At 38.3% G+C, this 72,089-nt stretch overlaps 1 protein-coding gene across 1 annotated transcript; it reads right to left on the bottom strand.

Annotated features, from left to right (window-relative positions):
* Positions 1–26,315: 26,315 nt before the first annotated feature.
* Positions 26,316–55,480, bottom strand: PPP1R3A (protein phosphatase 1 regulatory subunit 3A). The gene is made up of 4 exons (XM_017817814.1): positions 54,681–55,480; positions 32,172–32,230; positions 31,926–32,062; positions 26,316–29,701 (listed from the first exon to the last, which is right to left on the bottom strand). The coding sequence occupies exons 1-4, from the start codon at positions 55,472–55,474 to the stop codon at positions 27,185–27,187; spliced, it is 3,507 nt and encodes a 1,168-aa protein (XP_017673303.1). The 5' UTR covers positions 55,475–55,480; the 3' UTR covers positions 26,316–27,184.
* Between the last annotated feature and the right edge of the window lie 16,609 nt (positions 55,481–72,089).

Raw genomic sequence — 72,089 nt, 5'->3', positions numbered from 1 at the left:
TAATTGTATGTTCAAAAGATCCAAGTCGAATATAGGCAAATCACGGATTTTCAGGCAAATCACATATTCAGGCAAATCACATATTCAGGCAAATATATCTTGGCATTTTAGAAAAGTCGTAGGTTGTAGACTCCGTAATCTAACCACACTTTTCCCAAACACTATAAATTTTTCATAAGTATTCTGACAGTTGAAATCAGTGCAAGCTCTTGCACTACTCAGGTGAGTGATGGATCTCTCTACTGCCCACAAGACCCAGAGCCACCTTTACATATTATATATAAAAGGTTATAACCAAAATGAGCATTTCAGGAATATCACTTTGACATTCTACATGAAAGTTGTGTTAGTCACAAATCTTTTTGGGTCTGAAGTCATACAAAAGAGCACATCAAATACAAGCTTCCTTTCTTCCTACACCCCCACCACATGCACACAATTGCTTGGGCTTGAAACTCCAGCAATAATCTGACAACGCAAACATGAACCCTTTAAATGTTTAAAATATCCTGATTACAACAGTATTAAACATGTCCCTTTACTTTGGAACTCTGGTCTTGACAGTGACTAAAATTACTCTAAACCCCATGTCTTTTTCAGACAGAATTTCCTAGCTCCTGCTGTGTGGCATCTACTACTAATCTGACACACCAGAACAGTGGCAGAACAAAGAGGAAACCATTGTAAATGTATTTATTTTTAAAATCTGCCTAAAATGAGTATTTCATGGATGGACTATTCAACCTCTGACTGCAAAGTTTAGTCCCCTCAAATCAGTCTTTACTGTAGAATTTTATGAGTAAATGCAGAAAGAAATAGAAGCATTTCATAACTGCATCTGGAGATAATAAAGTGTGGGTCTGTCTGTATGGGGAAGTTACAACAAAATACATCAAGGCATGAATTTCAAGCACAATAACTGCTATGCTCTAAGTCTCTGTGTAGATGCTCTGCAACACTAAGACTTCGGGACTTTTTTCCAGTTTATCTTAATCCATTTTCACAGTGGACTCCTACAGAGGAATTAGTGTCCACACATAAAACTATTTTTTAAAGGTTTTCTGAGATATTTTCCAACTAGACAAGCACTAATTGTTAATATATTTTGAAATATATATTTCCCCATAGTAATAAAATACCAAACCTGAGTACTTTCTAAGAGGAAATTAGAGTTCCTCAGAGACTAAATCACCTCCATCTGCTGTTTTGCAACCCATGTTGTATGGCAGCCTCTCCTACTTAGACATGCTAAAACAGTGCATGAACAAAGAGAAACTCTGGCACATGTATCCATTTTTTCCAAATTTACATAAAATTAGAATTTCCAGAATGCATAATGTGCCAGCCATCTCAAAGTATTGTTAGTCTGACTTGTCTTTGAACCGGGGTGGTACAGTATCGATTACATATGAAAAAGGCTGTTACTTTCCATGTAGTACATGCTGTATTGCACAAAATGTGACTAAAATTAAAAAAAAATAAGCCAGACTGCTCATGCAAAGTGGCATGCAGAAAGCACACAGAAAACATGTTCTGTTTTTTTGTTTGTCTTTTTTTTTACTTAGAAATTTTTTTTTTCATCAAGTTTTTGGATTTCCATGTCTGAAAAATGTGAAATGTAAGCAGTCAGAAACACTCCCTGAAGCAGGTAGCTGAGTCACCTGTTTCACTGACCAGTAAGTCTTACATGTTGCCAGTCAGAATGGGCATCAGCCAGTGAATAACATTATTTCTAGTTGGGACATTTCAGATACAAATATTATGATGCTAATGTGAGTGTCACTTAGTGTCAGAATTTTAGATTAATTTTCAATATCTAGAAATTTAATCCACAGTATGAATTGCTTCAGGTCTTCCTTAATGAGTATTACTGGCATATCACACCTTTATTGATGTTATTTTTAAGACAGATATGTAAGAAAAGGGACTACACAGAGAAAGCATTTCCCTCCACTAGGAGTATAGCAAGCTGGCCAAAACTATATCCTGTCTGCAGAGCATATAATGTGATATTTATTATGAAAGTTTCTCTGTGTTTCAAGCTTAAACAATATTATCAAACCATCTTTTTTTTTTTTAGAACCCACACTGAGAGAAAACAACATATTAATGCAGTGAAAATTCTTGGAAAATATTAATTTTACTGATAATATTAGCAACAGAAAACTTGTATTTTAGGAAAAATTGCCCCAATACGTATTAAAAAGGTAACCTGACATTTTTTAGAATGCTTAGAACCATGAAATATAGAACATCAGCAGTGTTCAAAACTGTGTTTCCAAAAAGAAGCTCACTGTTTCTTGAATGTTCTCTTGCTCTAAATTGTACTAAAAATTCTAATTCATCTCTTGATAGTGCATTTTTTGTCCTATTAAAAGAGTATAAGTTTCAATAGTTGACTAGAGTCATTTAGCAGTTTTCAGGGCACAAAAATGTCATGAAATAGAAATATAAAGAAAAAGAAAAAAAAATTGTTGAAAATATTCCCACTATACTTAGTGGGGGGAGAAGTTAGATGTTAATCAGATGAGATTAGGGGTGTCTCATAGTATCTTGTTATTTGTGAACTGAACATTTGTGTTACTGATATTTGGCAGCTCTTACTAAGTAGAGTTTGAGGAGAGCTGGGAGAGGTTTCAACAGCCTCCAAATGTTCCCAGTAATTTCTGTTCTTTTATCTTGTTCTTCAGTTCCAAAGTAAAAATATATCTATTTATTTGGTTCTATTAATTGAAAAATATTTTTTTGTAGATATAAAGTAGGTGTTTATTTCAGTTTTGTTTGTGGAATGATACTGTATATTCATACTCTGGCCTTACTGTCATGAATGTCTGCCTTTGAAGTTGAGAACACAATGCTGAAAAAGTTTTCAGGCATTGTGCAGACATGTTGCTTTTGTCCTCACCAAGTAACTTCTAAAATCAGCATAAACATGTTAAAATAGGAAAGAGTTCGGGTTTATCTGGATTGACAAACTTTCATTTTCATGAAAAGAACTCATACAATCAAAGAAATTGAAGTTCTGCAGATCTTCTGGTAGTCGTTTTTTTTTTTTCCTAGTACCAACCCAAGTGGGAATAAAACTTTTTCTAAAGATGCCCCATGGCTAAACAGGATATGTAATGAGCAGCCATTATACATAATTTCCTCACTCATGTAGAAACCTCCTTAACTCACTAAGGAAATCACCACTTTTGAGTCTTTCCTTGGAACTGGGATTATCATATTTTGTGGTAATTTTCATGTCCCCTCTATTCATGTATATTACTGTATATCTGTACATACTGTATTTACATTTTGTGATGTAGTTTTTTATTTGGTTGCATTATGACTTTATATATTCTGAAGGCCTTTTGGATCCAGAAAATATGTCATGATAAAGCTTCTTCTAGCATGATTAAAACAAAGAGCCTTAAACTTACTACTGACAAATAAAAATACTAACTTTTGATTTTCCATCTTTACTTCCAAGTGCTTCAATCACCTAATGTAAAAAAACCTATCAAATAGAAAAAAATCTGAAACCAACACCGTACATCTACTTTTATTTTCCGTCTCTAAAATACCCTAGAGACATAATGCAAACTCCAGATTGGTTGATGTTATCCTTTTGTGTCAATCTGTGACATGGTAGCTTGACCATGTCAATCAGACATGGTAACTATGTAAATTCTGATGGAATACTACGCAGCACAGTAGTAAACTGGTTTCAGAAAAGGTTTCTATAGGATACAATTCTATTTTTTTTTTTTTGGTACAGTGATCAAGAAATTCACTAAGAGATATTTTCAGTATTTTTATTCAATCTAAAGCAGCACAATTTTTATGCAAAACCACCAAAATAATGTAACATTTTTTCATGATTTCAGGCAGTGTTTCCACACAGAAAATAACAATCATAAGGCAACTGTGCATTATTCACATCAAACAATTTTATCTGTCTTTTGGCCCACTGCCATTTCAAAGGCAGAAAATAGGTGTGAGTACAAATATTGCACATGAAACTATATTTCTCTTTATCTTGGGAACACTGATATACTTTTTGACCATATCTGAATTTGTTTTACACAGTATCATATTAAGTTTTCCTTACAGAGAACAATACATTGCTAAACTAAACATCTGACTTGATAAAACTGGAATTACCTTCATAGCCACACCCTATGAGTAGGATTTCCAATTTAAAGACTATGTTTTAAGTGCATGGATGCCTGGGTGAAATGTTCCTGAATATGGGTGAAACCTGTGTTTCAGGATCCAAGACTACTTAAACACACCATGAGCACAGTATTACAAACATACCTTTAGAGGTTTGCAAACTCTAACATTGATGTCTGAGTGGCTGCAACAAGGAGCACTTACTGCAGTTGCTAAAGGCAGCAGGAGGTAAATAAAGGCAAATCCCATGCAGCCAAAGATGGATGATAACAAGCTTTTTGAAAGATCACAGAAACTCACCTTCTTGAAGAGGAAGCACCTGTATTTACCCACGTGAAGGTTTAAAGAGACATTAAATTGTATTCTGTCTCACAAACACTCCACCTAAAACTACAAAACATGAGACTGAGACAAACGGGCCATGCAGTCATACTTGAAGTCCTTTGGATCTATCAGGGTATAAAAGATAAGAGGCAACTAAAACAATTAGTGATTTTTTTAATTGTTTTGAGACATTTATATCCATGATGATATGATTTTGACTATGGATTGTCCATGCCCCAGATGGAGGTGACAGTCTAGGTCCAGCAGGTGTGAGAGAGCATCCCTTTCCAGCCCTGGCATGTGGGTTCAGAGAGGTTTTGGCTGCTCTCCGTATGGCTTAGAGATGGAATAAAAAAACCCAGATGGCTCCATGCAAACCTGGAAGGTACTTTCAGAGCAGAAAACACTCAGAAATGTCACAGCAAGACTCAGCTGGTCCCCCTAGAATCAAGAAGGCTCCTATCACATTCATTTGCTCTGGCCATGTAGGATCTGAACTGATTCCATGTTGCTCCACTAACTTTTTCATTCTCCAATGTACTTTCTACTTACCCTGCAAGGACACTTTTAATTTGGGCCAAGTACTATTAGGACACATGAACCATCTCAGGACCAGCAGTTTGCCCAGCCAGCCAGCTTTTGTCAAACACACAAGGACAGCACAGAGCTCCTTCTTTGCTCTATGGGGGCCAGAGAAGGTCCAGAAGCATGAACAAAACCAGTAAACCCAGCTGGACCTATCTGTCTTCTTGGACAGACAACAGAGTTCCTATAGTCTCTTCAGCTATTTTATCTGAGTTTTAATACAACCTCAAGCACTGGTTGTCTGTTATTTTAGATATGGGAAGCCATTACTTCTCTGATATGCTTTTGTATGGAATTAGTGCTACTGTGCTTTTGAAAGACTGGCAGGTGGCTAAACTGCCCTGTGATGGCTTCAGTGAGAGAAGGCTTCAAGTGCAGAAACAGATTCTGGTTTGCCAAGGTGACTGCAGTGAATTGGTGTCAGACTGGAGGAAGAGAATTTATGAAGTTCCAAAAGATCAAAAGGCCAGGTGAAGCCTGAGGGGTAAAGAAATAAGGCACTGCATTTGTGATGGAATCTGAATGTATGTGTAGTTTCCAGAGTAAATTCTGGGCTGGGTGATAGGGGCAGAAATGCAGAATCGGACGAGACAGCTCCTCAGCCTGCAGCCACCACTTGTCTGGAACAGCAGTGCTGTGTCATCATGCTGTAATACTTTGAGACTGCAAAATTAGTGGGTCGGCAAAGAGCTGAAATAATAAGTAGAGCCCATATCAAAGAAAAGAACTCAGATAATAACTCCCAGGATGTCAAAACCATCAAGATACCCGAGGTCTGTGAGATCTGCTCCTCCCAACCACCACAAGTGACTTTTCCTAGCTATTTCAATCCCCAGTGTTTTCTGACTGTGTAGTGCTTCCTAGCTCTCCAGCCTGGGTGCAGATCTTTTTTTTTTTGGTCTCAACTGGAACAAATGCTGGATGCATGCCATCTGTCTTGGTCTCCTGTATGGGTAGGGAATATGGGCATCCCCTAGGCCACAGATAGGTCACATCCCAGATGGAGGTAGTCAGGGTACAGAGGCTCTAGGCATGGCACTCAAGGTTGATTTTTAGACATGGATAGAGCCACTCTTTCAAAACACACTGGATTAAACCTGTTCATTGCTATTACCATACATGAACATCTTTTACTCTTACTCTACAATAAATGTTGGAAGGGCGGTTGTAATATTGACTTGAAATAAGGAATTATCATTCTGAAAAGACTGAGGAAGACTGACCTGGAACACAAAGAGGTTATTAATGCTTTTGAAAAATATACCACCTGAGTTTGAGTCAATAGCTAGTGAGGCAATTAATAAAGAGGAAGACTAACAATATATTTGTATTCTCTTTGTGTACAAAATGTAACTGAATAGGCATAAAATCCATACTGCCATTGTCTTTCTCTTCTTGTGGTTGTGATAGAAAGGAGATGAATGGATTTAAGAGTGGTTTCCTATACAGTGATAATCTTGTATAGTATCCCATTAACATTACAGAATAGGATTGGTACTGCAATGAATTATCTAGACAAGAAGCTCTATACATACTTCTCTATCACTCATGCAGGGTATGTGACTAGACTTTCCTACCAATTCAACAACTTTCCACAGAAATAAAATATAAAATATGGCTGCTCCCGTAAATTCTTTCTCTAGGAATCCTGAAGGTTTTAAAAATATCCATGTTGAGGAAATTAAAATACTTTTTCGTTAAGACCTTTTACACATTTATTTTTAAATGTTTAGTTTATAATGTTTATGATTGTAGGGCTGCACACTGACAGTTGATTTTAGAACAAAGTGCTGCTGGAAAGGCAGGTTGGCTTCTCCTCACAGTCTCAGCTGCATGTTTCCATCCTCTCTTCATACTCGGAACATCCTTTTGTGCAGTCAGTTGGATTCAGTTAGCAACTTATTTTTCTGGCATTCCAGGTAGAGCCTGATCTGAGTGACAATTTAAGTCACATCTGAGTAGATGGGGTTCAAATCAAATCAAGTTTGTAAAATCAACTCATAATCAAGGTAGGTTATTAGCTCAGGCCCATGTAGTTACCCTGTTTCCAAGCCAGAGTAGTGTTCCAGCACAACTATGCATCTGTTTGTACATATCTTGAATGGTTCACTACCGAGCAGGTTTAAAGTTGTTTCAGAGTATCAAACATTAACTCTAGGAGTTTTGCCAAAATAAACACCAAATCAAAGAGAAGCAGACCTTCCTGATACCAGCTTGTACAGTACTGTTCAAACAGCTGGAACACCTATTGCTGCAAGTCTCAGCGCTGAAAATCTGGATGGGAAAACATAAATTATTTGCAATATGCTTCACAAGGTTACAGGTGATGAAAGAGTTGCCACAGTTGCTCTATGCTTCAGTGTTTAGAGGATCTTAGAGTTTAACTCCATCTTTACTGAAAAGACAGCTAAAAGAAGAAACTATAGATGGAAAAAATACGGGGATGCAAAAACGAAGTAATTCTGAGCTGCTCTGAGCAGCTTTATTGAATTTGGTCTGATATATTGGACATTTCTTTGTTTATATTCCAAGTTTAATTTTTCAAAAATGTTGTTATATGCTACTTATATTCAAGGATGTACTTTTTACGTCTGTGAAGCAACACAAATCCTTGGGAAAAAAAATGAGTACAGAGAGAGATCAGATCCCTAAGCAAAAAAATTCCAAGGAAAATAGTGCTACAAGTGGCTGAACCACAGATTATAAGAGGACTTGTTCAATTTTCTGCATATAAATATCTTTCATCAAGTTCTTTTCTGTATAATTCCCACTTTCCATAAACTGCATTTTGCATGCTTAAAGGTGATGACAAAGAAAAGAAAATAATATTTTAGAATCTCTGGGAGGCAGGATTAATGAGCGGCTTAAACTCAGTCCCTTTGAATGGGCATTTATTGATCCTCACTATAACATAAAGAAGTGAATGATGGAAAATTCACTTACTTTGTTTAGCTCACTTCTCTGGTGTGGTAGACTAAAAAGGATTGGAGCTAATGGTAGTGCGACTGTGAAAGGAATATATGAAACCTAAGAAACTTGTGTCATTTAGTATACCATCAATTCTTAATTTCCTCTTTCATTCTCACTTTTACAATTTGCAGCTTTAGGAGCACATATGCTATTTTAAATTGAGAATTTTTATAAAGTCACACATGAAAATTATGAGCTCACTTCACAAAGTCAAAAGCACATTTTTTGTCACTGACAAATCAGATTGACTGTGCTGGACATTTAATATTCAATTTTAAATTGAAATTTAGTGCTTTCTACCAAATCTAGTACTTAAGCATTAGCAATAATGATTTGGAAGCCACCTTTAGCTGGTTTAGTTGTTATTCCTGATGTAACCATAACTATAGCATCTAAGTGGAGTACTGATAGCCTTGTTAAAGATTCATGCAGTGCCTGGGACACAGCTCTGTTCTGTAGCTCCATCAGTGCTGCTGGCTGAAATACACTTATTTTTTTCACTGTAATGTGACTCACAAAAACATCTCACCATAACAAGGTAATAATTTTATAAAATAAGTTTTCTGAGCACAGTAGAATGTGACAATAATTTGTGAAATAAAAATAACAATAAATGAAAAATTAACATTTTAACAAACTATCTGTAAATGTCATTCTCATTTAGCTTGACTTACTATGGAGTTAGTAGCAAATGTAATTTAAAAGATCAAAATGCTTTGAAAACAGTGATGCAAGCTTCAATTTCTGCTTTCATGTCTTAGTGCAAACTTTAATAATTCAAGAATTTTACAATGACTATTCAATACATAAACTTATTTGTCATAATTTATACAAGTGCTCATCTGAAATCTTAGAAAGGATGTTGATTTACACAGATGTGAGAACAACAGTGATCCTTCTGTGCAAACACTGCAGGTGCAAATTATGTGCTACATCATGACCCACAGTGCCCTGTTGACTATGATGTGATTACAGGACATGTGAGATATCACAGCTAATATTTCCAAAAACAGCTCCTGTGCCCATCAAAGACATCTGACCCATATTCTATTTCAGCTGAGCACCCAAAATCACAAGGCACTTTCACAATGTGCCAAATGCTATGCCTCTTTCCTAACATTTCGCTTATGAACTCCCCTATCATTTCTTCCCACTGGCCAGGTTAAAGTCACATCTTGACTTGACAGCTTGCTGGAAGAGCTGGTGCTGCATCACATCTAAGCTGCCATGGAAACTTAAGAAACTAAAGAAATACTTCTGACCAAGTCGATTTTTACTTCCTACTCTTCTGGTTGTTTCTCTGCTACCTGTTGTGCAACTGTAAGGAAAGAAGGGAGCAGTACTAACTACATTTAGCCCAAACTCTATCTCCTGTATGTCCTATATTTCCAGAACTGATTTTAATCCCAAGAGGAAGATTTTTCTACATTCGGAGTTCTGATGTGCTCTGAGATAATTCAAGCTCTCATTGCTAATAATGCATGTGGAAACCAAATGGAATACACACAGACCTTTCCAGTGAGATACGCTAGGATATACACTTGAGAACATAATGCTGGGCTTTGATGAGAGAAGTCATAATAATAGACGTCAAACAGCACACCAAACTTCCTCATCTTCCTAGCGACACCTGTGGAAGACAGAGTCTGATGCCAGAGTGGTGTCGTCTCATACTGTGCCACTGCCACCAGATGTATTTCCCATCATGTGGACCCACACTACTCCAACCTGTGATCAGGCCCTAGTCTGAACCACCAGCGCTACCACCATCACAGCCACACATGGCTGATCTTCACACCTACTTCTGGCCCTTAAACATTGACCTTATCCACTGATACCTTTCCTGAAGCTGGATGCAACTGCATGTGATGCCAGGTCTGTGTAAGGTGTGTGCCCTCAGGCAACAGCTGCTCTGACAAGAGCTGGAAAAGCACACTCTTACATGACCAAAGCACTGTAAGATCGTGGACATGGCAAAAGGGTATCATTAGGCATGGAGAGGTGCATACTGTGACTCTATGCTTAGTGCAGCAATAGCATATGGGTCTTAATTGTAATATCTTCACTTTTTCCCCATTTTATTCTTTGAGAAGTAACACTCTGAGACTAGCTTTATATTTGGGGCTGGCTCAGAATGCTTTAGCTCACACTTAGGGCAGTCCCATTTGGATTGGCAAAATATGTAGCCTTAAACAATTGAGCTGGTAATAGACTACCAGCTTAAATTATTTTTCCCAATTAAAAAGAAAATCTATTTTTTTAATAGAAATAAAAATGTCTTACAACTTTACTTCCTAATTATTTCAAAAATCATTACAAGCCAGCTAAAGGGAGAGCTGAAAAAGAGTTTCATCATAATTATACAATTGTGAAGCTTTATAATAAATAAGTTTTTCAGAATTTCCATTTGTCTGAAGTGTCTTGTAGAATTCTCCACGGTGTTTTAATTGCACAATCAAAAGCAAACACCTGTTTGAAATTAGCATTCATCCAAATAAGGAACAAACACATAAATTTTTGACAGTGAGAATAACTAACTGCTGGAACAGACTATCAAAGGACACAATGCATTTTCATTCATTCTCTTTAAATTAAAAGTAGATCTGTCTTCAGAAGACAAAAGATCATTTATTTGAAGTTCCATGATCTGTGCTATGCAGGAGATTGTAATAATTATGGTCAGTTTTTGCCAGAGGTGTCAGAGAATATTTTGGCTCCTGAGACACTCACACACTACCTCCCTGAGCTCGGCCTCCTGTCAGCAGCCAGCCTTTAATTCCTCTTTCCTGAAGATGAAACAACCATCAAGTTTTAGAGATATTTGTTCCTTTTTGGTCTGTATCTTTCACATTGCCCCTAGTACACCCCTCCACCTTGAAATCTCTTTACCTGTTAGAATAAAAATAATATAATTGCTCTGAAAGTGCCCTACAAAAGACAAAGTAATCCCATATATTTCATTAAGGTGGAAGAGCCCAATTACGAGATGTTTTAGACATCTTTCATTGATTTCACTACCCCTACCTTTAAAAACACAGCTGTTACTTCTTTGATTTCAATGTTTGGCCCTTGTTGTGCCAAGAGTTATTCAAACACTGAATTTAATGCTGTCCCAGACACTGCTGCTGCACAGCAGTAAGGCAAATTCCACTCCAATGCAGAATTTACTGCATTTCTACCCTAAATATTTCCCACCACTGCTGGTCTGATTGGTGGTGCAGACTAGACCCGACTCTCAATTAAATAACCAGGGGATGTACTTACACTCCATGAAGGACAGAGTCATCTGCTTGAGGATTCTTCACCCAAATCCAAACTACCTTTGTCCAGTCCTCCAGGCTCTGCAGGAGGATAGATCCTGAGTAGGGAAGCTATTGCTGGCCTAAGTAGTACTTATAAGTCAGGTAGGGATTTCTGCTAGGAAATCCACCCAGGTATAATGAATTTCACTATGATGGTTTGTGTAAAGTTCATGTATTTCAGACTGGGATTTGTGGAGCAATTTGCTTGGCATGAATTTAAGCCTCTCTATCCACCTCCAGTTCTTCAGCATATTCACCATTTCCTAGTCAACATACGAACCACTTCTTCCTCTCTTCCAATCAGATGTGGGCTCATTGTGCCATAGCTGGTGCCAACCAAAGACTGTTTTCCCATCTCAGGAGCTCAGAGTTGTTCATCCCAGGAAGGGCTCACTGGTCACACTTGGCAGTGTGCTCAACCATCTCCATGCATCAGGAGAGCAGCCCCATGCTGACCTGGAGTATGAGCTGGCCAAGCCTCCAGCTGCCTGCAATTCACTGTTTAGACATACCTACATTCACTGCACAGCTGCAGGAGACTTCATGCCAGGAGGCAGAATTATAGCATGATTAATAAACAACTTTGATGTCAAATTGGAGGAAAAATATTGTGAACATAGCAAGGTAGGTTTTTGAAAAGGGATTGTAATATTTAATGTTGCAGTTAGAGAGGTTCTCTCTGAAAACTTCAGCAACTGTATTGCACACTCAGGAGTTTGAATTCTCTGCTTTTGCAGTCACTTCTATCTAGACTCACCATAGCAGAGCTCTATCTGCCTTACTGCCAGCACCAGCTTATCTGGCAGCTGTCGATTTTGGGCCATGATTTGCTTACCACTAGTGCAATGTTAATAAATTAAATAATCCTAAGGGGTTTATTTGTATATAAGTAAAGTATCTGAAATATCTTTGCATTAATATGCCTTTGTACTAAGAAGAAGGAAAAAAAGCCAAATGTATGTCTCCATAATGTCAAATTGAGTGGGAGTGCTTCTGGAATATGAACATTTAAAAGGACATAAGTACTAAAGAACTGGTCATCTGAAAAGGAAGTTCTCTTTATTATAGCTGTGTTGCCATACAAGAGGCAAACTAAGGTCAAGAAAGAAACAAGATTGGTATTGAAAGGGAACTGCAATATTTTATTACTAATTTAACTTGGATTACCATTAAATTATCTTCCAAAGTACTGTCTCTTCTCATGCACTGAGGCTGAATAACGTTTGCTTATATTCAATGAAGTTCTTCGATGCTTAAAACAAGAATTAAGTGGAGCTGAGTAATGTAAAGTCAAAGTTGTAATCCAGTGGCTCATGTAAGGCAGGGTCCACAGCATTCCCCCAGATGTGGTCTCCTGGTCATCCCCATCAAAAGACCTGGCATATACTTGATGTCCCAGTCTTCCCCAGCCTGGAGTTTGGAGCAGGAAATCTCTGGGGGTAAGACTCTCCAAAATATTGACACCTCAACCCTGCTGTGTTTGCTCAACCGTGGCTTCTACCTACTTCTGAATTTATTTAGATTCACCATGTGACTTTCAGTTCTAAAGAGAGATGAGTCCACAGTCAGTGGGTTTCTGAGATGTCACTCTGAAACAGCACATTTTGTGGTGCACTGGTTAGTGAGCACAGAAGCCTTATTCAGGTCTCTGGCTTGCACTCCCAGCTGGTGGGCACCTGAGCTCTCCATTGTGTCAAGTCTTGTGGACTGTGAAGAAAACTTGCCCACAACAGTATGACTGCCTTAAATATCACACAGAACAAATAAACATGAAAATTGTGATGCCAAGTGCATAGCGAAAAATGTAGTTTTGTATCCACACAATAGAACATGGTTTAGCACAGGTTTATTAAAAATACAAATGATGAGATTACAGTTGTTATTAATCTAACTTATAATCAGCGTTTATTGAATTTGTAAGTGCTTGACTTTTTCAGAATTAAAAAGAAAGAACATGACAAATCCTGCTATTGAGTTATGCAGTATCAGACAACACACTTTTGAAAAGACACTGCGTTTGCTTCTTGCTCAATATGTCTGCACTAAGGGATGATGTACAGCTACAGGTGTGAGTCTGTTCAGATCAGTTAGTCTGAAAGGTCGCAGATGCATTTGATAGTGTTGAGTTTCTTACACTGTACATCTTGCAATATTTGATAACTTCAAGACAATAACAACTCGTTTAAACATTTCTTTATACCAAATTATATATCATGTAATGAATAAACCAGTGCATTACTGTACATACAGTTTACCAGGCACATTAGCATAAGATTGAAGGCAAGTGGTGATGGTCTAGGACACAGGTCGCTTAAGTGGTTGCTAAAGGTCACATGAGTGAGTGTCTGAGAAACAGGCAGCCAAGTCCCAGCAATGCAGACTGTTAGCACGTCCTGGCCACACCATCCAAACACTCTGCATTTACAGCAGCCTGACCACCTCAACTGCAAGGTTAACAGAGGCATTGCCTTTGCCCCCAGGAACAACAACCTTCATTAACTGGCTTTCTAATATTGATGATTTTGTTGTTACTAATAAGCAAGAAGGGGAAATGAAAAGACTAGTCAGAGTTTGTGCTCTTTCTGGAGAACAGCATGGCTGATGTGTTGATCACAAGCTCAATCTGAATTTAGAAGAAGAGATTTTTCCTGTTTATGAAACTCTCGTCTACTATGGACCAGTGCAGGAACACACGTGCTTGCTTGCTTGCTGTCTCGCTCTCTTTTCCAGCTCTTTCTCTGTTCCTTTCTTCCCTCTGTTTTATAATCTTTATTAGTAGCTCTGCCATAATTCTACAAAAATACTGCATTATATAAAAATTAGACACTAAAATTACATTACAAAATTGTGCAAAACTCTTCTAGTTAGTACTTAGAAAGTTTTTTCATTAGGCCAATTAGGCCAACGTCAAGCAGTGTTTCTCTTACAAACCTCTTATAAAAGCCTGACTTCTGTCATAATATGAAACTATAACATGAAACTACGATGGGTACAAGCCGAGAGCCCTTGTACCTGCTGACAGATTTTCCATGGGTTTGCCTTATTCTGAGGATGGTCAAGGCATTGCTTAGTGGGCCTAACTGCCCCAAGGCATTCAACAGCCTAGACTGTTCAAGAAGGTATGAAATCTACATGAGACACCTCCTACCCTTGTCATCTATCAGTTATGGAACTTGGCTCATTCATAACAAAGACGGACAGACAGGCATGTAGCTTGTATGAATAAATAAGGAGTTTTGAGGAGCTTAATCAGGACTTTCCCCCAAGCAGGTCACTGTTGCTGTCTTTAAAGAATTCAGGCTACTCCTAATTGCCTCTGGTTGCCCTGGGAGTAGAAAGTATTCCTCCCTATTAAAGGGGTCTTAACTAGTAAAAGTAATTTTTTCACAGTCTATTCCTCGACAGTTCTCATTTCCCCTTCAGAGACACTAGAGAAGTATGGCAGTATGGAGCTGCCTTCTGTCCTCCACTGGAAAAGGTAGTGCCAGGAGGACAAGCAATTGGCACGCTCAGCCCTAGAAAGATCCCTGGTGGAGAGGAGAAGAAATTTCCACATAGATATGGCAAGCATAGCGGCTCATATGAGTCTGTATGTTCTGTGATTTCCCTGCCATCACACATATGTGAAACATGCTCATGCCCTGTGGTCCCCAGGAAAGTCTTCCTGCAGCCATGTATTTAAAAAAAAATCAAAGAAGCTCTTACCTGGCCCTGAACTCTACCAGACAATGCAGGGATTGTGGGAGCTTAACTATTTACAGATAGTTTTATATTTCTGCATGAATAAGCACAGGTGGACATGTACACTTGTTTTCTCCTGACACATATAGCTTCATGTCATTGGGGACTGACCTGCTTAAATGGCCATGAGCCGGGTTTGTGGCTCGAGCCTGAGGCTGTCCCTCCCTGAAGGGTTATAGCATCCTCAGAAGGAGCCTGCATTTCTAGTCCTCAGCGTGATGCTCTAATCTTGAATCACTGAGTATCAAGGTCAAGGGCAAGATAATCTCCGCTATAATTCCACTAAGTGGTAATTGATAAGTTACAAAAAGAAGTTAGCATGTACTTCAATTTTTACTACTTTATTTAGCTAATACCATATTTATGTTATCTGTCCAAACTACTCAGAACATATTAAACTTTCACATCTCTAGAGAAAGCTGTTCAGAAACTTTCAAATTAGCCATTCTGTTTATTATTTCTTTTCCATTCACCAATGAAACCTAGTTCTCACCTTTCAACCCACTTGTCCTAGTGCCACCCACACACATACGCATACAAACATCTTATATGTACCACCAAGCCATCCAAATCTCACTCATTAAATGTCTCAGCTCACCTAGATCATGCTTGCTCTGAATGCAGAAATTATCAGTTCCCTTCAATCTACCCATCCTTTTTGAAAAAAAAACTGTCCTCACTCATGAATAGGTAGTTTTGGTCAAAAAAATCTCCCCTGATATCCACCTAAACTTGGAATCCTCAGCAGCATCAAGACTTCCTAGATCAGAAAAGCATGCTCAGTCCGCTCATTATCCATGGACCTCTATGGTCTCCTTTGCAGACAGTGCTCTCAGAAGATCTGCAAGTCTTAGAAAGTTCAGATGGGATTCACAAAAGGACATGGTCCCCCGAAGTGGAACTGTGCTGGAATTTAAGAATCTTCATAGGTCTAAAAGAGAAGTCCACAGTTCTCTCATGGCTAGAACAATTCTCCCTCCCCAGTTAATGAGGCACTGATGTAGACCTGTAAGAATAACTTTGTAAACTAAGGAAGAAGTAGACCTCACTGAGGAGGCATAAAGGTCTTGGTGTTGGTTTTGTATTCTATCTAAATAGAATTTCACATAAAACGCACAAGTTATTCTTGAAACAGAGTTTATATCCAAATATCCCTCCAATCTACACTTATAAAGGGTTAACCTTCCCTTTCTCCAGTCCCAAAACTCTGGGATTGTTTTCTGCAAAGTATTCTGTTACTGAAGGCAGCAGTTTACGTGCCTCAGTGCACAAGAGGGCTGCAGGATATGAAACCTGACCTGATAAAAGCATGGCCCTGACACCAATAAAGGTACGTCCCTCCCACTACCATTAAGTAATTAATCCCAATGGCAGGGCAAGAGTGTAAGACCCAACTCTGCCATAAGGGTTTTCTATTAGAAAACTTTGGCAGCTCCCTATTTCACATATTGTCTATTTTGAATCTCATTCTTATGTTCAATGACTAGAGTGCCTAGGTGTTTTATTCAGGGGTGTAGATACCACTAGGCATATAACATTTAGTATAGTGACTGAACATTATCATTCTAACCCTCCTTTAGGGATCTAGTTCATACCCTGTCCTGTTTATTTTTTGATTTCCAATATTAAATAGGCCTTTAAAGGCTGTAGATTGTTTCAGAGCCTATCCTCTCTTGATCCAAAAGTCACTGACGGATAAGAACCAGCAATTAGTAACAACAAGTACTTGGGTCATTAATGATTGTTCTCACTATCTCCTAACAAGGTATCTGAATACAGAAATTCTTCCCACTCCTCTCTCTGCTGCCCTGAATACAGATTTAAGTAAATTCAACAGATTGGAGGTGTTGCAATATGAAAATTAATTTATTTGTTACATGTGCACTTTGGATAATAGCCATGGGACACCTCCCGTGATAGGGATGTATGTATACCTCGTATGTTTAATAGTAATGCAAGGAAGCCTTTTTCCATTATATTACTTTTAATCATTGCATTGTATCGGAGTCGAGCCCTTTGTGACCACAGGCCTGCCACATAGGATCATACCTTCTTTCTGTTGCATAGCTTGAAAAAATAACTAGAAGCTACTAGAAATGAAAGTATTAACTAGAAATATGTTACTAAGGCCTAGTATGCAAACTAAATATGAATCATTGCAAAAATACAACACAGCACTTATTCCCTGAAATAAGTAGAAATCCAATATTTTGCCAACATTATAAAGGTGTTGCTTCTATACAACAAACAAAAGTAAGAGGATTTTTAAAAGATATCTTATCACATGATAAATAAAAAAAGATAAAATTACTTGCTTTGTTGTTTTAAGCACATATGTACTTTAAATTTCGGGCAATGTGCTCACAGATCAGTCTAGAGTCCTGTTTTGCAATCATAAACTGATTATGCCCACTAAATATTTTAAATATAGAACATAAAATCCCAATCCAAATCTGAGAAATGCTAACAGTATTCCACTTGTGTGTAGATGCAAGGTGCTTATTCTAACATTCAAATATTTACCCTAAATTCCAACTCTGAATGACTATACATCTTAAAACAGCAAATCAAGATGTTTAACCTGTTGGACACAGGAGTACAGCCTAAGCATGCTTTCTGCAGAGACTGAACTAACTTAGCTAAATGTTAGCTGATATGTAGGAACTGGTTTAAATATATCATGACGCACACTAAAAGCCTACTAATTTTTAATGAATGTCTGTATTAATAGATCCTCTCTATTTATCCCCGGCATTCTTTTTGCAGGTCATATTGACTCTCCTGAGCTCTCTGTAACATTTTTCTGCTGTTCTCCAGAGATTCATTCAATCCAACGACTTTATTCCACCCATAGTCCTGGGCCCATCAATTGTCCCTGACCCCCTTTTTTGCTGTCCAATCAGCTGAGCTGAATCTTTGTCAATGAACCAAATATTTTGGGTTCAAATAAATCAGAAAAACCCTTTTTAACTTGCACTTTACATACAGCCAACCAACACACAAAGGTTCCCATGGCTCCAGGATGCCTATGCTTCCATGTGAAAGAGCAAGAGTCCTTAAAATGCACAGTCCTTGGAGTCCCCAAGATTCAATAAAAAACACAACCAGACTTTCCCACTTCTTCCATGGTGGCTGAACTGCTGAACTGCTCTACTCTTCACAATAAGGCCTGTTTCCAAGATATTTAAAGAACTTTAGTTGTCTTGAGTCCTTAGGCATTTAGACTGCCAGATTAAGACTTCTCTAAAAAATAGGCATTATAACTTCTGAGAAAAGAAAATTCCCCTGTGATGCAAGTTCCAAATGAAAGTGTCTACACACAAATGGAAAGTGAAATATCTATTATTTTGAGCAGAGAATCACTTTCAGCATAACTCAGTTGAGAAAGTAGGAGCCCACCTACGCACAGAGGTACTGCCAAACCCAGGTGGCCACAGTCCTCCTCACAGTCCTCCTCCAATCCTTAACGTATATCCTGTAGGATGGCAGGCCCAGGTTTGGTAAAGCTGAAAATATTCAAATATGGGTTTGAATCCTGTGATTTCATGTGTAGAGCTTTCACCTAACAGCCCAGGAACCTGGATTTTGGTCCTTGCTCTGAATTTTATGAATTTTGCTTTAAAGAGTTATGTGGCAAATTAGATTGTAGAAGGCTTTTAACTAGCAACTGAAACTAAATATTCTAATTTCTGCCCTGGTGGTTTTAACTATCAGACTGAAATGTGTCCCATGCCCTTGATCTCTCTCCCCTGAGGAGTCTGGTACTTGACTACATGGTGACACTTTCAGCAGGGTGCATCACACAAATGCAGGGTGCTTTCTTTACCTTTTTCTCCCTCTAACTGAGGACCTTGATCCTTCTAGAATATTTTAGACACCACTTGAGAGCTTCCAGTGTACTGGGAAGTGAAGCAATACCTGATGTCCCTGTCCCAGTGAGGCTGAAATTGTGAATGACTTAGACCAGGGACCTGTCACACTGCAGAGTGAACTACCAAAAGTAAGACAATGTCATGCATTTGGAGAAGTGACTATAAATGTCATGAAAAGCCTAGGTTCTTTCAGCATTAGTTGTCTCAGGTAAAGAAGGGTTTGCGATCATGATTTTAGATTACACTGATTTAACTTCAATCCTGCTTTAAGTCTAAGCCTAAACTTTTTATTGGATCCAGCTCCTAATGCCTATTGAATTAATTTCTTTATCTCAATTAATATTTTGCTTGTATATATCTTTGAACATCTGGACACGACCTTCAGTGTCTCTCCTTAATGCCTCTAGTCCATTGCTATAACACATTCATGGATTGCTTCCAAAAGTTGTTAAGGTATCCAGCCATCAGCACGCATATCAACAACAGACCATGTACACATCTGCTCACCCCACTGAATGCACTGCTCCCACAATGCTTCAAAGTTTTACCCCCTGTAGAACAGGAATGTTAAGGTGCCTGCTGTAGCAGAGTGTCCTAACATCCTTGAAACATATGAGTAAGTTTTAAATGAACTTTAAAAGATTTATTTCAGAGTTAAGTTAGTGACTAAATAATTTTTCTATCATATAGCTTCAGCCATATGTTGCAATCAAGACTTTCACAGTTGTGGTATTTCACAGTGACAGTAAGGAAAGTGAAACAAACAGAGCTTAAAAACAATTCTTTTCCCTTCTTAAATTCCAGGGCTCCAGTAACAATACGCAGCCTTGGTGCTTCCTTTAACATGCTACCTGTGAAGGCATTTGTGACCATCCTCTGGGAAATGGCTGAAGGGTATCATAACCTGTCCTTCCTTTTCCTTCTCGACAAACTTTCGCCATGAGCCTGTGTGGGACACCTGCAATGTTGGAGCAGCAAAGTCACCAGCATGCCTCCCCCACAGGAATCCTGCTGCACAGGATCAATTTGGACTCTCCTTAGGGCAGATACTGCCTTTTCTGCTTCACCAAAACCACACAAGGAAGCCTCACTGAACACCAGTGTTTTGCCCTGTGTTTTCTCTTGGTGTTTGGTTAGCTCTATGTAGCAAGCCATAGGAAAAAAGCAATAAACCTAATTCAGACATGCTTCGCACAATCATAGCGTTCCTTCATAAAATTTATTTAATGCTTTGTAGATATGCTCAACAACACTGATGAAAAAATGTCATTCAAAGGCTTTGCCTAAAATAACAGTTTAGTGAGATTCTCAGTTGTGTTACATAGTCCTCGCTTACAAACACCAAAAACTTTCATGCACCTGAGTGAATAGTACCAGGCCTNCACTAAAATTACATTACAAAATTGTGCAAAACTCTTCTAGTTAGTACTTAGAAAGTTTTTTCATTAGGCCAATTAGGCCAACGTCAAGCAGTGTTAATCTTATAAACCTCTTATAAAAGCCTGACTTCTGTCATAATATGAAACTATAACATGAAACTACGATGGGTACAAGCCGAGAGCCCTTGTACCTGCTGACAGATTTTCCATGGGTTTGCCTTATTCTGAGGATGGTCAAGGCATTGCTTAGTGGGCCTAACTGCCCCAAGGCATTCAACAGCCTAGACTGTTCAAGAAGGTATGAAATCTACATGAGACACCTCCTACCCTTGTCATCTATCAGTTATGGAACTTGGCTCATTCATAACAAAGACGGACAGACAGGCATGTAGCTTGTATGAATAAATAAGGAGTTTTGAGGAGCTTAATCAGGACTTTCCCCCAAGCAGGTCACTGTTGCTGTCTTTAAAGAATTCAGGCTACTCCTAATTGCCTCTGGTTGCCCTGGGAGTAGAAAGTATTCCTCCCTATTAAAGGGGTCTTAACTAGTAAAAGTAATTTTTTCACAGTCTATTCCTCGACAGTTCTCATTTCCCCTTCAGAGACACTAGAGAAGTATGGCAGTATGGAGCTGCCTTCTGTCCTCCACTGGAAAAGGTAGTGCCAGGAGGACAAGCAATTGGCACGCTCAGCCCTAGAAAGATCCCTGGTGGAGAGGAGAAGAAATTTCCACATAGATATGGCAAGCATAGCGGCTCATATGAGTCTGTATGTTCTGTGATTTCCCTGCCATCACACATATGTGAAACATGCTCATGCCCTGTGGTCCCCAGGAAAGTCTTCCTGCAGCCATGTATTTAAAAAAAAATCAAAGAAGCTCTTACCTGGCCCTGAACTCTACCAGACAATGCAGGGATTGTGGGAGCTTAACTATTTACAGATAGTTTTATATTTCTGCATGAATAAGCACAGGTGGACATGTACACTTGTTTTCTCCTGACACATATAGCTTCATGTCATTGGGGACTGACCTGCTTAAATGGCCATGAGCCGGGTTTGTGGCTCGAGCCTGAGGCTGTCCCTCCCTGAAGGGTTATAGCATCCTCAGAAGGAGCCTGCATTTCTAGTCCTCAGCGTGATGCTCTAATCTTGAATCACTGAGTATCAAGGTCAAGGGCAAGATAATCTCCGCTATAATTCCACTAAGTGGTAATTGATAAGTTACAAAAAGAAGTTAGCATGTACTTCAATTTTTACTACTTTATTTAGCTAATACCATATTTATGTTATCTGTCCAAACTACTCAGAACATATTAAACTTTCACATCTCTAGAGAAAGCTGTTCAGAAACTTTCAAATTAGCCATTCTGTTTATTATTTCTTTTCCATTCACCAATGAAACCTAGTTCTCACCTTTCAACCCACTTGTCCTAGTGCCACCCACACACATACGCATACAAACATCTTATATGTACCACCAAGCCATCCAAATCTCACTCATTAAATGTCTCAGCTCACCTAGATCATGCTTGCTCTGAATGCAGAAATTATCAGTTCCCTTCAATCTACCCATCCTTTTTGAAAAAAAAACTGTCCTCACTCATGAATAGGTAGTTTTGGTCAAAAAAATCTCCCCTGATATCCACCTAAACTTGGAATCCTCAGCAGCATCAAGACTTCCTAGATCAGAAAAGCATGCTCAGTCCGCTCATTATCCATGGACCTCTATGGTCTCCTTTGCAGACAGTGCTCTCAGAAGATCTGCAAGTCTTAGAAAGTTCAGATGGGATTCACAAAAGGACATGGTCCCCCGAAGTGGAACTGTGCTGGAATTTAAGAATCTTCATAGGTCTAAAAGAGAAGTCCACAGTTCTCTCATGGCTAGAACAATTCTCCCTCCCCAGTTAATGAGGCACTGATGTAGACCTGTAAGAATAACTTTGTAAACTAAGGAAGAAGTAGACCTCACTGAGGAGGCATAAAGGTCTTGGTGTTGGTTTTGTATTCTATCTAAATAGAATTTCACATAAAACGCACAAGTTATTCTTGAAACAGAGTTTATATCCAAATATCCCTCCAATCTACACTTATAAAGGGTTAACCTTCCCTTTCTCCAGTCCCAAAACTCTGGGATTGTTTTCTGCAAAGTATTCTGTTACTGAAGGCAGCAGTTTACGTGCCTCAGTGCACAAGAGGGCTGCAGGATATGAAACCTGACCTGATAAAAGCATGGCCCTGACACCAATAAAGGTACGTCCCTCCCACTACCATTAAGTAATTAATCCCAATGGCAGGGCAAGAGTGTAAGACCCAACTCTGCCATAAGGGTTTTCTATTAGAAAACTTTGGCAGCTCCCTATTTCACATATTGTCTATTTTGAATCTCATTCTTATGTTCAATGACTAGAGTGCCTAGGTGTTTTATTCAGGGGTGTAGATACCACTAGGCATATAACATTTAGTATAGTGACTGAACATTATCATTCTAACCCTCCTTTAGGGATCTAGTTCATACCCTGTCCTGTTTATTTTTTGATTTCCAATATTAAATAGGCCTTTAAAGGCTGTAGATTGTTTCAGAGCCTATCCTCTCTTGATCCAAAAGTCACTGACGGATAAGAACCAGCAATTAGTAACAACAAGTACTTGGGTCATTAATGATTGTTCTCACTATCTCCTAACAAGGTATCTGAATACAGAAATTCTTCCCACTCCTCTCTCTGCTGCCCTGAATACAGATTTAAGTAAATTCAACAGATTGGAGGTGTTGCAATATGAAAATTAATTTATTTGTTACATGTGCACTTTGGATAATAGCCATGGGACACCTCCCGTGATAGGGATGTATGTATACCTCGTATGTTTAATAGTAATGCAAGGAAGCCTTTTTCCATTATATTACTTTTAATCATTGCATTGTATCGGAGTCGAGCCCTTTGTGACCACAGGCCTGCCACATAGGATCATACCTTCTTTCTGTTGCATAGCTTGAAAAAATAACTAGAAGCTACTAGAAATGAAAGTATTAACTAGAAATATGTTACTAAGGCCTAGTATGCAAACTAAATATGAATCATTGCAAAAATACAACACAGCACTTATTCCCTGAAATAAGTAGAAATCCAATATTTTGCCAACATTATAAAGGTGTTGCTTCTATACAACAAACAAAAGTAAGAGGATTTTTAAAAGATATCTTATCACATGATAAATAAAAAAAGATAAAATTACTTGCTTTGTTGTTTTAAGCACATATGTACTTTAAATTTCGGGCAATGTGCTCACAGATCAGTCTAGAGTCCTGTTTTGCAATCATAAACTGATTATGCCCACTAAATATTTTAAATATAGAACATAAAATCCCAATCCAAATCTGAGAAATGCTAACAGTATTCCACTTGTGTGTAGATGCAAGGTGCTTATTCTAACATTCAAATATTTACCCTAAATTCCAACTCTGAATGACTATACATCTTAAAACAGCAAATCAAGATGTTTAACCTGTTGGACACAGGAGTACAGCCTAAGCATGCTTTCTGCAGAGACTGAACTAACTTAGCTAAATGTTAGCTGATATGTAGGAACTGGTTTAAATATATCATGACGCACACTAAAAGCCTACTAATTTTTAATGAATGTCTGTATTAATAGATCCTCTCTATTTATCCCCGGCATTCTTTTTGCAGGTCATATTGACTCTCCTGAGCTCTCTGTAACATTTTTCTGCTGTTCTCCAGAGATTCATTCAATCCAACGACTTTATTCCACCCATAGTCCTGGGCCCATCAATTGTCCCTGACCCCCTTTTTTGCTGTCCAATCAGCTGAGCTGAATCTTTGTCAATGAACCAAATATTTTGGGTTCAAATAAATCAGAAAAACCCTTTTTAACTTGCACTTTACATACAGCCAACCAACACACAAAGGTTCCCATGGCTCCAGGATGCCTATGCTTCCATGTGAAAGAGCAAGAGTCCTTAAAATGCACAGTCCTTGGAGTCCCCAAGATTCAATAAAAAACACAACCAGACTTTCCCACTTCTTCCATGGTGGCTGAACTGCTGAACTGCTCTGCTCTTCACAATAAGGCCCGTTTCCAAGATATTTAAAGAACTTTAGTTGTCTTGAGTCCTTAGGCATTTAGACTGCCAGATTAAGACTTCTCTAAAAAATAGGCATTATAACTTCTGAGAAAAGAAAATTCCCCTGTGATGCAAGTTCCAAATGAAAGTGTCTACACACAAATGGAAAGTGAAATATCTATTATTTTGAGCAGAGAATCACTTTCAGCATAACTCAGTTGAGAAAGTAGGAGCCCACCTACGCACAGAGGTACTGCCAAACCCAGGTGGCCACAGTCCTCCTCACAGTCCTCCTCCAATCCTTAACGTATATCCTGTAGGATGGCAGGCCCAGGTTTGGTAAAGCTGAAAATATTCAAATATGGGTTTGAATCCTGTGATTTCATGTGTAGAGCTTTCACCTAACAGCCCAGGAACCTGGACTTTGGTCCTTGCTCTGAATTTTATGAATTTTGCTTTAAAGAGTTATGTGGCAAATTAGATTGTAGAAGGCTTTTAACTAGCAACTGAAACTAAATATTCTAATTTCTGCCCTGGTGGTTTTAACTATCAGACTGAAATGTGTCCCATGCCCTTGATCTCTCTCCCCTGAGGAGTCTGGTACTTGACTACATGGTGACACTTTCAGCAGGGTGCATCACACAAATGCAGGGTGCTTTCTTTACCTTTTTCTCCCTCTAACTGAGGACCTTGATCCTTCTAGAATATTTTAGACACCACTTGAGAGCTTCCAGTGTACTGGGAAGTGAAGCAATACCTGATGTCCCTGTCCCAGTGAGGCTGAAATTGTGAATGACTTAGACCAGGGACCTGTCACACTGCAGAGTGAACTACCAAAAGTAAGACAATGTCATGCATTTGGAGAAGTGACTATAAATGTCATGAAAAGCCTAGGTTCTTTCAGCATTAGTTGTCTCAGGTAAAGAAGGGTTTGCGATCATGATTTTAGATTACACTGATTTAACTTCAATCCTGCTTTAAGTCTAAGCCTAAACTTTTTATTGGATCCAGCTCCTAATGCCTATTGAATTAATTTCTTTATCTCAATTAATATTTTGCTTGTATATATCTTTGAACATCTGGACACGACCTTCAGTGTCTCTCCTTAATGCCTCTAGTCCATTGCTATAACACATTCATGGATTGCTTCCAAAAGTTGTTAAGGTATCCAGCCATCAGCACGCATATCAACAACAGACCATGTACACATCTGCTCACCCCACTGAATGCACTGCTCCCACAATGCTTCAAAGTTTTACCCCCTGTAGAACAGGAATGTTAAGGTGCCTGCTGTAGCAGAGTGTCCTAACATCCTTGAAACATATGAGTAAGTTTTAAATGAACTTTAAAAGATTTATTTCAGAGTTAAGTTAGTGACTAAATAATTTTTCTATCATATAGCTTCAGCCATATGTTGCAATCAAGACTTTCACAGTTGTGGTATTTCACAGTGACAGTAAGGAAAGTGAAACAAACAGAGCTTAAAAACAATTCTTTTCCCTTCTTAAATTCCAGGGCTCCAGTAACAATACGCAGCCTTGGTGCTTCCTTTAACATGCTACCTGTGAAGGCATTTGTGACCATCCTCTGGGAAATGGCTGAAGGGTATCATAACCTGTCCTTCCTTTTCCTTCTCGACAAACTTTCGCCATGAGCCTGTGTGGGACACCTGCAATGTTGGAGCAGCAAAGTCACCAGCATGCCTCCCCCACAGGAATCCTGCTGCACAGGATCAATTTGGACTCTCCTTAGGGCAGATACTGCCTTTTCTGCTTCACCAAAACCACACAAGGAAGCCTCACTGAACACCAGTGTTTTGCCCTGTGTTTTCTCTTGGTGTTTGGTTAGCTCTATGTAGCAAGCCATAGGAAAAAAGCAATAAACCTAATTCAGACATGCTTCGCACAATCATAGCGTTCCTTCATAAAATTTATTTAATGCTTTGTAGATATGCTCAACAACACTGATGAAAAAATGTCATTCAAAGGCTTTGCCTAAAATAACAGTTTAGTGAGATTCTCAGTTGTGTTACATAGTCCTCGCTTACAAACACCAAAAACTTTCATGCACCTGAGTGAATAGTACCAGGCCTATGGTTGTGGCCTTCAATCTTTACAGGGCGGAAACAGAACATCTATTCTGCTACACATTACATCCTGAAAGTTACATGATGTTACTAAGTCAAAGCCTTACATTTTTCAAACAAGGGTACCAGTGGAGCTCTAAGTCAAAATAATGAAATACAAATTTGGAAAAATGTATTAACTTATCAAGAGATGCATTGCTCAGAGCACTGAGAATTACACTAGCAGATTATCAATTGCAATGTCAGTACCAAAATACTGATTTAGATTTTATATTGTTCCTTGTGTTGTTATCTATTACACAGAATCTTAGAAAAAAAATTCCTGGAAAAATATGGAGCTTTACTGCAAAAGAAGTTAAAGCAAGTAAATGGTGGGTTTAAGTACTACAGAGATATGAAGTATTGCTTCTTCAAATCCTGCTAAGAAGCAACAGCTGTACTTCATTTTAACTTGACATGCTTCAGAACTCATACTCATATAGGTATTTAATGATCCAAACATAATGGTCCTGTATAGTTTAATTACTTATATGAAGGCTCAAGTTCATATGTAACCTCATAAAAAAGATGCTCCTCTGGAAATCTTGCTTTGGTTCTAACAATGAATAAACTCCTTAATAGTGAAAATGCTTTGATGGAATTGGAGATTATTGACCATGGATCCTGAGCACAGGTGACAGTAACTGTTATTTCTTCTTGATAGACTCCTTGTTTCTTCCTCCTTCATGGTATAGCCAAAACAAGGAGAACAGGTAGAGTGCAAGGCAGACCATCAAATCATAGTGGTAGAGTATTGCAGAAAATAGAAGAAAGAAGAAGAAACAGAACATTTTGAAGGCAATATGTTTTAAACCCGGAGACTCATTAGACAACTTAAGTGCTTCACTCTTCTGGTTAGAAATATCTGCAGAATCAGAAATGTGCTGGCTTTCTTTCTGTGAGTCATCAAGATTGTTTAGCATTTTCCTGTCAGTTAATAAATGGTCAGATTGAGAGTCTTGTCCTCCACCTTCTTGGGTAGACTTACTAATTAAAATTTCTGGCCTCCATAACTTCTCTTGTTGGAGCTCTGCTTGACGGAAACACTGACCTATATTTCTTCCTCTTCCTTCTCTAGAAATTACTGTGTCTGAAGTGGAAGGTACTTCTCCTGTTTCAACTTTGGGAGGGAAGTTTTTATTAATACACGTAATTTCATTTGGTAGATTTAAATTGTACCCTGACTCAGAAGCAACCTTGTCAAAGACTTCAAATTCAAAGTGTCTATACAGGTGCTCCATACCTCCTGCTGCACTGGACCCTTCAGAATATGCTACTGAAGAGCTTTTAAGATGGTGACTAGGAATAGTGTTTGTACCAGAAGGTGGCATTTTTGTTTCAGCTTTAGCACATAAATGGGAAAGCATACCAACATGGCTTTCTTCCCTATAGAGCTCTTCTGCTTCCTCACTGTATAGATGCTTCTGGGTGCTCAGGGGACATTTAGATACTTCTGAATATAATGCCTGCTGCAAATCTTCTTTTTTTCCTATATCAGAAACCTTTACTGCTTCTCCTACAGGTAGAATATTACCTCTGTCTGGTTGTACTTTGGCACATTTTTCCCTGCTATTGCATAGAGACTTCATTTCTCCTTGCCGTGTTTCATGAACGCATGCATTATAAATACCTAAAACTGATTCCTTTTCAAATTCAGTGTCATATAATACACCCACTGTGTTGAGTTGACAAAGAGCATAATGTGAACCATCATTTCTCCCTTCATGTGTATCAAACGCTGTTTCCTTTTCCTCTGTGGGCCTGTCACTTAGTGCAGTCTCTTGAGGTAGCTTAGCAATTACTGCTTTTTCGCTGGCAGACATTTTTTCTGGAGCACTTTCTGATGTTGTTTTAATTATATAAGCTGTACCTGCCTCTGCTTCCTCTGTAATATCCTGCTCAGAGACAGAAGACTTTTCACAACTCTCTGCCTCCTGGCAGGTAAACAACTCCTTTGTGGAAGCTGTGCTCTGAGGTTCCATGCTCCCTCTTGCTCCCCACTGAACCTTGCTCCCCATTTCTTGCCACCTCTGCTCAGTGGAGTTTGCTTCACTTTCCCTTCCAATCAGTCTCTCTTTATTTGTGTTGTCTGGCTTATCTCTGTCTTTTAACCTCATGAATCCTCTGTTTTCCTGAGTGTCCTCAACTTGCCTTTCATCCCCCCATGTGCCCCTGGGTGTCTGCTTGTTGTTCTCGGCTGGCAGAGGTGTTATGTTCAGGGCTTTGGCATTTTGTTTCCTATGTGACTTGAAAGGCTTGGAAATTTCCTCCTCACCGATTAATGCCAAGTCTGCTATTTCGATGACTTTCTTCTCCTTCCCTGCATCAGTGTTAGAATTTTTTCCCGACATTTCACCAATTCCTTTTTTTTGCGTATATTGTCTTTGTGTGGAATCTATTGAGACATCAGCATATGCAAAAGTGCTAGCATATAAATCTTCTCTTAAATCTACCTGAACTTTGCTTTCAGTCATCTTGATTTTTCCTTCATATTTATCAGCGTCTGATAACAAATCCAGAGTGTGGTGAGACATTTGTGGTGCCTGGTACTCTGGAGCTGGATTAGCATTGCCATCCAGCGTCCTTGCTATGCATGCATTTAATTGCATGGATTCATCATGCTCCGGAGAAATGGTTTCTGGTCTCGTTTCACAAGCCCTTTTTGAGATAGCAGGAGCATCCTCACTGATGAATACCCTCTCCATCGTCTTACTTCCCGAGGCACTATCTATTTCACCTTTTGAAATATCTGTGTGGCTCTCTCCTTGTCGGCTTGAGACAGTGGCCGTAATACCAATAGCCTCATTCTGCTTTGTCACAGGAAAATCTTTTGTGGATAAAAGGCTCTCACTGGTAACAGTATGTTCCAAAGACCGCTCACCACCATTTACTGAGCCAGCAGTGACTTCCTTCCCTGGTAGCTGACTAATATAATCTGTTACAGAATACTTAAATTTATCTTTTAATTCTCCTCCTATCACTTGTGAAGTGTTTTCAGATGAGGAACTGATAGGCACAGGGTGCAAGTCACTGCTTCTTTCTATACAGGTTAGCTGTTTCACCAATCTTTCAGTTTCACTTGGAAAATTAACTGGTTCTGTGGTGTATAAACTCCTTTCATCTCTGGAAGAGGTACCTCTAGCTTCTGTGAAGTGCTGATTTAACTGAAACAATAGAATAGAAAAGAATGATCAAAAAGTGCTTTGCAAAAACACACCAAATTAAGGAGGTAGGATTTCATTATGGAAAGTTTTGTTTTCAGTAACAAAGCTTATATGGAAACATGTTCCAAACCATTTGCAAAATTTACATTGGATGTATTTTTTAACATAGGTAATGAGCTTTATGGTGGTGCTGAAAGGAGCAGGAAATAAAATAGCATTCAGAACCCTCTTGCTTTATTCATGAGTTCAGTTAGCTGCTAATACATTTTATACAAATTAAATCTGAAGAGAATATTCCCTTAAAGGCAGGCTAATTCATTCTCTATACATTTGATTCTAGGTTTGGAGAGATGAAGCCGTGGGGCGAGGGGGTAGGATTGGCACTTAAATGAGGGCATTGATACAGTACATCAATGCCCAGTAATGTATAGTATTGTCCAGTAAAACAAAGACACATTTCACACTGACAAACTCTGTAAGGATTATTTGTGCTTCATTTCTCTCAGGGACCATTTTACAGGCTTCAAACCAGACTGTTTTTAGACAATCTGGTAAGACACGAGTTGGAAATGAGATTAGCAAAGTAAAAGGCCAGAAACTAATCACTCCCCCTCCTAGCTCCCAAATATCATATTGTATTATTCAGCTATGCTGGCTTGTCATTGCACTCTCTTCTCACTTTAGCACAGTCACACTGATAGCACTAGCTGATCAATTAGAGGCTAGATTCTTGGGCACCCCTTTATGCATCTGCACTTGCTGTAGATACCCCCATTACAGTTTCTCTTATTAATATGTTTTCTGCAAAGCCTCTGCAAACTATTAATAGTAAAACGTCACTCAAAGAAAAGTGAGGGAGCTAATGTCTCTGCAAATTCTGTTTTAATGACCCTCTGCCAACCAGTGCTCAAGTGTATTTGAGTTCTTCGGTGATGCCAACTGTCAGGATTTAACAGTGAGATGCCTGTGTTTTTTTCCCCTCCTCATAACTGACATTTGCATGATCTCAATAATTATATGCAAATCTTACGATTTCCCCTTCTTCTCACATAAGGCTCATGTTACTTGTCAACTGCACAGCTGTCTTGTGAGCCAATGCCTGTGCGTTTCAAAGATTTGGTTGTATTTCCATCTATTATAAGCCTTCATTGTTTAATTCATTAAAGAGTGCATAGTGGAAATTAACATCTAAATTATAGCTCCCCCTTCATTTATTGTATGGACAAGTCTGGCAATTGATAAACAAACGGTTATATTCAATCCTGTTTTTTCTAAAAGGGTGGACTGAGAACAACAAGAGATTTTAGAGGCCCTCCTTTCTCTGTTTCACCGTAAAAAACAAAGAGACTCTGATTTTCAGTCAGTGAAAGGTCTCACAATATGCAACAATTTTCAACTTTTTTAAAGTAAAAGACAAAAAAAAATTATATTCAAATGAGAGGATTTTTTTCTCTATGTCAATGAGAAAAAAAAGAATGCTTCTCATCTACCTTTCCTGTCTGATTCAGCATCCACATTTTCACAGGTGATAGCTATTATAATCCATGATTATGAATCTATGCACCCAAATGATATGAGCTGAGAACAGACACTGAGAATAATAGATTGCTGTATGTGTCTCATTTATTGCCATTTTTTCTTTCATACTGAAAAGTGCAAGGCAAATCATGCACATTCATCCACGCACACAAATCCAAATAGATTGAATGTTCACTGAGTGTGAAATTCATTGTAAAAAATCTAATATCAAATACTGATACATAAAAATCTGCTTATATAAATATATATATACCTATTTTGCTTATACAGCAGGCTACATAGTTATACTTTGAAAAAACCTTAAAAGCAAGCAGTAGCATAAGTATAAAAATTTTACCAAATATAAACCCTGTATTTAAGAATATTTCCACCCTAGAGACTAGGAGGGGAGATTTTTTAAATGCTACTCTTCTAATTCCTTCAAACTGTCATTTAGAGCCTCTGGTAAAGAAGTAAAAGGGAGAAGTCATTAATTTAAGACCAGAAAAAGTTGATGCACTATACTGAAATCAAAGCACCTTCTATTGTTGAATCAGTTAGAGATTCAGTGTAAGTACAGACCAAGGCTTTACATTTGTAAATTAGTACATCAGTCAGCTCAGTTAAAAGGGGGCATTTCACCAGCTTTGAAGCGTAAATGGATTCAAATCATTTAATACTGTAGATATAATTGTATAACACTTACCAGCAACTCTAATTCTTTTTCATCATCTTTGTGATCACCCTGCTTGTATTCTGCATTTTTCTCTTTTATATTTTCATTAGCTCGTTCAGTGTCCTTGTCTTCTGCTTGTGAATAAACAATCTCTGGGATGTTTGTGTCTGAAGAGTTAAAAAAAACATAGTTGAATAATTTTTGCGAGGTTGGTTGTTACACTACTTTTAATTAACATGTGCAGTAAGGAAGAACTAATTAAACCTGGTGTTGTACCTGAAGTCTTTGAGTTATTCCATGTGTCATCATCAGACGTTGCCAATATTTCTTCCTTTCTGCTAAACAAAAAGAAAATTCTTGTGTTATTCTGCAAAAATTATGTTCCAATTCCTCTTAGACTCAAATATAAAGACTGCTATTTAATTACACAAAATTTTGAATGCTGTTTGAAAGTCTGAAAATAACAGTTACATAAAATGTACCCTTTTTTTTGAGTGACCTGATATTAAGGCTTGGTCTTAAGAAAGAATTGGCCAAGAAAATGAGAATGTGCTGACCTTCAGATTACATTGCAAAGCTGATGGGTTTTCCCAGGCATTTTTTGAGAAAGCAGCACAAAGGTGATTAGATGGGTCAGTGACAGAAGAGTATAATTTTGGGGTCAGGCAAGGGTCTGGGAGGATATATGTGTTCAAGAGGCCAGGGCTCTCTCTTGCTTGTGTTTTTCAAATATTTGTATATATACAGAGATGGCTGGAAAAAAGACATCTTTGTTACCTGAAATAAATTAAAAGATTCTCCCTGCATATGTACAGTATAAATCTTGTTGCTAAGTTATGCCTGGCCAGCAGGAACGAATTCTGCTTCCCTGCAGCAAGTGCAATTTTTTCTGTTGTTTTGCTGGCTGTGAAAACAAAGGCCAGGTCCAACACGAAAAAGACCTACGGAGAGGTGCTTAGTGCCTGCAGTCCTCATCTATATCAATGCAAAGTGATAGCAGTTTGAATTGTGTGCTTATAGGGATCTAACCTTTAGTGCAAAAGGGAAAAAAAATGTTAAAATAGTATCACTTATGTGAAATGTAAATTATTATATCAATCCTAATGACTTCTCTATGAGGAGCGATTTCTTTTTTTGTAGGTTTTAATTTATGCAATTTTCAACCAGCCGTCCACCAGAGTTACTGAAAATTACTTTCTAATTTTCAAATATTAATCTTTTCCCCTTCTATTTTCTCCTGGTGTCTTTCATTTGAATTGATATAACATTAACTCTGCCACCTAAATGCTTAATTCAGAAGGAGGATGCTAAATTTATACTCTGTTAAAAGAAGCTAGACTTTGACTGTCACCAACTTTTTAAAATCCACTCTTTATAGGGTTGCCAGACTAAAGCAGACAGAAGCTGCTGCAAGTATACCATTTGATCTCTGACACTGGCCACCATCAGATACTTCAGGGGAAGATGTAAAGTTCTTGTAGGAAAATACTTGAAGTAATTTGCACTGTCTCTTAAGTTTCCTCTTGGTCATTTCTTGTTAGAAGCTGTCCTTGAAGTGCAAGATTTAATGCTGTCTCAGTGGTTCTTTTTTACCATTAATTGCAATAATGCTGAATATTCTTGCAATCTGTATGAATGTCATGTCACTCTTGAATCCTGGTATATGCATAGCCTCCACACATTTCTCACTCTCCTACTCACACCGTGATGTACTTTCTCCTGTCAGCAGTTGCTATAATCTGAATTTAATCCTGAATTCAGAGCCAGGTCCTTATTTTTCAGTAGATCTGTGGAGTTTTTAATGTAAATCATTAGTGCTTATTATTTATACATAGCGGTTTGGGGAGAGCTGCTAATTTGTTTGTTGGGGTTTTTTTACTGTTCAAATGCTCATCTTAGTGTTACATCTAGTTCCCAATTTTCTTCTGCCCTTCTGCATATTTTTCACTCACCTGTTTCCATAAATCTAGACACCCTGTAGAACAGGGCTTAACGATAAGACAGATGCATTAAAACATTTAGGCGCTAATAGGTGTCTGCAAAAGCCCTTAATGAGGAGCCAAGATATGTAAAACACGTGAACTGAATCATCACCCAAAAATAATAATCCTAAAGCCACATGGGCGCAGCAGGGAATTCTGTTGAATGTAGCTGAATTCTTTGAATGTAGCTGTCTACCTGCAGCATTCAGCAATATGAATGCAACTCTTGGAAGGAGGGATGGCATATTTTGCTGCTAGAAGAGACTCCCATCTACTTCTTAAAGGAATGGAGTTTTTCATTCAAGAAACATTCCCAGAAGAAGGGAAGATTTTGATGCCTATATCTAGCATAATAGTCTACAGGCAGCTGTAGACTATTCATTCAAGATGAAGTGGCACTTTCAGCTTCTGTCACACCCTCATGTGATAAAAATGCTGCACATGCATCCAAAAAATATCCAAATTGCCAGGATAAAGAACATTTGGGTAGAAACTGGAGGACAAATTTCTCTACTCTTCATGAAGCTGGATGTACAAGCTCTTTAGCTTAATTTTAATTCCCTAGAGAAAAGAGAAACCGGATTCTGCCCCCTGTTTCCTATATTTCCTATCCAGTGAATATTTTTGGTTTTGATTAACAAATTTTCAGTGTAAAATTACAGACACAGTCTTTGAATAAGATGTTGAGGATGAGTAGCTATTTCCCAAACCTTTAAATGAACAGGTACAAACATGCTTCAAGCTGGATAATTACAGGTGTGTGCTGGGTTGGTGTTACATTATCTAGCTTTAGTCTCCTATGCATCTGTATTCAGACAGTCTTGTTATCATGCCTATCATCAGTGGTGAGGGATTAACACTTCCAAAAGGAGATGCATTCCCTCTAACATGGGCATCATGAATAAGATGAAGTGACATATCCTTCGGAGGAGCTTCTCTGCCTCTGGACCATAAAGGGAACTTACAGCTTAGGCTGTTATTGAAAGCTGCATGAATCTCACCTTGTAAGTATAAATTTTAACTGTAATGTAGCTATGGATTTTTAGTGTCTGGGGCTGTAACACTCAATGTATGTGTGACCTGAGGCCCTCAGTTTTAGTTTTGCTGTGATTGGAGTTGAATTTTTCCTTAACTCTTGTTCTAGCAGCATCTAGAGCCCTGGTCCACATGTTTCTTTTCACAACTGCAACACAGGTAATAAACAGCAATGATAACACAGTAATTTCTTGAATGTTGCACTGAATTTTATAAAGATTTCTGGTTTATAGCCCATTATTTTTGCACACGTGTCCCACAAATACCTCAGTACAGGGAATTTCAGTGTAACAGATGTTTTCCTTATTTTACTTCTATATCAGAAATATCCATCCTCATAACACTATTTTATTGGAAAATCTAAAATTAACCTAAATTGAGGATGTTGATACTGCAGTGTTTGAGGATCACAAGGAGCATAAAATGATAGTGATTTAAATCACTTCTTCAATTTAAGAAGTGATATGAAGATGTTGAGACTATGAGTGCATGTAATACAGAACAACCTCAAACACATATGTATACCCTAAGGACTGAAACACTTCCCAAAAGCCAATAAAAATTACCCCCTTCATGAAACGGGGGCAATTAGAAGGTATTTGTCTGATTAGTTTTTCTCCATATTTTTCTGAAGCATTCTCCTAGCACACTATCAGAATTCTGTGAGCAGATTTTTAAATTAGAATGTTAATTAAGCTTTTGCTTTAGAAATTAATTATCACACTTTGTTGTGAAAGGTGGTTTAAATTTGTCTATATTGTGAGAGAAAAAAAGTTTGTGTTCTGTTAAAAACCTTTTATTTTTATTTTTGAGTGATCCAGGCATTCCAACAACAGTTAAAGCTAGAAAAAAATCCATGATGTCAGCTGATGCAGTTCTCCTCCAGCATATGTACCTGTAAACCTGCAGAAGCTCTGTTGCTTCTGCTGATTCAGCTGAATGGGGCACAACTTCATAAAGTACACCAGGAACTTAAGAATTTCTACCAGCTTAAAAAACTGAACAACTTATGATCATATGATTCATTCCTTATGGAATTATCATTCACTCGGACTGAATTATAAAAATAAATAAGGAATAAAACCAGGTTATCATTGTAATTTGCATTCATATATGAAGCTCAGGGTCTAGTTAGTAGGACAGAGAGGACTGAAAATTTGATGGACATTGTGTGAAGGAGTTCAGAAGTCAAAAAGTTGCATGGAATTGGCATCCCCGAAAGGAAATATTAAACTTGAACACTAAAGATGTGAAGACTAGATAGACAATGTATAAGTGATGAGAAAAAAAATAATTAGCCAATAAATATTTCTTTGACTTCACAAAGGGTTGGGGTAAACTAAGATGTGTCAAGGCTTTCTAAATAGCCTTTTTAAGTTAAATAGGGATTTTTTTTTTAGAAGTGAGGTTTGATCAAGATTTCAGATGATCTACGTATAACCCCAGAATCAAGAGACTTCTCCTAAAATTTTCTACCACAGAACTAGTAGTGGGGTAGAGTCCTATAGGAACAGAGATCTTACAGGACATAACTGATATGAACAGAGATTTAGAAAATTATATTATTTCATCCAGTCTGGGAGCAGAACTTGTTTAAATATGCTCCAGTTAAGAGAAGTAGATAATCTCCAACCCAAATCTGAGAGACCCAAGAGAGGAAAACACATATTGGTTTAAAACCTTTGCTATTCAAATATATCAAATTGATCCTGATACTACTGTAACAGTATTAGAAGAGTAGAAAAAGTAGTAGCTATATTTATGAAAAAAAAGAGAAATAGTGTCAAGGCAACTACAGGCCCAGCTGTCTTCAAAAACTTTTCACAACGGATTTAGAACAAAACTTAAGTGAGAGAAGAAATACAGATAAATAGAAAATGACATAAAAATGCCAGACTCACCTGATAATATCTGTCTTTGATAAGATTACTACATTTCCCTTGTCTAAAAATCAGTTATCAGGATTTCATTAAAGCATTTGTTGTGCAGCCACATGGGAAATTTATTAATTAAACAGGAGAAGAGGGATATGAATATAAGAGCTGGGTGGTGGAAGAGAGGCTCTCAGGGCCAAGCAGGGTCCCACAAGCTGGGCTGTGTGGAGCTAGCAGGCACCGCTGAGGAATTGGAGAGGACCAGTCATGTAATCAGACTTACTCAGTCATGTTATTACAGACCAAAGCACAAGAAGTCAAAGTTAAATTAAATCCGTGGCAGATAGGAAGTTGGGAGACATGACCAACACAGAGGAGGATTGAAAGAAATAGGTGGCCTGGAGGATCAGGATAATAGATAAGGGATGAAATTCAAAATTATAAAGTGCCAGGTTATATAGTTAGGGACTAGAAAGAGTTTCCACCACAAAACTATGCCTCAGAAATTGGAAGAAACAGATGAACAAGTAAAATTTGAGTGGGTGTTTTTTTATCAGAAAACATTTCCAGGCCACTGGTGTGAGATGAACAGGACACTGATATCAAGGCAAACCAAGTTCTACAGTAATGAGTCATAGAAAGTTTTCCCAGTAATGAAAGATTTACAAGAAATGTTCATGTTGTGGCAGCAGGCACCAATAAGAACTCTTATGGAACACTTGTCTGCAATGTTCAAGAAAGATTGATTCGAATTGGAACAGGTGCAGAAGGGGACTACAAGAAGACTTGCAGGATGAAAAATCTATATTAACCAAGAAGATAAACTGAGTACTTCTATTTTCAGCATAACAAAATAAAGTCTGAGAGGAGAAAATGTTATTGATATAGCAAAGGGGTAAATACTCAGAAGATAAAATTTTATTAAGCAGCCAGACTATTAATGTAAAATTAATATAAAGAGTTCACAAAAACATTTTTTTATAGAAACTTAAAACAAGCTCTGTAAGCATTAGAAGACTATCTCCTGTAATTTTTAAGTGCAAATACCAGACACAAGAAACTGAGAAGGTCTCAGTATGGAAACATGGATATATTTTTGTGAACTGGATTATGCAACACGTTTCCAAAGGGATAAGACTTCATGACCCCATAGTCCCAGTCCAGTCCTATTTCAAATGTTCCTGTGCAGCTATAATGCCCTGAGAGTTATGCTTTCAGGACTGCACATTTCACTGTGCAATAGCAGGTGCTTTGGTCTGGTCATAAATAGGTTTGGGACTATAGCCAAAAGCTACTAACTTTTCCATAATGGGTGGTGTCATGATTTTAATTCACACACCAATATTTGGCTAAAATTGTGTCTGTATGTTTGGATACCTCACAGCACTGTTCACTTTGTTCTGTGTTATATCCACTTACACTAGGTCTTACTATTTAAATCATGAAATATTTATTTTAAAGAATGCAAAAAAAGGCTAAAATAGTTGGATTACAGAGTATGGAAAGAGAAAATGTACCTGTAAAACTCCTGAAATTAATGCAAACTGATCAATTTTATACTATCTTATATTTAAAAGAAATATATATTTAAAAGGAATATATTATTTAATCTGAAATTCAGAGAGGTATGAGGGTGTTAAAGTATTCAAAGAATGTATTTCTTAAATATTTAGTTAAAAATATGTAAAAAGAAAAAAGTTTTCAAAACAATTTTATTTACAAATCCAGACAGTCTTGGGATCTTGCAGAATCTTTCATGCTTCTGATTTTTACTGTAGATTCAAAATAAATTAAAAAAAAAATCAAAATTCTATCCTGAAATGGAGGTGGGTTTTTTTTGCTAACATAACTAACATAACTAACATAAACCTCATAACAGTTGACTTACTGGAAAACTACATTTAAAATATTGCTCTATTTATACTGTTCCTAAAACAACAGTTCTATAGGGGAGAAAATATTAAATTCATGAGGAGATGGAAATGCCAGGAAGCAAAAGAAAATGGTACTATTTAAAAAAAAAAACAAGTTAAAACCATAATCTTGATAATCTCATCTCATTATCATGATGAGACAACTACTGAAGACACATCCCATCACACTTCAGGATCTAGATCCAAACCATGTCCTGACCTCTTGGTCTTTGTATGACAACTAAAGGAGTTAGGGAGCCACCAAGAATCTTGATGTGGATTTTCAAGATAAAGACTTTGACTTCTCTTGTTATGTTGTCTCCATGGTTAATTTTATTCTATTTCACTCACTAAATATATGAACTAAATATTTAATGAGTAAAGATAAACTCACTCCTTGCTTCCATAAGGCTCAGTCCAAAATTCACTATAGGGACAAGTCTCCCACTGATTTAAATTGATGTCTGTGTTATCAGAAGCTGAAGTTATAGTCTTATAATAATACAATCACTCCCCAGTTTATTATCGCATGCAGTTCTTAGTCTCAAGCCCTTCTGCTGCCAGAGAATTCACATCTGAGCTCAAGAGGGGAGGTGCAGCCCTGGCTCGAAGCCTCATTTGTGCCTCCCGGGGCCTTGCCTTGCTGTGTCTCAGCACCAACCAGGGTCCATAAGGTGGCGTGGAGATGACAAGGAGGCTGAGGATTACCTGCCTATGCACTGCCATAAGAGGGCATATATATTATTTCTCCTCTGGAGAATTTCTAACATGGGAGACTGCCTGCTGGAGGTGTGTCCTACAGCCTCCCCACTGAGCAATGCTTGACCTGTTATTTTAGGCCACTTGAAAACCAAGACGCCACAAACTGTCTGCAGCAGAGACACATGCAGTGAGACATCTTTAGGTGCAACCACTCACTTGTTACGGAGAGAAACCATTAAGTTCATGCTCAGCTTCCCGAGAGCAGATCAGTACAGAGGCTTCAGTGCCCAGTAGTGTCTGGTAATGCTGGTCACACTGGAGCCAACCAGACTGGTGGGCAGTAGGATCTGGCCTCATCGGAAGTTCTACCTGCAAGTTGTATCTGCCCAGGCTCTGAACTACCTGTGGCTACGGAGGAGAAAGACCCTTGATAAAGCTAAGGAGTGTAATCACTGTTATTGCTGGAGCTGGTGCTTATTTCTGATTTGTTTACCTGCACGTTTTTGTCTAAACGAAGACAGAATATTATTTTTATGAACAGTATGTTCTCATTTGAAATTGACACTAATGAATGCAAGGTTTTTTCCTCCTCTTGTTTGTACCATCAAATTAATTAGCTCTATTGTGACATCAGTATTTTTCTCAAGTAGTTCAAGGCTTGAGCATTTTCCTTTCTTTTTCTAAAGGGCATCTTCAGTGCCCTTTATCTACCATAAGAATCATGCATCACTTGTATTTTTCACAACTAATGCTGTTTATTATAAAAACTGATTGTGATGTGAAGATTGTTATACTGTGTGGCAAATTGCCCAAACAATTACTGTAAATGCATGAGCCATAAACTGTACTGCCAAGGACACTGGTAGGTTAGCTCCTATAAAAGAAACAATTAGAGTCTGAGGTGAAAATAACAGAGATGAGATGACAGTTATTGAAAGGCAGAACATCCAGTTTAATGTTGTAAATATAGGCTTGTGGATTACACTGATGGTTTTAAAGTGTTCATGACTTATTGAATGGAATAAAGTATTCCATACTTTAGAATGGGGCAATAATTATTATTCCTTTTTAATTGTGATGTCTGATGCATTTGTGAGCAGTTGCTGAGAACATCCCCACATTATACTGATTCTAGTTCTAAATTATCATCCTGCTCCAAGGGTTTGGGTTTTTTTATTATTATTATTTTACTTTTTTAGCATTTTGTTGTTCAGGGTCTGTTCTGAACAAAGTATTTTCTCTTGAGGAACTTGGAGTGCTTAGAGGGTTACAGCAGTAATTATTTCAGTTTCAGCCTACACACTTCACTGCTTTAAATCATCATTAGAAGTTTCATCCCTCAGCAACTCCTGCTGAGACAATCTTAAACTCCTAGAAAAATTAGATAAGAATAGCTTATCTTTATGACAATTTGTATATAAAGATATTGATAAGAATTTGCCAGAAATTAAGAGAATACATTTTTTTCTTAGGAGTCATCTAAATATAGGAAAAGGGTTTTTATGATTGCTAAAGAATTTCAGTAGTTCAAACCAGATTTGGAACATATGAAGATTAGGGTGCATAAAAAAAAGTTGTGCACCCTACAAGAGGATGTGTTGCAATAGACTATGGCATACAGAGAGAAAATAAAAGAAAATTGACAATACTGCGTAAGAAAATTAAGCAGTCCTCTGTTTCTTTAAGACAAGACATAGGGGTAAAAGACAATGAAATAAAATTCAAATATTAGATCCTAGGGAGAGCACTAAACAACTGGACACATAATTATGGCTGTCTCAGAAAGCAAAGGTGCTGGGCACACAAAATCAGAACTGGGAAGGGTCTGTCCAGGGTTTGGAGGAGAGGACAAATCGAGCAGCAGAGCAAGCAGCAAAGGGCAGTCTGTGTCTGCAGCATACAAGAGCTCTGAACTACAGAACGCATTAGTCAGGGCAGGTGGGGAGAGGCTGTAAAATGTCTCTGAAAGCAAGTTGCAAGGAAACTAAGCATGCAGCTGTAACAGTTTTCAGGAAAATTCTCTATGTAATTTTCAGGCTTTTACATACTATTAAGAGAAGCTGATCTTAATGTTAGGTAGCATGTCAGAGCTGTGTTGGACATTGATGGTGCCACAGTGAAGTTCAGAGTGGTGTTGGGGAGCAGAGCTTGGGAGGTGGCTTGGCTGTGGGCCTGGGCACTGGCTGTGTCCTCAGACTGAAATACCTGCCTCCTACCAAAACTCAGTGTAGAGTCCCGGGAACTAGACCTTACTTAGATATAGCAGAAATCAACAGCTGCACTAATCACAGGCAGACCAGGCCAGCACAGAGCAGCGTGAGCGAGGTGCGGAGCATTGCTGTCTGTGCAAAACAGAGGACATCTGAAACTCAGCCAGTATCATTCCTCTTTCTGGGCTCCTAATGCGCTCCTGAATTTCTACTTGTCAGTTGGCTCTACCTGAAAATATGGCCAATTCCTACCTAAAGGCATTTTGACTTCAAATGACCTCTCCTTGTGGAGATGCCATGTTACACATAACATTGTTATTACATGTCGCATGTGGCAATACCATGGCCTTCTGGTTTTATGGGTTTTTTTTCCAGGAAGTCTTTAGAAAATAGAAGCATAATGGAAAAATAATTTAATGTAAACAATGCAGAAAACAATAATTTAAATTATAGACCACACAGGTAAAGATTCAGAAGCAAAAACTGCAGAGAAAATCAACATCTATAATTGAATAGCTGTGCAAACACTAAGTAGAAATTACTGAATAATATTTTAAAATATTATGCCATTACAACTGATCCTATTAGAATGAAGTTGTATGTAAATTGGAGCCCTTATTATAACTCTAGGAAAGACTGATTTTCTTATATGACCTTCAACTACCGGCAGTGTTAGAGAAGGCTCAATCTAGTTCTTAGTAAATAGGTGTCACCAAACAAACAGGACTGACACTAATTAGCTCCCTTGTTGATAGTCAGGAAACAGAGGACAGAGGCAGAAGACGGAGTGGCCCACTCATTATTAGAGCAGTAGGTGAGGACTTTCGCTGGCTGGCATGTCAATGGAGGTTTGCACTGCAGCTGCCATTTTGGAACTAGGCTGAGAATAGAAGACTGCGTCATCAGGAGAGTCAGTCAAGCAAACTTCACAAGCATTTTGCATGAAAACAGAGCCACAAAGAACCTGTACTTAAATGTTTGAAATTTGAGGAAGACTATTAACTTGTGGTATTTCTCCACCTTGAGGAAATAGTCCTTAGTTTTGGTCATCTCACCTAAAAGAAGGGGCTGGCACCAGAAGAAAAAAGGTGGGGCTTCAAAATGATCATAAAGAACTGTTAGTAGCTTCTGCACAAGGAGAAATCAGAAAAGAAGTTTGGAAAGTGAAGTGGAAAAAGATGCTCAGAATAAGCGGTATATGGTATGATGATTAATAGTATCAAGGGGGGACAATTGATCAAGAGAGCAGCTGTAAGGGAATTTGAGTGTTTTTTCTGAAAAGATAATTCCCAGTAGGATTCAGGCAATGTTTGTAATAAACCTATTTTTATTAAGATTATTGGATTGGTGCTATCCAGGGGATTATATTTTCCAATTACTAATATTTTCATTTTTCAGTCTTAGTTTATGATTGAAGCAGGGACATAGGTGGCACAGAACAAAATGCATTGGCTTGACTTGAGATGAGAATAATCATAGCCTCAAAGCAAACAAAGTCCCAAGAAATTAGTCTTTATTTTCTAGCTCATTAAAAAAGACCTTGAGTTTTAATGGCAAAACATTAATACAATTTTTATTATTTTTTTAAAATACAGATGTATATCTGTCCGTTAGAAGATTTTAGTGCCATACAATCTGAACTAGGAGCCCAACACCAATTTGGTGCCAGGCTCAAACCTTTAATATAACACTGTCTATCCCCAAATCTCATAACTATAGATATGAGGACTACAGAAAATAACATTGCAAAATAAGAGTTATACCTCAAATTAAGCTATAGCAATTATAAACAGGAACACTGCCACTTTCTTCATATCATTTTGTAGCTCTGTCATGATTGCTGTGCCTTATTGCAGCATCCATGCAGCAATGTTGAAAAGAAACCAGTTCAGAAGTCTTGTTACACAGTTGTTTTATATGTGGGTTAGTCAGAAAACTGAGTAAGTCCTTTTACAGAATGGACCAAGCATTTCAGAAAGAGAGAACCTCTTTCAAAAAGATCCTCCTGGGCAGGGTTAGCAGGTCTATTGACAGTTCCATTGTGAATTAGTACTGCAGGACCTTACTATTGGGATTCCTATTTCCAGGACCAAGATATTAAAAGAGAGGAAAAGATGAATCAGGAGTCACATTTTCTTAGGACTGGGTTTGGTCTAAGATCAGAGGATATGCTTCTTAGGTTGGTATTTTTTCTGGAAGGGGCATGATCAAATATCAAAATGATTTTGTAAAGAGGAGATGGTGGTAGTGTTCCTCTGTTCTTCTCTTGCTTCTTTCTCACACTGCTTTAGAAGATGGAAGGAGAGAAACTCTCAAGTTGTGTCTGTTTTGTCTAGATCTGAGATGAAAAAGACCGTAACCAAAGTGGCTCCTGGTCTTTTTCTGGATCTCACGGGGGAAGAACAGAGAAGCAGCAGTCTTCTCCCAGGATGTCAGAAGAGAGTATATTTCCTAGAGATTGACTGCACGAGGCTGAGGCAGGTATGCAAGAAGGTGACAAATGCCTTAAAGAGGCAGATGGACAGATGGCAGTCAGGTGAGACTAAGACACATAAACCACCCTTGGGGAGGAGAACAGAACAGATGACAACAAAAAAAACTCTTGGAGTTATTCTTGAGAAAGGGCAACTCCGATCTAAATCTTGGAAAGCGATTGTAAATTCAGTATCTCAATAAGATAAAACTCCCAGGTGTTATCACCATGAGAGATTTTTATAACGTTTTTTTGTTTTTCACATGTTTAATACCACACAGCAAGAAGGCAGTTGTGTGATAGATCTCAATATTTCTATCAAGAAGACATGGAATATAACCCAGGAGATACTGGTTCAGACTTAGTGGGGTAGATTTAGACACTGACAAACTCCTCAACTCTCTACCCCAACATGAAGCTGATGCAGTCGCCATCACGGAAATGTGGTGGGATGACTCGCATGACTGGAGTGCTGCCATGGATGGCTACAAGCTCTTCAGAAGGGACAGGCAAGGTAGGAGACGTGGAGGGGTGGCTCTATATGTCAGAGATACTCTTGACTCTGTAGAACTCGAGGTTGGTAATGATAAGGTTGAGTATCTGAGGACCAGAATCAGGGGTAAGGCCAACAAGGCTGACATCCTGGTGGGAGTCTGTTATAGACCACCCAATCAGGATGATGAGGGTGACGAATTATTCTACAAGCAACTGGCATATGTCTCATAGTCACCAGACCTTGTTCTTGTGGGCGACTTTAACCTGCCAGATGTCTGCTGGGAACTCCACACAGTGGACAAGAGGCTGTCTAGGAGATTCCTAGAGTGCATAGAGGATAATTTCCTGCTGCAGCTGGTAAATGTGCTTACCAGGTGTGGGGCCCTGCTAGACCTGCTGTTCACAAACAGAGAGGGGCTGGTGGGAGATGTGGTGGTCGGAGGCTGTCTGGGGCACAGCAACCATGAAATGACAGAGTTTTCAATACTCAGGGATGCAAAGAGGGCCATCAATAAAACTTCTACCCTGGACTTCCACAGGGCAGATTTCAACCTACTCAGAAGACTGGTTCAGAGGGTACCTTGGGAAACAGCCCTTGAAAACAAAGGGGTCCAGGAAGGATGGACATGCTTCAAGAAGCAAGTCTTGAATGCACAGGCTGCCCCAGCGTGCCGAAAGGCGAGCCAGTGGGGAAGACGACCAGCCTGGCTGAACAGGGAAATTTTAAAGTAAATTAGGGGAAAAAAGAGATCTTACCGACTATGAAAAAAAGGGCTGGCTACTCATGAAGAGTTTAGGAATATAGTTAGGTCATGTAGAAAGAAAATTAGAGAGACAAAGGCAAAACTTGAACCCAATCTAGCCAGTTCTGTTAGGGATAACAAGAAGTGTTTCTACAAATATATCAATAGCAAAAGGAGGGTCAAGGAAAACCTCCACTCTTTGTTAGACATGAGGTGGAACATAGTCACCAAAGTGGAGGAAAAGGCTGAGGTATTTAACACCTTCTTTACCTCAGTTTTCAACAGTAAGACAGGTTGTCCTCAGGACAATTGGCCTCCGGAACTGGTAGACAGGGACAGGAAGCCGAATTGCCCCCCTGTAATCCAGGAGGAAACAGTCAGCAACCTGCTGAGCCACTTGGATCCTCACAAGTCTATGGAACCAGATGGGATCCATCCTAGGGTGATGAGAGAGCTGGTAGAAGAGCTCGCCGAGCCGCTCTCCATCATTTACCAACAGTCCTGGCTCACTGGGGAGGTCCCAGATGATTGGAAGTTGGCAAATGTCATGCCAATCCACAAAAAGGGCTGCAAGGAGGACCCGAGAAACTACAGGCCTGTCAGCCTGACCTCAGTGCCTGGCAAGGTTATGGAGCAGATCATCCTAAGTGCAATCACACAGCACCTACAGGATGGACAAGGGATCAGACCCAGCCAGCATGGGTTTAGGAAGGGCAGGTCCTGTCAGACCAACGTGATCTCCTTTTATGACCAGGTGACCCACCTTGGGGTTGAGGGGAAGGATGTGGATGTGGTCTACCTGGACTTCAGCAAAGCCTTTGACACCGTCTCCCATGGCATTCTCCTGAAAAACTGGCAGCCCACGGCTTGGACAGGGGGACTCTCTGCTGGGTTAGGAACCGGCTGGAGGTCTGAGCCCAGAGAGTGGTGGTGAACGGTGCTGCATCCAGTTGGCAGCTGGTCACTAGTGGTGTCCCCCAGGGATCAGTGTTGGGCCCAATTCTATTTAATATCTTTATTGATGATCTGGATGAGGGGATTGAGCGTACCATTAGCAAATTTGCAGATGACACCAAGTTGGGGGGGAGTGTTGATCTGCTGGAAGGTAGGAGGGCACTTCAGAGGGACCTGGACAAGCTGGAGAGAGAGTCTCATTCCAGTAGGATGAGGTTCAACAAGGACAAGTGCCGAGTCCTGCACTTTGGCCACAACAACCCCAGGCAGCGCTGCAGGTTGGGGACAGAGTGGCTGGAGAGCAGCCAGGCAGAAAGGGACCTGGGAGTTTGGATTGACAGGAAGCTGAACGTGAGCCAGCAGTGTGCCCAGGTGGCCAAGAAGGCCAATGGCATCCTGGCCTGGATCAGGAACAGTGTGGCCAGCAGGACCAGGGAATTGATTCTTCCCCTGTACTCAGCGCTGGTGAGGCCACACCTCGAGTACTGTGTCCAGTTCTGGGCCCCTCAGTTCAGGAAGGATATTGAGGTGGTAGGGCAGGTCTAGAGAAGAGCAACAAGGCTGGTGAAGAGACTGGAGCACAAGTCCTGTGAGGAGAGGCTGAGGGAGCTGGGGCTGTTCAGCCTGGAGAAGAGGATGCTCAGGGGAGACCTCATCACTCTCTACAACTCCCTGAAAGGAGGTTGTAGCCAGGTGGGCATCGGTCTCTTCTCCCAGGCAACCAGCAGCAGGACAAGAGGGCATGGTCTTAAGCTGTGTCAGGGAAGGTTTAGGTTGGATATTAGGAAAAAATCTTTTACAGAGAGGGTAATCAGGCATTGGAATGGGCTGCCCAGGGTGGTGCTGGATTCACTGTCCCTGGAGGTTTTTCAGATGAGACTAGATGTGGCACTTCGAACCATGGTCTAGTAACCACAGCGGTAGTGGATCAAGGGTTGGACTTGATGATCTCAGAGGTCTTTTCCAACCTGGTTGATTCTGTGATTCTGTGACTCAGTCTTAAAACATCTTATGCTTGTTGTCCAGTATCCATAAACATTGCAGGGACAATAACTGTGCATCAAAACAAAATGTAAATGCAAATCCACTTGGTGCACCTAGGAGTAAGGTAAGAAAAACCTGACAGCTTTACCTAGTTCACATTCAGTTGTGCCTGTCAGGACTGCAGTTAGTAACCAACAGTAATAAATCTTCAGGTTTAGTGCTAGAGTATCAGCTGGTTTCACAAACCAGGAGGAGAGCAGAGAAACATTCGGAAAACCAAGCCCCTATTATCCTTTGGCATATCAACTAATATTTTTTTATGTGTGTCACTGAAGTTCCAGGGATCAAATAGCCACTTCTAACATGCTCCCATGGTGTTTAAAAGGTCTTAGCCCTTCCTTTGCCCTAAGGCAGGGACTGCATTTAACTTACAAAATATTTATTTGGACCATTCTTTTTGCCTTTAGTAGCTGAGAAGATAGTCCACATTTTATCTTAAAAATATGATGGGCAATAGGTTCTCTGGATTTACACTGTAGCTGAATCAATTGCTTCCATTTCAGACCTGTGGTGCTGGGACTAGATCATGGCTTAAAGCTCAGAATAAGCATAAACAGCTCAAATGACACTGGTAGTGAATGCAATGATTAAATATGGCTCCAGTGCTCTCAGTTAATGTTACACTAACTTTAAACATCTTTTCAAGACTAACATTTAGCCAGGTCAAGGTGAATGCAATGGAACAATTTTTTTTTCCAACTGAACATTTGTGAACTGAAATACCTGAATGGTGGACAGGAGAGAGTTTTGAAATGGGTATTTACATCCTGGTTCAGTTTGCAAAATAGATACCTCCCTAAACAAAAGAATCATTGAACATACAGGAGTTCCCTTAGCAATATATTTCTGTTTGTCCAAAGGTCCTTAACCAGCAATCTGAAAGAGTGTGGAAATAAGCTCTGGTCCTGTAAATATTAACATTCAATGATAGTTTTACACATGCAGTGTGTAAAACTCACTAAAAAGTTCAGTGAGATTTCTGATGTTCATTAAATTATTTATTGTGCCTATTGCAGGATCAAGCCAGTTGCTGAAATAAAAAGTTCTAAAAGTCAGTTGTAATAGTGTTACAGTATTGGCATATTTAAATAAGCTGATGAAATTGTAGCAACTGAAAAAAGTCCTACAAGTGTAAAGCCAAGCAATACATGTATAATGACAAGTACTTATCACATGGTTGAGAGATGACACAGATTACAAAGTACCAATTTTATACAGTTTCTATATGGATTTTATAAGCTTTATAACAACAAATATATCCCACCTATGAGAGCACAGATTTCTGTTCTATAGCAAAGTTGAGAGCAATTTCTAAGGTAGGTCACAGAAGTGAATGAGAAACCACTGATACTATTAGAGTTCCAGAGTAAATACTATGTTAAGATTGTCAATACAGCAACAAGCTATTTTCATTTGTTGTTCCCCAAAATTTTTAAAAGCTTCTTTTAGTATTTCTAGTGCAATAAATGGATGGCACATGAATAACACAGTTCACAATCACCAAAAGCAAAAATGTGATAGGTTTTCAGTCTTCAGGTACTCTCCAGTTAGGGGACCACAAGTACAGGAAGCATATGTCTACTTGTCAGTGCACGCCATTCTCATGCATATCTTCCACCTGTTTCTTTAATGCTTCTGTGGTAGCATTCAAAGCCTGAAGCCATTAACTTAGATATCTATCTTTAGGATCTTTAATAAGTTTCATATTTCAAGTAGTAAGTATGCCTGGATTTTGAAATATTATGATTAAACAGACAGAAAAAAAACATTAAGCGTAGTTTCTGGCTAAGTAGGATTGTTCCCTATAGAATATTTTTCAAGTGGTTTATCTTAGCTTATTTTAAATTACTTTGGAGAGTAAGGCTGCAGCAATTTCCTTAAAAGATAACTCTAGAGTTGCTATTAAGAAGCATTCCTAGTACTCAGCCTCAGATCTACAGCTTGTTTTTACCCCACTTCTCTGAATTTTAGAGCACCTTAAATAATTACCCTGTGTCCCTGATAATCATGGTATTCAAGTACCTAGAGAAGTCTTTTTTTTTTGTGCCAGTCCTACCTCCTTGTGCAACTGACAAAGACTGGCAATGACCGGGAGACAAGAGAAGGGCTGGGAACATGGAGAGAGGAGCGCTGCTTTTAGCTGGCACCCTGTGAATGGATAGCTTCTCTAGCAGCTGCTCTCCTGGTAAAAACAGTGACTGCTGTCACTTTCTAATAATAGCAATAAACTTTAGCCAAATCCCATATCTGTGTGTTGATCAGGCTGTAACTCGTGACTTAAAATGCCAGAAACAACCTTGAGATTAAATAGAGGTACACAAAGATCTGTGTTTTAACACCTTTTCTACTCTTCTTTCCCTGTTCTGATTGTGGTGAACAACAACCAAAAGAACAAGGATTAAAACGGAACATAATTTAAATGCCATATTTTAAATGGTCTAGCCGGGAATAATACGGTTGTTCCTCATAGCAAAATGCATGAGTAGCTATTTCCAAACATCTTCCTTAGAAGTCTTTGATTTTTTTAATCACATCATGAGTTTGTGGGAAAGGCCAAGAGGAGCTGATGCAAAACTGCATTTTTCAGGGCAACCTAGGCACAGGTCTGCCATCTATCTGGGGAAGACTGACTGAGCACAGTGCAGTCCTGCCAAGTTGGGTCTTCAGGAACTTCCTTTGCCTCCCATCAGAAGGGAGATAAGGCAGCAGCTGAAGATGGGAACCTACTCATGCACAGAAGAAATTTTCTCACTAGCAATTGCTTTATGACCATTCAGTATTTACGCTTTCACAGTTGGCACTGGTGGCCCATAGACACAGGGGTTTTAATTTCTTCTTTCTCATCATGCGTTGTACACAGAGCAACTCTTGTAAGAGTTATCACCGTGTTGCATTTTAAAGTGTCATCATGGAGGTAAGTGAATTGATGCACTACTATTCAAGAAAGGTACAGTCTGTCAATGACAAATAAAAGCATAGGACCAACATCAGCTGGACCACACTAATACACCTGTGGATCAGTTCAGAGTGATAGATTTGTGGGCTCAGAGGGGGATAACTCTAACAGCTATGACATAAATACTAGCCTTCCCCTTCCTTGTCAGAGGACGGGAGTCCAAATACATGTTATATCCTTTTGTAAAACAATTTTCTTGATTATCAGCCATTTTCCTTGGGCTGTTGCTCTTGATCTTGACAGAAATGGGATGAAGCTCCATCAGTGACAGTGGAAATAGTTTACATGACTTTTTCACTGCACCGTGCACCATGATCTGCAGGAGTCTGCCTCATGCAACACCCAGCCAGTTCCTGTCTTATCAGATCAATGCAGGATCCTGGTGTCCACAAAAAAAAAAAAAATGTGGTCCAAACCTGAGGACCAGGAAAGATTCATGTTCAGAATCATTATCCATGTCCCAAAAGCATGAGAGTCAAACAAAAAGAGAAAAGAGTGAAGCTGATATAATTAATTTACATTTTTCTGATTTTTAAATATATATATGTGTATATAAATATATTATAGCAATCAGGCCTGTTTATTGGCAGAAATGCTTTCATTTCTGGTGACAGTCTTGAAATTTTAGAAGTCAGTTTTTCCCCCAAAGCATATTTATGACTGTATATAAGTTAAGCTAATGCTTTCAGATAGACTAAAACATAAATTAATTAATTTAAACACTATTTTTCCAAACTATATTTTTTTCCTATACACCCTTTCAAGACTTTTGAAAACCACAAAAATTGTTAAAGTTTCTGAGGAAATACTTTTAGCTTGAAAAAATACATCTAGAAGCAAATACTTCATGAAATTTTAAGAGAAGACTATTTGTACATACCTAGACGTGGAAGAAAAAGTGAATGAAACATGGAATGAATAGGCAGGCTTTTAAGTCATGTGCTTCTGAGTATACAAATATAGACAATATTCAGCATTAATTATTTGATACAGTATTGGTTTTCACTGTCATTCTGTTTTTCAGGTGGAACTTTTCAGGCTGAAGTCAATTTTTATTTCTGAATAATGCCATCAGAAGTCACCTTATTGTCCTCATTTACTCAACTTTGTCCTGGATCATGTTCTTAAGACTAATACGATATAGTCATGTTGTGTTTTCTCAGTAACTTCCTCTGAAAGTGCATATTATTCCTTTTACTTAACTAACCCAACTAATCCTCGTTAATGACATTTAATGAGCCACACAAGTATGCCCTAGAGTGGATCAGACTCTCTGCTTAAAAAACATGATTCTTTAATGTCCTATTTTTTAACTGAAGAGGTAAATTGCACATTTTAAGAGAAAGTATAAATATCTCAGAGTCAAGAGTTAAAAAAAAAATTAAAAATGTTATCACAGGTTTCTATATTTGAGACAGAGGCCTAAATTAGTGACCTCTTAAATTATTCTTCTATTCAGATCGCTATAAAGAAATCTTTAATCTAAAATGCCCAGCTCATGGGCATGGATATGAATATTCCTTACCTGCCTCCTTATTGTGTGAATTAAAGCTAAAATTGTTTTTACTTCTGTGTATATCTATTTGCATTGCTGCAGCCCCAAAGACAAGCTAGTTATGTTTGAGGAACACCCACTTTGCTAAATGTTCTATAAACATCCAGCAGAGCATATATAAATGTGGCAGAGTTTATCATCCAGACAAAAAGCAAGAGGGAAAGAGATGGGCTGGTGGAGGAGAGCTGATAAATGGGTAGCAATGTGATATGAAGGAGTTATAGCACATCAACAGCCTCACTTTGCCAGTTTTGGGGGGTTTGTTTTTCTTGCTCTTTTTTCTAGACATCAAAGCAAAAGAGTTTTAATGAGGGTCTGAAGGAGAATAATGAGGTACTTTTGCAGATGTCTGCAGGGTGTTCCTCCTCACTCAAAGGGGCAACATGTACAAAGACACTTTGAAAAACAAGTGAGCAATGGAAGTTGGCATCTTAGTTCTTTTGAAACAAAAGGCCCTGTTGCTGACCTCATTTACACTGGTGAAAGCTGTATCTCCTGTGAAGTCAACAAAGTCTCTGTAGCATAAAATTGGTCCTGGATTACAAACTGCCAAAACTGTGTTCCAGATGCCTTGATGACCACTGAAACCATATTCCAAAGATACTTTCAGCTCATTTTTGCATTTACTGTTAGATCTCTGTACATCCTTCTGTGACTAAAGAGAGTCTTAAAAGTGCACGCTAATTAACTGTTTGACAGAAATGAGTAGATCACAATGTAGACAAGAATCTGACTGCTTTGGTTTACATATTTTACACATACATGTGTACATGTGTCTATAGGGACAAATATGCATATACATGTATATATACACATATATTTGTGTAGACCCATTCACAGATAAGCATTCCTCTTCAGCCTGATAGAGGAGACAACTTTACAGGCTGATTAGAGACCAGGTAATTTTATATTAAGCAGTAGACATATTAGCATTTCCAATTTTTTAAATCAGCTCTCTGTCTGACTTGCACATAAATCATTTAGCATATCCTATTAAAAGAGGATCCCAAGAAGAAAGGCTTCTACAACTTTTGCTAGCGCTATGCATGTCACAGGAAACTTTAGGGAATTGAACACTTAGGAGCCATTCAACCTTAGATGTCCAATTGTATCTAAATTTTCAGATTATTCCTGAAAGCGTCTGGAAGCCCAGGGCTCACTAAATTAAGACTCAGCTCTCCAAGTCCATCATCTGCTCCATGTGGGCTACCTGAACTTAGATGACAGTTAAGATATCAAATACTATGGTATTTGATATCAGTGTCCTTCTGCAGGGTATCTCAGGCTATCCTATTTACCCAGAATGGGTCATGTGATGCTTCTTAAAGGACAGAAGTTATGTACAAAAGCAGACTCAAATGTCAGGAGTTGACCACATGGCATGTAAAAGCATTATTCCCTCTGCTCTGACATACTGGGATGTTCCCCCATGGAAGGATCATCATGATGGCTCCAGAGTTGGCCCAAGGGACACTTATCAGGGGAGCTTTGTGGACTGGCTCTGAATCAAGCCTTGGGCTAGCCCTGGGGCTGCTCTTACACTGTAGCATTGATGCAGGCACTAAGCCATATTTATTGCACACCTCTCCTCACAGGGCTCGTTTATGATTAGAGCTGGCAGAAGCTCCCAGCGCAGCAAGTCTGGGTTTTGGGAAGGAAGGTTCTGCACAGGAGAAATCCTGGCTGTCTCCCTCCTCCTTAAGCTGCCATCACTGCCGCAGTTCTGTTTCCCCTTCCCCACCAATTCAGTCCAGTGGAAGAGCATCAGGGAAATTAAACAGCACTGCCTTATTTGGAAAGAGGGTAGGAACTAAAAACTCAACATGAATTCAAAAACCCAACATGAACTCAATTCTGGGATCTAAGTATTGCAAAGCACACTACAGGTAAAATACAGATTTGGCTCTGCAGAACTCCAACTGATTCATAGCAAATTTGAGGAGCAAAGAAACTGAGAATTAGATTTTTGCATGCAACTTTGCCTTGCTTACAGAAAGAAGATAGTTAATAATGGTAGGAAGCCAAAATTTACCATTCCTAATTGTCTCTCTTTATATTCAATTAAATTATAAGTTAACTGTTGCCACCTTACTCTCTAATTAACATGAATTGTCTATATTTAATTAGAACAGTATATAAAAGATAAATTCTATGTATTTTTCTTTAATATGTTACAATTCTGCCTTATTGGTATGTGAAATTATTCATTTCACATTATTCATTTCACCATTTTTGAAACAGAAGCATCTACCACTGTCAGGGAAAAGGAACTATAAGCCTTGCAGAATAGCCCAAACACTTGCAGAAAAGTTTGTACCAGCTATTGTAATTGCAATAGGATTCTTCCCTAAGTTATCCACTTCTTGAACCACTTGTGCCATTTCATTATTGTATGTAGAGGATGAACCATGAAATAAATATAATGAAAACCGACCTTTCTTTCGCCTTTTTTTGGTTTTTTTTACTTACAGAGGAAGTGGATGTGGAGTGTTTTAACTGTACAGCTACCTCAATCTGGAACAAAGCTCTCATTGCTCAATTTATGTCCTATAGAGATCAAAATTGGTACATAGCCCATAATGTATAGACCCTCACACCATTTTTCAAACTAGTGGCAAGCATGCCATTTATTAAAACTATGATCCCAACTAATCTGTATGCGGAAAACCACTGGCAGATGGATACAAGAGCTTTACTGAAAACAAGTCTTGGCCAAATTTTTCATTAAAAAGAAATAAAATAAAATAGAAGAAAACAACATGGGCAGTCTTGACTTCAGCAAGCATCCACAGAAAGTCAGAATTAGCCAGTTATAATCTAAATTATCAAAAGTTAATGTGCAACCTCACCTGTTTTGTGTTGTCTTTAAGCAGCCTTTAAGACATCTATCTGTAACCTCTTTCTGGGGTTTATTATCCACCATGGATGCAGTTTTTTTCTTGTGACAAATCAGCGTGTAATTTTTGTCATCATTGTTTGCCCAAAAGGTACCAACTGATGTCTCGTACCGTATACAGAACTCCACCTTAACTCCATCTTTCTGGTAAGGAGGCACCAAAGAAATCTTAAAGCAGAACTGATCTGTTTCATTACCACAAGAATTAGGCATGAACTCTGCGAGGATGTCATAATAACTGAGCCAGTTATTCAGCGTTGTTCGAACATACACCTGTTTTTCAAAGGATATATTGAGGACTCGTATAATGCCATTCATACAGGTAATCCCAGGCAGGAGCAGAATTGACTCCAACATTACTTTTTGCTCTCGTACTTTTTGCAGAAGTTCTTCTTGAGAAGGAGGTAATGTAAACAGCTGAGAGAAAAAATATTCATCCTGAGGAAAAACTTCATCTTCTATATCATTGTCTTGTCCCGTATTTGGTAATTCCCAGATATTGAACTCTTTAACAGACACAAGATCAAACCCAAATGCATCAGCAAATGAAACTTTTCTTGAGATGTTGGTGGGAGTATAGGCCTCCTCTTCCTCTGAAGATGCAGAATTCCGCCTTCGGGGACGTGGAGAGTAACGAAGTTCAATGTCAATTTTAAAGTCTTCATCCTCTGAAGCAAAATCATTTACAGTGGGGACTTGTAATAAGTTAGCCCTGTTAACCCGACTAGGTTCTTCAGAAGACTCCATTGGGCTTTCTGATATAAACTGAAAGAGAACTGTATAGCAGCTGATATTTGAGACACTGTGATTTAAAACAAGGATTAATGTTACAGTCGACATTGCAAAAGGGAGTCAGGCCTATTAATAGATGCTATGGTGTGAGAGATATGTTGGCCTTTCTCCATCTGACAGTGTTAGGTGTCATAATTTCAATGATACATTTCAAATATTGTATTGCCTATTTTTATGTGGCTCTATGTTCTAAGAAGAAGAACAGTTTTTAAAAACTAACTTCTTTACATTGTCAAATTGCACAAATAGAGCTATTTTTAGATGATAAATTTATGTTGCACAACAAATTCATCATACTGGAAAAATGAGGAGCTATTAATCTCTGATTAGGATACATACTTTTTGGTAAATAGTTTCTATATTGTAAGTTATTCCTTTAAATATTTTCAAGTCCATTTTTACAATCTTTTCAGATGTAAAAATGCAATGTCACATGCTGCCCTAGCATTATATCATGCTGATTCAGTAGGCCAGATACTAGGACTATGCCAGATTTTTCTAGCTAAGGATTAGCCATCACAACTTAAATCAACCAGAAATACTATAAAACATTGAAATGAGTACACTGGAGCTGAACTTGTAATGCACCATTGTAAATATGGCTGAATTCAACACTAATTGGACTATGAAATCATCTAATTCTAGACTGCATTTAGCATCATCCAGCCAAACAAAGAGAAAAGCAACGGAAAGAATTAACTTGTGTAGCCAACTCTGAAACACAAATCTGTACCACACAGCTGCAAACAGGAGAAAGAAACACACTGCAATTCTTAAAGGATATTTGATCTTTGTGCAGTTCATCTTCAAATGATATGAAATGAAACAGTGTCTTCTTAATCAACTTAATCAGTTAGAATTTGGCTTTTACTTTTATGGCATTCCATGCATGGAAAGATTCAGTCTTTACAGAACAAAGATCTTGAACTCAAAAAGTCACCTTTTTTCCATCATATTATTTAACCTCTACTTCTTCCCTTGCATCTGTCTCACAGTACAAGCTAATAAATATAGCAAGACTATCTTGAAATTAGCCATGACAGAGACACACAACATTAGTGGCATGATCACAGATCTCAGCACACATTAGAAACACTTTGAATCCTTCACCCTATTGCTATAGTCTCGCTTATAGGTAACTTTAGCACGGACCTGGGTATGACTATTACCAGATTATAAGGTAAACCCATTTTACCATGAATCATCTGGTACCATCTTTTGTGATGAGGCATCCTCCCACACCATGAGATCATCTCCTGGTCTTACCAATGCTCTCCATCTTAACCCCTCAATATCCATCCCACGTGCTATTGTAAAAACATTCCTAATTCCCTAATATCATCATACTTTGAGACAATGGCATATCAGGAGAGACTTAAAAAATATATTTCTACCACAAACTATATAACCTCTACACTCCAGGGATGTTATTTATTTTGAACCAGTGCTGTACAGTGCTGTATTTTTCAAAAAGGGCCAACACTAAAAGCATTCAAGACTTCTTGTTTAAAGATAGATGGCAGTACTATCCATTTATGTATTCATGACTGTCTAAGAAAGGAGTAAGATTTCCAGAACTTCCCCCATAGAAGAGTCCAAAATTTTTTTCAGTGGGATACCAGAAACACCACTTCTGCCTGCTCCCCCTTATGGCTCTGCACAGAGCTGCAGAGCTGATTTGCTGCATGCACATTTTGACTTTTTACTGTGTGAATTAGGTACAGCTTGGAAAATGAGGCTTCTTGGTCTAATGGCAACTCAATTTCTTCTGTCAACATAATCTAAAAAAATACTACTGTAGTAATTATGCAAATAAGGAGAATTTATTTATGATACTGTTACCTTAATGGTTACATCTGTTTCTGTGAAAAGCTCTTTCCTCTTTTTCATTCTGTATATTTCTTACAAAAAGTTGTACAGACAAATGCAAATAGGAAGTTAATTTCCCTGGTGAACCGTGGTGGGACATGGAGGTAAGAGGTGCAGGCAAGAGGAGGGCTGCTGAGAGACTAATCTTGGGCACATCTCAGACTAAGGCAAACTTTGAGAATTAATTCATTTCTAGTTGAAAATGGAAGGAGAAAAGCGGAAAAATCTGTGGAAACTGGTATTGCCACCAGACTTCATGAAAATAGGTTGAAGTCTGGTTAAAGAGGGGTTTGGTCTGTTGATCATTTTTGTTTGAATTTTTCTTTTCTTAATGCTTGCCGACACCAAACAGCAAGTGATTTGTCTTGGCCAACACTAGTTCAGTTAAGGAGAACCTTTACATTAGCTTCAGCAGGTACTAGGTCAGACAATCCTCCCAAGCTGTCAAAGAAATCACTGCATGCTGTCATGCCATGACAGAGGCTGTTTAGGAAGGAAGGATATGCTGCAGGATGTTCTGAAAACAAAGACACATTCAAAGACTTTTTTTGTTTAAATCAAGTATTGTCAGTGACATTAATTAACTCATATTATTCTGTGCATCTTTAACTATCTTGTCATTCTTACACCTCTGTCCTGGGTGTAAAGAAACAAGGGAGCTGGAAAGCAAAGGGTTATTTGTCAGTTTAGTCTAAGGGCTACCACTGAACAATAGAATCTTCAGTTTTGTCCTGTTATCTAGTTAGAGAAAGAGTGTGTACTTAGTAAGGGCATGTAAAACAGGAAACAGAAAAATTTTGTGTAAGAAATAAACAATATGAAAGAGGGAAAGGATTCTACCTTTTTGCAAGAAAGAAATACCAGTGGTTGTAAAGATGGAGACCAATAAGCATAGCTGGGAACAGAGGAAGACCACTCTCTTGTTGAAAACCATTTCCTATACACAAGCTTCATCTTCTTTAGTGCAGTGGGGTAAGGGTTAATGTCTGTTCTCTGTCTGATTTAGGTCCTGTCTGGACAGTTTGCATTGAGTTAAACTTTTCATAACAGTGCACATACCTTATCAAAGTGTATAGAGAGAGAGTTACACCAAATCAAGCACAGTTATACATGTAAGGATTGCATCAAAACTGTGAGAATATTATAATGAAAAATAATATTTATTCTCTGCACCTTGCAAAATGGTGCCCTAAAATACCTAAATCAGACAACAGAGTAACTATTTCCTTTCAAAGTGTAACAGCAGCATGTAATTTTAGAACATTTTAATGGGATAACTTCTTTAATGACTTTTTTCCTAAAGCCTCATTCCTTACTGGTTTTGAACACACTAAAATTAAGTGTTGAACCAAGACAAACGTTTTCCAGGTGTCTTTAAATGCTGTTTAAGTAACAGTGGAATCACTAGGTAGAATTGAGTAAGAATCTGTAGAAAATAAGACAGCTTTATATGGGGTAACTTCTCTATTGAACAGCATAGTAAACATTATAGGGAAAAACGTCACAGAATTAGCAGGCTTGGGACCTAATTAAACACACAGCAGAGCAACAAAAACTACAGTCAAATAGACCTTAGTTAACAAATACTTGCCCCTGTCCATGTTTTTGTCATACCTATTATTAGCACTGACCAGTTGATCTTTCTTTGCCTTAACTGGAAAGAAAGAGACTATACCTTTCTGTGTCAACTGAAAAACAATAATGTCTTAAGCATGAACTAAAGATAGGCAGTATAAAATCTGCCATTTGGCTTTCTAACAGTGTATTCCTCAGCACCCTAGAAAACTGCATTTCTTCAGCTGATAGTATGAGATATATTACTTGCTGCACTGCTATTAAATAAATCTTTTAGGATAAGGCATAAATAGATTTTCTCCTTGCAGAGTACACTATTCTAGTTGACTGTTGACTGGTCAAAAGTGCTGAACCAGAGGCAGAAGAAATATTTTAAAGGTTACGTACTTTAGAAATAATATTGGTGGCATATTTTGAAACAGTAATTTGTTCTCAAAGTATGTAGAGCTAAGGAAGAAAACACAGTATTTCATTTAAACAAGACTTTCTTTTTAAATTCTATATGATTGTAGTTAAATATCAGTAATAAAGGCTGACTGAGGACAAAGGCTGCTCTCAATTGTTTTCTGCTCTTAGTAACAGGTTGTATGCACTGTCAGACTTTTTAAAGAAAATTTTTCCTTTTATTGCAACTGGTCTACTCCGTGACTCACAGTAGAAACCAGATCACTCTTTAAAACTTGTGCTTGCTTTCATAATGCCAGCAGAAACATTGCAGGCTTTGTAAATATATGTATAGAAAAAGAAACATTAGAATTACTGTAAGGGGATAGCCTGGATTCATACAATCACAGCTAAGTCACTGACAAAACTCTCTTAACCTAAACTGATGACAGAGAGCCAAACAGTGACAGAGGAAGAAACAATCCTTGCACAGTGAAAATACAGAACAGATTACATTACTGGAACAGAATTTCCAAATACTTTGGCATCCTTATTCATCTTTTCAAGAATATTTCATTAATTGACAAATCTGCAGCATAAACTATTTAAATAATCTGAATGATAAAGCTAGTCCCTTCTTTGTTACGGTGCTTCATGGGAAATCTCAGATTTCTAACCATCCAGCATTTTAGCAGCTCTGTAGAGAATGTGGCAAAAAAACGCTGCTTCATTAAGGTATGTGTGGATATTTGAAGAGGAATCTGCTTCCCCAGGTTGGGAAAAGTCTGCATAGTAAGAGTAGACAATATACTTTCTTTGACTCTCATTCTTCTTTTCAGATAAAATTGGACATTGGGCCAGTGAAAGTTGTTCTCCCTCTAATGTAAAAGCTTTGCAGACATTTCAGACAGTGACAAGAGGGTTCTCAAAAAGAATAAGGATAAACCAGGAAATTTGTCTTTCTTTTTTAGAAGGAACCTTGATTTGGGAGAGATTTTCACCTTTAATAGTAAAACTCAGAGGAAAAAAAAAGTTAAATCCAGAAATAACATGGAGAAAGAAGGAACAAGCAAGAGACTCAGAAGCATGGGATTAATATTTTCCTTGAGGGCATATCTGAAGAAAAAAAAAATCTTGGCGATCAGGGCTTTCAGCCCTTCCAAATGAAGCTTTTTTTTGCTCATCCTTTTATCTTTCATTCCCTGTAGAATCTTCCTTTACTTACGGAAAGAACTGTTTATCTGTTCAGGTATGGAGCTCTTTTCAATACAATTTTTCTTCTTGCTTAGGATTTGAGTTTATGTTTCATGCCTTTGACTTTTGGGCATTCACATTTAAATTTCTGAATTCTTCAGATCCATTTAATAATCCATTTCAGTTTCTGAAAACCAGTCCTTAAAATAGAAACTTGTAATAAGATTGTTTTCCTTAATTTAATTGGGATATTTGTAGGCACTCAAAGTCTAGGTTCTGTGCCTTGTCCTTTAAATCCTCTCAGTTTACAAACTCACTGCTAAAATAGCAGAACATAGTTGATTCTGTGTTTCTTTGTTGGAGATATGAGGAAAAGAACACATAGTCCTTGTCACAGTGAGCAGCACTTGTTCTCCAGTCTGCAACTGCGGTGTTCCATAAAAACACAAATCTCAGTAGAAATAACCTAATAATCTACAGCGAATCCAGTATTCTGAATTGAAATAAAATTTTGGATGTTATTATTGTAGGAACCCCTTTAGGCATGACCTGCTTACAGTTGCAGCAACAGAAGTGACATGATTGTAACAAATAGTCTAAAATTCAAGATCACGCATTTCAAAGCTAATCTCAATAATTTCTACTACAATTTGGCAACCATTCAGCTGCAAACAAGAGAAGAAAACAAACTGGGTAAATCAGTCATCAGAAGGTTACAGAAAACTACCAGTAACAGAAAGATGATGGCAACTTTGTGATGGTCCAGGCAGGGAATTTCTAGTAGGGATAGAGCAAGTCAAATGAATGCCTTCAAAAAGGGTGATTGCTGAGGCTCAAGAACTAGGAAAAACAGTTAAATAGCTCATCATGTCATCACTGGGATTTTTGAACTGCCAAGGCTGTTAAAATACCAGGTATGTCCCATTCACAATGATTACTAGAAAAGTGCTCTATTAAATCTTGCAAGCAAGCAGGTGACAATTCTGCTCTGGCACAAAAATACTGGATAACCCATGGGAACTACAGTGTTGCATTGAGTCTTGTTTTCTGATCTAAAAACTTTGTGGCTACCAACTGAAACGTAGGCTGGTGGATTTGAAAACCTGAGACAAGGCTTATAAGAGCCCAATCAAGATGATCAGTCAGGATGGGAACTTCAAGCTCAGGAGGAAAGGAGTAATTTTAATGGATACCCTAGTCTCTCTCTTTGACAGAATTGGCATCTGAAGGGAGAAAATAAGGGTTATTTTCAAAATACATGATGCTGAAGAACAGCATCAACTTTAGCTTTGTAAGATTAAATCTTTGATGACATTATTGATGCCTCAAAACATATATCTTATTTGTGATATTTTGAACATCAAAAGTGACCCAAAAGAAGACAGTACACACTCTTTCAAAGATTCTACCATTTTGTTTTGATTTGCTTTAGAACATATTTCAACATATTTAATTACCTTCCTAGACTAATCTTGTGAGATCGTAGAATCATGGAAAGGTTTGGGTTGGAAGGGACCTTAAAGATCATCTAGTTCCAATCCCCCTGTCATGGGCAGGGACACCTTCCATCAGACCAGATTGCTCAAAGCCCAGTCCCACTTGGCCTTGAACACCTATGGCTATGGAGCATCCATAACTTCATGGGGCAACCTTTTCCAAGATGAGATAACTGTCTATTCCTTAATAGTGTCTGACCTCAGGAGGCTGAGGGCCATGTTAAAGTTCAAGCGACAATAGGTGCTTTGAGGGTGCCAGAGCACAGAACCCACTGGCTCTGAGTGGTACTTGCTCCCTCGAGTGGTTTCTTGGGTCAGTAGGACTGGTCACATGCATACTCAGCATGAAAGCTAATTACACAATTGGGATTAGAGAGTTAATAAGATAAAAAGGGGAGCAAATTGTATTTGACTTTTTTTGGTTGGTTGGTTGGTTGGGGGGATAGGTTTTTTGCTTTAATTCAATTTCACCAAGAAGGGGCAGCTATAAAATCTGATAGGAAGTTTCCTTTCACACAGTACTTTCTAATAGCGCGTAAAACAAATGTTTATTGTACTAAATATAACATGTTTGACTAAGTGTAGAACACAGGAACCAACATGTTGGTTTCGGTTTGTTCTGCATATCACTGGAGGGTCTAATCCTCTCACAACTCTGTCTAGCCACCATCAGTTTCTCATTAATCATTATGTTTCAGTGGGGAACACTGAAGGGTGTTTTCTCAAATTATAATGAAGTGAGAGGCTAACGTCATGGCCTGTTTATCTTCATACTTAACATAGTAGAATTTTTTTTTTTCATTCAGCTAGGACTTGCACCTTGACTTTTGTAAACATAGGCAGTTCGGTTTTCATTGTTAAGGATGTTGACATAACAGTATAAAACTGGAATCTGGGTACGTGAGAGCAGCACATTTAAAGTCCAACTTTCATTTCTCCTGCTGGTTATATTCGGCGGACCAATTATTCAACTGGCTACTTGCAGGAAAGTATCAGGATGCTTAAAATAAATGCTAGGTTTCATTCGGCTATAATGAGTGAAGACTTTTCTGAAAACAATGAAGGAAGTGTAGACATCTGTACCGTAGAAGAAGAAGAAGAAAAGCTGGTTCACAGTATTGCACCCCGACTTCCCAGCTCTCACATACATGCAAAAAAGAGTCTTCCTGTGACTGTGGATGAAGGAAGATTCTTGGAAAAACCACCTCTATCTTACATAGCCTTGATTGCAAAGGCAATTCTTTCTTCTCCTACAAATAAGCTGAATTTAGCCGCTATCTACAAATATATTGAAGATAACTTTCCCTTTTATAGGAACAAAGGTGGAGGCTGGAGGAACAGTGTAAGGCATAACCTTTCACTAAATGATTGTTTCATCAAGGTGGGAAGATGTGAAGATGGCAAAGGAAACTACTGGAGTATTCACCCATCAAACTTAAATGACTTTGTTCATGGGGACTTCAGGCAACATCGAAGGTCACGAAAGCGAGGGCATCAAAAGGGGCTAGAGCACTGCCTTGCTGTGAATTATTTCATGCCATGGAGATACTATCCTTTCTGCCCAGCACCAAATTGGCTTTACCAAACGCCTTATTTTCTGGATCCTCTGTGGAAAATGCTGTATGCTGAGAGACCGCCATTTGTGCATGAATATCAAAAATGCAATGTAAACAGTGATTTATGCACAGGGAAGTTTTCACCTCTACTACAGAGTGATAAACCACCCAGCATTACTGAAGACTTTTTTTATGGATTTCCTGCCACTTCAGTTACGCAGCAGAATATTTTCTTAAATATTCAACAGGGTTTCCCTAATTCCCTTTTATTCTCCTCTCAAAAACAGCAGCAAAGTGAAGCATTCAGGCACATCTGTAAGTACTGGAAAGTATTTGAAGCGCAGTAACTTCACAGGCAACTTGGGACTCTGTCAAGATACAATGCATTAATACATATAGCACAGTTTTGAACTTTTGTATATGTTTAAAGACAGGAGAAGAACTTGCTTACTTATATATGACAGTGATTACCCATGTTTATTACCTAAGTGTATGAGCTTTGAAACCATAACAAAGAATACTGGTTTTAATAATTTGGCTAGTCAATGACCATGCATTGACCATGCATAGATTACTTTAGTATAAAATTAAATCCATTAGCACTGACTGCCCAATGAAATTATTTTTAAATTGTCCTGTGTTAATCATATTACTGTATACTACTGCTCCATTGGATTCAAATTAATAAAAATAAATATGTATTTCTGACTATGTATTCAAATGTGTACACCCATATATTTACTTTTATATTATACTGAGTAGGAAGTACTAATTTTTTCATTGTCAGTTGAGAATGTCTTTGAAATGCTACTTTTCACCTCCTGTACTGCTGAAAATACTGAATTATTCTTTTACTCATTTAATATTACACACTGGTTAGGACTCACTTGGGATTATTAATTCTGATGCATTGTATTGATCCAAAAATTTCTGTATATTTATGTATCTTTAGCAGTTAAGTTGAATACTTGTTCTTGTTTGAATAAATGGTCAAATTAATAAATATTCCAAGTGAAATAGGACTGCAATATTATCTATAATACATTTTTAAGTTCAAATCTGGTTCTTAAATGCATGGTCACACATTATTAACCTACTTATGTGATTAGTTAATGACAGCATGACTAATTATGAGTTTACCCATTAGTTAGGTATAATCAATTTGAGAAATTTTCATTTTTCAGATAATGTCACCTATGTAAATTGCTTAAGCTTGTATCTATACTTTTAGTTTACATAGTCATACCTGTGTACATGGTTGCTTATATAGCTACAGAGTATACAATGATATAAAGTGCTGAATTAAATCATAGCAGAAACTTTTAACCAGGGAAGTGCAGCAAGCAGTATGGTGAAAAAAAACAGCTATGCTAAATTATAAAATTTCATAAAAACTTCCTTTGAAATACTTGCTTACAGCTTACAGCTGGGACAAAATGCTCAGGTATGTTGATCAAGGAGCTACGAGAAGTTTAAGGAATACAGATTGTGAATTCAAGGCAATTATAACCAGATGAAAATGAAAGCTAGGGATAAGAAGAATCAGGGCAGGTTTGAGGAGCAGCAGTGGGGAAAGGTCTCTGCCTGCTATAGTTTAGGTACTGGAATGTCTGAAAAAGAATTTAATGTTCATAGTTCTTTAGTTGGCAGCAGATTACTTGTAAATTACAGAGAGAAGAAGTTACTCCTGTTTGTTCTCACTGGCTCCATTAGCTTACTTGGCAAAAGTTTATGAAGTGCACCTGAGGATACTCCTAGAATGACACAATGTCATTTGACTTCATCTTCCCTGCTAGTGAAGAGTCGGAGGAGGAGAGTAAGTGTAACCAGACACCTTGCTTGAGCTAGTGTGACCTACCACTTACCAGGTCACTCCTTAAGTCTGAAGTACCCATTTTAGTTTGCTTTGGAAAAAGAATTGTATTTTACCAGATTAGTGACAATGGTGGAAATGTGAGGTACCAAACCATATGCATGCTTCCAGATCTTTGTCCCAGTTTCCTGAATGCAATACTAGGAACTCTTATGAAGGAGGAAACATTCTTCTGTTCAGATGCTCAGATTTTATTTGAAGACCACTTTGAAATAGTTTTCATACCACTAGTGATACACATACCATAGCCTGAGAACTCCCATCTTAGATATTTCCACTCTGATTATGTAGCTATCAGTACGCTTTGTTATGTTTTCGGGTTTTTTCAATGTGTTTTTTTTGTTTGTACAGCACCTGCATACTGCAGTGGAGAAGGATTCTTTTCAAGTAATTAATAAACAACTATTCATTTTGTCCTCATCATTCAGTGGGTATCCATCACTTTTCCATTGTGCGTAATTCAAACACTGCTCTGAAGACAAAAATACCCAATACAAATTAACCTGAGAGATGAGGAACATCTTGAAGCACCGGCCTAAAAGTCTGAGGTCAAATGTACATGTTCACTTTGGACATTAGGTTTGTGAAATCACTGTGTAACATTTTTTGTGTTCAAAGTCCAGTAGCCCAGCTCCCATTGCTCTGGCTTTCAGCTCTTAGTGTTCAGAATACTTCCAAGACCCCAAGAAACACAGAAAAAAGTGATCACCTGTGATAAGTTTGATTTTGGTAACTCGTCCAGAAATCCTCCAGCAGATGAAAGAGATGAATCCATCTTTTTAAGACAAGTTGCAACTGCCACAATATAGATGACAGTATTTCTTCCTATAATCCCCAACAGAGTTTGATGCAAAGAATACCCAGAATTTCCTCATTGCATGATTCCAATTAATCTACAAAACAGGTCTACCTTGGATATTAAATTTGGCAAGACAACATCAGACTTTTTCATATAATTAAAGGCAATATTTTAATGCCTTCAGCTGAGGTAAGGGCAAAGTTATAAACACACTATTTAGACAAGATGCCATTTTCCCCCCCCTAGCCCCTGAAAGCTTAACACTGGAATCTTCATAATGTTTTTTTCGTTTCAGCTCAAGGGGTAGGGTTAGTATGTCATTTTGCAATGAAAATGTCAATGTACTATTTTGCAAACAACTTGAAGTAAAAATTTAAAAGCAATAAGAAACAAATAAAGTTGTGTATTTTACCTGAATTTTAAACCCTCAAATCCACTTACCATATACAAATAAATATTTTTATGATCTTGAAATATAATCCTCCAATTAAGTAAGACATTAGACTTCTGATACAGGAAATTACCACTTATTGAGAAGACGGAAATATTGTTGAAAATTGAATGGAATGCTTGTACAGGAATGTCTGAGGCAGTACTTATGGTGTAAGAGACTCCCTCAGAAGTAAAACCAACAGTTAGAGATGCTGAATTACAGAAAATCCAACAAGAACACAATATCTAAAAACTGCATGATGATGACATCAGCATTTTCCAACTGAAATGTATTACTGGGGTTGATAAAAATGATAGGAAGTCAGAATTTCAGCATTTTGACTATTGTCCTTTGTTATGCCCATAAATAAGGCAGTGGTCATCTTTTTACAGCAGGTCTACTTTGGGAGTCCACAGATGCAATGCCAGTGTATGACATAAACAGCTGGATTGGAGGTCATGTATGCTCTCACAAATAAAAACTGCCAATTGTGCTCCTCTTCTTTCTGCTCTAAGTAAAATTTTGAACCCTACATTTGCTAACACTTTCAATAAACTATATCTTAATGATGAGCAGTAAGAGAACTAGGCCTCAACATGAGAACCTTTTATTCACAACATTATACATGTAATAATTTTATGCAAGAAAATAATACTGCCTTTGCAGTTGACTTCACCAATTTATACAAATATTTATTCTAAAACTTTAATAAAATTTAGCTGTCTGTTAGAAAGTTGGTATCCAGTTTAATTTCTGATACATTTGCTGCCCAGCAAAACTGCTGACTCTGAGACTTGTCCTCTTTCAAATTGAAAATAACCATTCTCCAGAGTCACAAAGCTTTGTAGAAAAAGAAGCCTCCAAGTTCCTACAGCCACTCAAACTTATGCACACTAACTTACGCTCACTCAATAGTTATCTGTTTCTTGTACTCTCTGAACAGGTCGTGGAAGACAACCTTTGGAGGCAGCAGAACACAAATACCTCATCCAGCGTGGTGAGGTTCATGTACATGGATGCAGGAGGATTTGTTAGGTTTAGGCTGTAGTGACACCATGAGGGAAAAAAAGAAAAAAGGAAACACTCAAAGCTTCTTTGAGTGTTAGTGTAATTGGAAAGGAGATTATGAAAATGAAAATGCTGCGTTCACACAGAAACAATGCAGTGTCAATATAGGACACAGATGTGGCTGACATTTAAATGTGCCTTCTGGTACCTAAATCTTTGAATTTCTTTGAAGTATAATTTTAACTATGATCTTCTCTGGTTGGTATAATATTATAAGTGTAGGTCGAAACTATGAAAAAAATTGTAACATATCTAATCTATATTGTACACCAAATAGCGATAATCACTTACAAATTTAATTCTATCTGTGTTATTAAGGTGTAGTGTCATTCCAAATGTATCATGTGGACATGGGTCAAACAACACAATCTTTGTACCATAAACCAAGTTTTGAATCTTCTTGCCAATACAGGCTCCTGACAAGGTGCAGCCCAGCACTTGAGAAATGCCCTGGAAGAGGCACCTGAAATGGCTGAAAGGCACTGTAGTAGTCAGGTACCACCTTGCCTCCAAGACATGTTAGCATAGATGATGTGGCCAAAAAAAGTTGGAGGTCAGACTCTTTTGAGATATTTAAGACTGTTTTAGTCTGTATTTACACTATGTTTTGGTAGGAAATTAGATATAACATCCATGAATGGCTCCTCTGTGTCTTACCTGTTCCTAGTACAGCTGAGGATCTGGTCAGCTGCATCAATTACTTCATCCTTTAATTCTTTTCGTCCTCCTCCAACATTTATTCTGTCCTGTTCACTTTGCTGTCTTTCAGTTGCAATCTGAACTTCCCACTTCAAGATTTCCTGTGTCTCTACTCTGTTACGTTCTTATGTATGGCTCAGCTAACACTGTCAAAGCAGAACCCTGAATCCCAATATTCCCAGTTCATCAGAGACAGAATGACGCTTATGACAACATACTGGAATAAGACTTTGAGTCCCTTGTGGGAAGATGGATAGGGTTAAAATTTAGGGGAGACTAGGAATTCTAGGGCAAAATGCAGCTGCTACTGCCTGGATGGAATGCGGTCGACATGCTCGCATACAATAACAATCTGCTCAGAGGATGGAACAGAGCATGGAAAGAGGTGAAGAATACGTGGCCTCTCTCCATTGAAATTCCAGCAGAGAGGGGGAACACTGTGGTACTTTGAAGGTCATGAGACTGCATAGTACCTGTCATCCAAGGGAGAATCAAGGTGTTTTGCTGTTGAGCCAAGAACCATGTCGAACCCCCTCCTCAGGTGCCAAGCCATGACCATGCACCCTTCCCCCGGCATTAGGCATAGCGAGAGAGCTTTATACCAATCAGAAATAAAAGGTATTTATAACTAAAGCCACTCAAGCTCCACCTAAATATAAAAAAATAGTATAAAAGTAAGTTGGGGATGGGAGGAAAGTTGGAGAAGACTCCACTGAAACCACTGGGGTCAGTTGACAGGCTAAGTCCATCTTCTTCCCCCACAGGGATGCCTTGGGTAAGAATTATGCTCTACAAGCACTGAATGCTGCTTTTAGGACTAGAGCTTGTGTTTGTGCTTGCCCTATAGTATATTAGTACATTACTTTGTATTAGAGATTGTGTTTGCCTAACATATCAATAGATTGCTTTAAAATGTATTTTTGAAATCAGATACTATTACTAACAACTCTTGAACCTTATTAATCTGTCACAATTTGTATTAATAAAGAGTTTTATTCTGTGAACTGTTAGAGTGAGTGCTTCCAGATACTGGCAGTGGATAACTCTTTGGCAGGGTCCACTGAAGGGTCTTTGTGCTGTTGACTGAGCCGCCCTGAGAAGGGCAGTCGAATCACCCTCCGATCTTATGAATCTGTAGATGAAGGGTCTCATTAAGAGATGCTGACAGACATAAAGGATCTTGACTTTACTGGGGGCACTGACAGGCAAAAATCTAAAGCCTTCCACTTTCACATGACACTCCTGTAAGGACAACGTAGAAAGAAGCTATAGGGCCTGATTCTGGGCAATAGACCACTAAGTAAGTAGAACTCAGGGTTGCAGATTTCTTTCTATCATAGACCCTACTGCAGTAGTTTTCCTGTGAGCCCAACAGATTTCTTAGCACAATCTATAGTAAACTTGACTCAACCTCAAAGCAAGTAAAGACTCAGTTAAAGGACTTGCTCCTGGGAAGTTCTTGTCTCCAGATAGAATTGTTAGCTATTAAAAATCCCTTTGGAGTTTTCAACACTTAGAATTTTTATTTAACTGTTTGAATATTCATTTTCGTAATGTGTTTTCAGCACACAGAGCTTACCTACTTGTGTGCTTTGAAGACTGTGTGGTTTACCCTATGCTTGTGAAGTATTAGTGTGTCTAAGCTGAAAATGAACACCTGGTTAGGCAGAAACAAGACAAAGTGCCAAACCTGCTGATGTTTAAATGGCTGCCTGTCTTCAAGTGAAGGAGTGAAAAAATAATGGTGGAAACCTCAGCAGCAGGAAAAAAATCAAATAAATTCGAACTTGTAGTGAAAAAAATAGCATAAGAATAGGCTTATTTTACTGAGTATTGGTTTTGTTTTAGAGCTGGAGACATTTGCTTTTTTAAGTACAGAGTTGCAACAGGACAGCTTTCTTACTCTTATTAGTAAGAAGAAAGACATCAATCTGCTTGCTGGAAAAGGGTTTCCATGCTTCCATGCTGCCCAAATGCGTGTAAGAGAAAGCTTTCGTAAAGATATGACACAGCCAAGCCAGAATAAATTAATAAAAAATTAAACCCCTATGTATCAGTTTGTATATACTTAATTATGCAACTAGAGAGGGAATAGAGGCCCACCTAACTTGTAACAGAAACTCCCTCACTCTCCATGCCCAGGAGAGCATAGTTCTGATCCAAATAGCTACTCTAATGACATACCAGAATTTTCGACATGAGAAATAGAAAATTCACCCTAAATTAAATGATTTAACATGTAACTTGAGCAGTTTGCTGTTGTAGAAGCAAGACTAAAAGGAAAGGCACATTCTGTACCAAGCAATTCAAATGCTCCAATCTTCTAGTGTTGATGTTGACAGATTGTGCTGGTTTGGGCTGGGATAGAGTTAATTATCTCCTCAGTGGCTGGTACGGGGCTGTGTTTTGGATTTGTGCTGAGCAGTGCTTACACAAAGCCAAGGCCTTTTCTGCTTTTTGTACTGCCACACTAGCGACGAGATAAGGGATACATGGGAAACTGGGAGGAGACACAGCTGGGACAGGTGACCCCAACTGACCAAAAGAATATTCCAGACCATATGACATCATGCTCAGCATATAAAGGGGAGGAAGAAAGGAAGGTCTTTCGAGTGATGGTGTTTGTCTTCCCCAGTAACTATTATGTGTGATAGGACCCTGTTCTCCTGGAAGTGGCTGAACACCTGCCTGCCCATGGGAGGTAGTGAATTAATTCCTTGTTTTGCTTTGCCTGTGTGTGTGGCTTTTTTTTCTCTATTAAACTGTCTGTATCTCAAGCCATGAGTTTTTTAGCTTTTACCCTTCTGATTCTATCCCTGATCCCACTGATGGGGGAGTGAGTGAGCGGCTGTGTGGGGCTTGGTTGCTGGCTGGGGTTAAGCCATGACACAGATGTGTATGTATATCTGTACTGTAAATAGATTAGACTTAGCCATATGTGCTCAGACCAGAATTATTAATAGCAGAATATGAAATTCCATTTTAAAAATAAAGATTTAAACCTAAAAAATATAATTAGAATACTATACTGTTTCAAAAGCCAACAAATTAAAAAAAAGTCCAGATAACAATTCAAAAAGCAATATCTCCATAGCCTGGGATATACAGCTCCACTATAGAAGAAAAATTATTATCCCTCTTTGCTTCACTTCCATAAAATATCTGAAGCTATGGATCACAATCCAGTCTGTTCAAGGCTTACAGAATTATTTAATAAGTCTAATACACAGGCAACATGCTGGGGTTCCTCATATGACAGTAATGTATGTAAATACTAAGGACAATAAAAATATCTAAATAGTCATTTAAAGCAGTCATTAAATGAAATTGAAACAGCATATATTCCACTCTTCCTAATCCAGATATAGAATCAACAAATTACATTAAATTGGTTTCTAACTTTGAACTTTCTAGGACTATTTTAATTACTATCCTTATGTGTAAAACCAGCAAGTAAAATTACTGAAATAAGAGAAAGTTGTAAAAGAAAACCATTGGAATCAGAGATTATTCTAAATCTGGAGACTGGAGGAGTTTGAAAAAAGCCTGAAGACTCTTTGTAATGGAATTTGTCTGATAATAACATCTAAAAACTTCATGAAAGTATTTTTACAGAAAACATAT

The sequence above is a fragment of the Lepidothrix coronata genome, unplaced genomic scaffold, assembly GCF_001604755.1.
Source record: "Lepidothrix coronata isolate B3197 unplaced genomic scaffold, Lepidothrix_coronata-1.0 Scaffold63, whole genome shotgun sequence".
Taxonomy (NCBI): Eukaryota; Metazoa; Chordata; class Aves; order Passeriformes; family Pipridae; genus Lepidothrix; species Lepidothrix coronata.
The sequence above is the reverse complement of the archived record's forward strand: the minus strand, read 5'-3'. Positions and strand labels throughout refer to the sequence as shown.

Excerpts from the sequence above, each read along its gene's own strand:
- PPP1R3A (XM_017817814.1), bottom strand. The coding sequence starts at position 55,474 with ATGGAGTCTTCTGAAGAACCTAGTCGGGTTAACAGGGCTAACTTATTA. Across the intron at positions 32,063-32,171 it reads GAATAACTCAAAGACTTCAG|ACACAAACATCCCAGAGATT; the intron begins GTACAACACCAG and ends TTAACTCTTCAG. Across the intron at positions 29,702-31,925 it reads AAAAAGAATTAGAGTTGCTG|TTAAATCAGCACTTCACAGA; the intron begins GTAAGTGTTATA and ends CTATTGTTTCAG.